Source organism: Humulus lupulus, chromosome 1, assembly GCF_963169125.1.
Source record: "Humulus lupulus chromosome 1, drHumLupu1.1, whole genome shotgun sequence".
Classification (NCBI taxonomy): Eukaryota; Viridiplantae; Streptophyta; class Magnoliopsida; order Rosales; family Cannabaceae; genus Humulus; species Humulus lupulus.
In genome coordinates, this window is record NC_084793.1 from 50142952 (window position 1) to 50215040 (window position 72089).

At 40.5% G+C, this 72089-nt stretch overlaps 3 protein-coding genes across 3 annotated transcripts; all 3 read left to right on the forward strand.

The window, feature by feature from the left end:
* The first annotated feature begins 26852 nt into the window (after positions 1-26852).
* Positions 26853-28971, forward strand: LOC133792210 (protein WHAT'S THIS FACTOR 1 homolog, chloroplastic). The gene is made up of 2 exons (XM_062230128.1): positions 26853-28258; positions 28584-28971. The coding sequence occupies exon 1, from the start codon at positions 27023-27025 to the stop codon at positions 28220-28222; it is 1200 nt and encodes a 399-aa protein (XP_062086112.1). The 5' UTR covers positions 26853-27022; the 3' UTR covers positions 28223-28258; positions 28584-28971.
* A 7183-nt stretch (positions 28972-36154) lies between these two features.
* On the forward strand, positions 36155-38475 carry LOC133814611 (uncharacterized). The gene is made up of 4 exons (XM_062247550.1): positions 36155-36587; positions 36967-36996; positions 37494-37752; positions 38421-38475. The coding sequence occupies exons 1-4, from the start codon at positions 36155-36157 to the stop codon at positions 38473-38475; spliced, it is 777 nt and encodes a 258-aa protein (XP_062103534.1).
* A 6888-nt stretch (positions 38476-45363) lies between these two features.
* On the forward strand, positions 45364-50850 carry LOC133814614 (uncharacterized). The gene is made up of 7 exons (XM_062247553.1): positions 45364-45553; positions 45950-46041; positions 47269-47572; positions 47932-48616; positions 48661-49604; positions 49692-49847; positions 50003-50850. Exons 1-7 carry the CDS (start codon positions 45364-45366, stop codon positions 50848-50850), a joined length of 3219 nt encoding a protein of 1072 aa, XP_062103537.1.
* Positions 50851-72089: the final 21239 nt, after the last annotated feature.

The window sequence follows — 72089 nt, forward strand, 5'->3', positions numbered from 1 at the left end:
AGCCTTCATGTAGTACTCTTTGGTATACCATTTGCTAACATATAGCTCCGGATCTTGCTTTTTTTTGCCAAATCACAGCCACGGCATGATTACAAGGAATGTCGGTCAATTCCCATCTTCTGCAAGAACTTACCCATGCTTTCAAATCCATAGAGTACATTCCCACATACATGTTATGAACCTGGTACATGTCATTTGATGACTTTGTGGGTATGTGGGATGAAGCATCAACCTTGTTCTTCTCAAGAATTGTGATCATTTTTAAAGCAATATTGGACTTCCACATGACAACTGACTGTCTATTTTTGCTGACCCTTTGCATCAAATACATCCGAATACGCTCTAGCATAGAAAAAATTGGTCTTTCTTTAGCTGCCAATATTGCCAGTAACTCATTGAATGGCTCACCATGTTATTCAATAGTATTTCACACTTAAGAGTAGTCCTAAAGTGTGACTAAGCCCAGTGTTTCGGTCCTACAGCCATCAACCACTCATAAGATTCTTCATTGACCATTCTAATCTCCTCCATCACAACTTCAAACCTTCTAAGAGTTACTTCTCTGGCAGCCTTCCATAATAAGTCTTTCAAGTTTTTATCCCTGAACTCCTTGATGAAATTCTTCTCCAAGTGCCTAGCACAATGTCTATGCTTGGCCTCAGGTATCCCTTCATCCCACATGCCCTTCAAAGCTTGATCCAAACCTTTTTGCTTCTCTGTTATGAAGGTTCAATGATTTGAGTTCTCAATTTTCAAGTCAACTCTCAGTAGATTGAGAAAACAAATCCATGAGTCCTCATTTTCTATTTCAACTATGGCAATGGCAACAGGATACATCTGGTTGTTTCCATCTATTACAATTGATGTCAGAAGTTGTCCAGGATGAACCCTTTTAATATGAGATCCATCTAAACCAAGCATCGGTCTACAACCTGTTGGGGATTTTAAGTCCAATGGGCTTATAATCAAATGGGAAATTTCACAAGCCTAAAGCCCATGATAATTTCGACCTAGGGCTTCAAATTGGCTATTGTTTTATTTATTTTTAATTAAATGAAATGGCCTAATTGAGTCTATAAAAGGAGTGCTTAGAGAGAGTTGAAAAAGAAGTCTAAACAGAAGTTTGACAAGTCACAAGTCAGATTTTCTGATAGTTTTTTTATTCTCTCTAAACACAAGTCATTTTCTAAGCCTATTTGTTATTTTCTATTCTTCTCTCTATATCTATCTCATGTGTTGAGAATTGCCCACTCTAGTCTAGGTGATTCTAAGGATACTTTGGAAGACTATGAAGATTATAGAAGATCGATTCAGTTTCTTGATAATACTCTATGACAGAAAGGATACAATGGTTAGAGAAACTGAAGGAAGGACTCATTCATTCCACTGCGTATACTGTAAGTATTCTTATCATTGTTTCTATTTAAATTCAATTTTAGAAACATGTTCTAGGTTATCTCATATTGATTTGTTTAATATTAGATCTACATGAAAATAAATAAAGATCATGTATAAGTTTTCCCAACACAACCTCCATTGAAACCCTGTCTTATACCAGCAAAGCATAAGTACATCCTCTTGAACTTTGGTTTCCCATCTTTACCTGGTTCTATAAAAAATTCCACAATTGAACCTCTATTGGAGATTTTTAATATCCTCGGCATAGTCCCAAATAGCATCATGCTACTCTTTATAGCTTCCTTCAATGGTTTTTGTTGCTAAAAGTCGAGCTCTGTACGCCTTATCCCTTGTTAATATCAAGCACATGGTCTTTGTTAACTTTGTGCACGAAAGATGGACACCCAACTTCTCATTGATCTTGAACTCCTCTAAATAGTTCTCACTCAACCATTTTAAAGTTGCGAACTAGTTAGTATTTTTCCTAGAACACTTGTGTTCATCATTCAATGTTTTAATCAGAAATGTAGGTGTGTCATCAATCTTAGATGCAAAACACACCCAAGGATAATTTACACACTTACACTGTTGTTTACGCGGTTTTCGGCAACAGGGAATTTAGAAATTCGACAATAGAGAGATTAGGCTTTTTTAAACTAAATGTATAAGAAATACCAAAAAATAATAGTACAAAATGCTCACACGATTTTACGTGGTTCAGTGGTTAAAATTCACCTAGTCCATGAGTCACTCTGATTGATCTGTTTAGGACTCTTGAGGAAATTGTTTATGACAATTTTAGCATAATTTTTGCATACAGAAAGTCCATCCCTTTTGTTGGGCCCAAAATGTTCGGCCCGAAAACACTTGCCTCATTTATCAAATACTCGAAACGGAGCGTTTAGACAAAGGAAGGTTCCGAAGGCAGAAGCTGTAGGTCAGAGGCAGTCCGCGCCTCTGACCCCTGAGCGAGACATTTTAAAATTTGGTATTTTTGGAGGGAAAGTTAGTAATTCTCCTTCCTCCTTTTCAGGGTTCACTTGAACCAACTAACTGTTTTGTATATTTCATCCTATAAATATGAGATTTTGAGAAGGGAAATGGATCGATTTTTTGAACTGACTTAGGCATCGGAGTGTCTTTCTTGCAGGTAATCCCGATGAGTCAAAGGTAGATTTCATCACCGGAGTAGGAGCAAGTCGTCATTCATCATTGGATTTTTACTTCCAGATATAGAAAGACAAATTGTTGCCCCAACAATTGGCGCCGTCTGTGGGAACGATAAACATATCGGCCTTAGCCACATCGTCGAACCAAGAAATCAAGATCCGCTACGAACCCAGAAGTCATGCCACCAAAAGGCAACGGAGTTTCGGGCCCAGTTGCACAAAGCGTCCCTCCGACGGACATGAGCGACCAGATCGAAAGAATGTGTCGTCTATTGGAGGCAAGCCAGCAGCGGTCCGACGAGGCAATCAAGACATTTACTGAAGCCCAAGCTAGGCTCGAAGCCGAGATTGATGAGCTGCGCAGGTCCGCTGACACGACTCGCAACACCCAAGCCCATGAGAATCTTGATTCTAACAGATCTGACGTTCTAGTCGACCGTGTTAATTCCCCACATCACAACATGAACCCAGGTAACAGGCAATCCCCATCCTCCGGGACCGACGGGCGACAAGCCCCAACCTCTGACACGCATGGGCGGGCAGAAGCAGAACCCACTGGACCCGCTCAGCCAACAACCGACGTCCGGCCTCAACGTACCACGCCTCAAGTCACACACGATTCTCCCTCTGAAGGTCGCGTTCCCTCAATCTGTTTCTTGGACAGTTGGAAAGAAGACATGATGAGGGAAATGATGCAGAAGTTCTCAGATGGGCGATTCGCATACGCCACCAAACATTTGGATCTTGTATCAAGAACCACTGAAAAATCGCCTTTCTCGGAATGGATTCTGAATGAGCCAAAGCCTCGGGACTTCGTCATCCCCTCCCTGCCTGCGTTCAATGGAAAGGGAGACCCACTAAACCACCTATTTCAATTTCAACAATAGATGGCGTTAGAAGCTAATAACGAAGCCATACAATGCAAAGTCTTTTCCACGACTTTCTCCGGGCCGGCTCTGTTATGATTCCGACAATTAAAGCCCGGGTCACTCAACAGTTTTAGTGATCTCCGACGGTCCTTCTTACAGCAGTACAGCGCGAACCGAGAGGCGCCCAGAACAATGGCCGATCTCTATCGAATTGAACAGAGGGAGAATGAACATCCAAAAGCATACTTACAGCTTTCATTTACCTCGTACATCAAATCCACAACGTCGACCCACTCACCGCAGCAAATCTTTTCGTCAAAAGCTTGCAGGTGGGGTCACTCTTGCATGAGAATCTCACTATGACACCACCATACGACATGGCAGACATGCAGACCCGAGCCGAGGGCGTCTTCAGGGTATTAGAATTTCGAGAGCGCACACAGAAGAAGACTGCACTCATCTCTGCTCCCCCAACAAATAATCCTCCACCACCTGCCAGGGATGACAAGAGGAAGCGGAACCAAACAGATCATGCGAAGGAAGGAAAAAGGCCAAGACAGGATTGACAGCCATCGCGCTACCCATCCTTCGAATACACCGTCCCGCAAGAAGTCATTTATGAAGAAAATAAAGACAGGCCTATCTGGCGAGAGCCCTACAAAATTACCACTCCATCTGACAGAAGGGATAAAAGCAAATACTGTCTCTTCCACAAAGATCACGGTCATACGATTGCTGAATGCCACAATTTGAACAATCAGATCCAAGCCCTCATGAGGAGTGGGCGACTTACCCAATACATCAAGGAGACAGGCAGACCAGGCGCCTTGCGGCAGAACACAGCTTCTGCCCCCACTCCGCAGGCGTCAGACCTCGTACACACAGCCTCTGACAGCACCCTAGAGCCTTTTAAGCAAGTCCCTATGATCCACGGGATCGTAGAGCCCACTGATAATCAAGAACACGCAACTAAAATCCATAAAAGGATGGAAGAACGAGTGAAGCGATACAAATCATTAGGCCACGTGGTCAATCTCGTCACTTCAGAAGAAAGAAGCTACCCAGCCTCTGCTATCACCTTCACTGACGAAGACCTGAAGGGTGTCCACCTGCCTCATGATGATCCACTCGTCATTTCCTTACAAGTTGACCACTGCCAGCTGGGCAAAGTTCTGATCGATGGGAGCAGTGGGGTCGACATCCTCTTCTGGGAAGCCTTCCAAAAGATGGGACTGGAGGAGAATCAGATTCGACCCTCCACCATGCCCATTTTGGGATTCAATAGCCAGAGAGTCTATCCAAAGGGCGTCATTCGGTTAACTGTGGTAGCTGCAGAACGCGCCCTGCCAGTAGACTTCCTCATTATAGACTCCACCACAAGCTACAACGCCATCATGGGGAGAAGTTGGATCCACCGGATGCAGGGGGTAGTCTCAACTCTACATCAGGTGATGCGGTGTCAATCACTCAACGGGCGATACACCGTCGACATCAAAGGCTTCCAGAAGCAGGCCAAAAAGTGCTTCCTTACCTTAAAAGAAATAAATAACTCTGCCTCTGCCTCCCATGACAACTCTCCTGACAAATAGCAATTACAGCAGGACCTACCAACGCGCCTAAAAGGAATCAATCTAGAAGAAGACCAAGAAAAACCCCAAGTTACACTAAATACCTTAGAACAGGTGGGTCTAGACGACGCTGACCCTTCTAAAACGGTCCTGGTAAGTACCAAGCTCTCTGAAGACGAGAGGCAGACCCTCGTACGATTTCTCCAAACCAGAATGAGAACTTTTTCCTGGACTCCACACGACATGCCCGGAATAGACCCTTCTGTCATGAGCCACAGCTTGAATATCTCCAACAACTTCCCACCCGTCAAACAGAAGCAGAGGAGATTCGCTCAGAGGTGAATCAAGTCATACAAGAGGAGGTCCAACGGCTCCTGAGCACAGGGGCAATCGAAGAATGTTTATACCCCAGCTGGCTTGCCAACCCCGTCGTGGTTCCAAAGAAGAATGGTAAAAAGAGAGTATGCGTAGACTACACAAATCTAAACAAAGCGTGTCCCAAAGATAGCTACCCTCTACCAAAGATCGATCAGATGATAGACGCCACGGCAGGATATGAAAGGATGAGCTTCCTTGACGCCTACTCTGGATACAATCAGATCCCCATGAAATTAGAGGATCGGATTCATACGGCTTTCATAACAGAAGGTGGTTTATATTGCTACAAATTTATGCCCTTCGGTCTAAAGAATGCAGGCGCGACATACCAGAGGCTGATGCACAAGCTGTTTTCCTCATTACTTGGGAGAAATATGGAGGTTTATATTGACGATATGGTCATCAAGTCCAAACAAAGCTCTTCGCATATAGACGACCTGACTGAATGTTTCGACATCCTTGATGCTTATAAAATGAAATTAAACCCCTCAAAATGTGTCTTTGGGGTGTCCTCTGGACAGTTCTTGGGATACGTCGTTAGTCAGAGGGGCATCGAGGCGAATCCAACACAGATTGCGTCCCTCTCAGAAATTAAGGAGCCCCGAACCATCCGTGAAATACAGACTCTGACCGGCAAAATAGTAGCATTAAGTCGATTCATATCACGAATGTCAGACCGCTGCCAACCCTTCTTACAGTGCATAAAGAAATCTACCAACACCACCTGGGGACCAGAACAGCAAAAAGCATTGGAAGAGCTGAAGACCTATTTGAGCTCTCCTTCTATATTGAGCTCTCCCATTGCTAATGAAGATCTATTCTTATATTTGTCTGTCTCATAATTCGCTGTAAGTTCTGTTCTTTTTCGAGAAGAAGCCAATCGTCAGAGGCCAGTGTTCTATTGCAGCAAGATGTTGTTAGACGCTGAAACCCGATACAGTATGATGGAAAAATTGGCACTCGCACTCCTCACGGCCAAAAAGAAGTTACGACAATACTTCGAAAGCCACACAATCATCGTATATACAGACTATCCATTAAAGCAGGTACTGAGTAAGCCCGACCTTTCTGGAAGGTTATCTAAATGGGCCATTGAGCTTGGGGCATACGATATTTAGTTTTCGCCACGAAAAGCTAAAAAGGGGCAGGTACTCGCTGACTTCCTGGTTGAAATTCAGTCATTCACTCCTGACGCCCTGCCAGAATTATTAGAATCAGAAGATCAATGGCTGTGGAAAATGTACACTGACGGAGCATCCAATTCCCAAGGGGCTGGTATTGGCGTCGTATTAAAAGCTCCCTCAGGACTCAAAATCGAAGAAGCCATCTGTTTAGAGCAATCCGCAACCAATAATGAAGCAGAATATGAGGCACTAATCTATGGTTTGGAACTCGCACGAGAAATGGGAATCCAACGTCTGAACGTCAGAGGCGACTCACAGCTTATGATAGAGCAAGTGGCTGGAAATTTCGATACCAAAGCACCCCATCTGGCTAGCCTTCTACAGAAGGTAACTGACTTACGATCGCATTTTCGCCAGTTTGAACTCATACTAGTACCCAGGGAGCAAAATCAGAAGGTCGACGCCCTTGCCAAATTAGCTTCTGCGGGAGGATGCACACGCCAGTCCTCCATATCCATAAGCCGATCAAGCAAAGATATGGAAGTCTATTCCACCTCATCAGAACCTGAATGCTGGATAGATCCGATCATAAAATACTTGACCACCTCCGAGCTCCCACCTAATCTGAAAGATGCAAAGTTTCTGCGCCTTCGGGCACAACGCTATTCCATGATCCATGGGACGTTGTGCCGAAAATCCTTCAACGGCCCATATCTACGGTGTTTGCGCCCATCAGAAGATAAAAAATTGTTAGAGGAAATACATGAGGGGACATGTGGAAATCACACAGGGGGACGGAGCTTAGCACACAAGGCACTTACAGCAGGGTATTACTGGTCATACATGATGACAGAAGCGCGGGATTATGCCAAAAAATGCGACAAATGCCAACGATTTGCACCCACCATCCATCAACCTGCCCAAACCCTACACTCCATCGTTGCACCTTGGCCTTTTGCAAAGTGGGGTATGGATGTAGTAGGTGAACTACCTAAGACTGCTGGAGGAAGACGGTATGCTCTTGTAGCCACTGACTACTTCACAAAATGGGTTGTGGCAGAGGCGTACGTCACGGTCAGCAAAACAGACACTATGTCCTTCATCTGGAAGCATATTATATGTCAATTTGGAATACCCTGGGAGATAGTCATCGACAACGACACTCCATTCCAAAATGCGAAGGTACAAGAGCTATGCAACACGTACAAGATCAAGCTAAGCTTCGCCTCTGTCACTTACCCACAGGGCAATGGTCAAGCAAAGGCTTCCAACAAAGTCATCTTTGCCAACATTAAGAAGAATTTGGAAGACAAAAAAGGAGCATGGGTAGAAGAATTACCGAAAGTGTTATGGGCTTATAGGACAACAAAAAGATCCTCCATGGGGGAATCTCCCTACGCCATGGTTTATGGAACAGAAGCTGTCATTCCAACAGAAGTCGGTCTGCCTACACTTCGGACAGAGATCGCATCTGACCCAACAACGAACACCATTCAATTACTGCACAACCTGGACCTTCTAGAAGAAACACGTACAATGGCACAATTGCGACTAGAAAATTATCAGAAGGTAGCAGAACGCTACTACAACAAAAGGGTCCACTTGCGCACATTTCGAGAAGGAGATTGGGTTCTGCGTAAGGTCACAGGCAATAAAAAGAAGCTAGAGCCTAACTGGGAAGGGCCTTTCCAAATCATTAAAATACTAGGCAGAGGGTCTTACACTCTAAAGAATGTACGTAGTGGGAAAATTGTACCCCGTACTTGGAATTCAATGTCTTTAAAGCAATATTATTGATAATAGTTGTACTGTGCAATTCAAAAGTAATACAACAACTTTCCATTTTTTCACATTCTTTTAAATTTCTCTTATGTATTCAATTCCTTGGCATTATTATCAACCATATTTCACCAAGTCAGACACGTGACAATTAACTTTTTATTCGAAAGGGTTCCTCAATAATATCCTCACCTAACTTTGTAGCATTATTCACGTGCACTCAAACACCACCTACTACAATGGCTATAAATAAACAATCATCTAATGTTTGAAGTTGCCAACACCCCCTGGCAATACACCGTATGTCTTTGATCTCAAAACATACACCTAAAATTCAATAAACAAAGAGCAATGATAAAGTATAGCGAGGATCATGCCCCACACGTTGGAACCAGGCTGAATCTCAACAGTTCGTGGCAACAAGGCCACTACACACAGTCTGCGTACAAGATCCTACCGCTTCTGCATGCACGTTTCACTGGATTTTATACCGCATTCTAATCTGAATTGACTAAGCTCACAGGAAACTACGGCCAGCCATATTGCAGTCTAATCTGCCCTGACTACACTGATCTGGCCGTCCAACGGAGGTGCACTGCAAACCCTACCCTCTTACCCGCATAAGAGGAGCACCTCCTGCTGTCTAATATGCCCTGACTATCACAGCAGAACCATCTACTGTCATGCTTCGGATTCCTCACCGATGTACACCAACTGGTTTGGCAATCCAAGGCTGGGAGGAACTTTTCCCGCAGTCGCACCCATATCCTGCACAATGGGTGCCTCTGACAGGATGCGTGGCAGCCCAAACGACCCCCCACCACACTACACGGTATGGGTGCATTGGAAAGATACCTGCCTCACAACCCTCACCTCTTTGCATCTGCTTCGATGCCCTGCTCTACGCTTTGTCCTTCACGTTCGGTCTGGATCACATCAACCCCTCTACCCTCATAGGAAAGTTTCCATCCCCGGGGGTCGAACCAGTCCCGAACAAGACCACTACAACAACTCCACATGCGTAAGAAGGTCCACCACCCAGCAATAATGGCAACATCGCATGAATAAGACACACCTATCACAACAACTTAAATTGGCGGATGCTAAGTACGGGCACACATATTTACTCAATTCCTCTCTCAATATTTGTACAGTAACTTAAATTGACACATGCTAAGCATGGAATCAAAAGGCCATGTATACTCAAAAATAGCAATAAATCAGAAGTTGTTATTTATAAGTTATATTACATTGACTGATATTCACTCCTGATTTTATAATTGATCTATTTTCTTGCCCATAATTAATCCCACTCAATACGACGCATGTACTCTGCCATCGCACTCTCTAGCTTCGGATAGCCTAACCCATACCGTTCACACGATATATAGTACGGGATGCCACTTCTGATAAGCTCTTCCATAGCCCACGTTGAGTAAAGCCACTGTGGGTTGTCATAGATTCTCCTCAAAAAGGGAACCTTCATCCACTCACGGTGCTCACCTGCAACGACAATGTTGTCAGCTCCAACCCATCACCAAAACACAAAGATGGATCAATCATACAACACTTAACTGGGCATCCTCTCCCACCATCTGTATAATCTTTCGTTGTATTTCGCACGCAAAGGCCTAAAGGGTCTATGAAGCTTCTGATCCAAGTACATCATACGACATACACCTGTCATCACGCCTTCAATTAAGCCCTAAACAACAACAAACCCATACAGTACACACACCAAGACAACCAACAGGAAACAAAGTTCTACTTGTATTAATAATGTGTTCTATTACAATCAACTACAAACTGGCGGCCTGAAGAGCCCAAAGAATGTATATACAGAAGTTAATGACAAAAGTTAACAAAACAAAAGTGAGTCGTTCATTCTACGGCACCTCTTTCACCCTCTGACTTGCCCTCTGCTACAGAGGCGGAACCTGATGCCTTTTGATCAAAAGCCACGTTGGCAACAGTATCTTCAACGGCTTCCCCGTTGGCCTTATACATCGATCCCAGCGTATCACCCCTCAGCTTCAACTTCTCCAGATGACACGGCGGATAAGAAATCTGCAAATCCCCAAGCTCATTCAAATACTTATCGACGTCATACTCTCCTATCTTTACATCAACGTTCTTACAATACATCTCCAGTTTTGCCCATTTCTCCTCTGGGGTCTGCTTCTTATTACGTAATGCCAAATCCAGATACTTGGCGGTATCCACCTCAGCCACTCTCACAAGCTTGCGTTCGGTGATCTCACGATCTCGAATACGCTGCCTAGTGGCTTCAACAGCTGCCTCTGCTGCCCTCTGCAAAAACAAGAAAAAACATCACGGAATCAACACACGTGTTTTATGGGCCCATTAATTTTCTAATGCATCAGTAACAAAAGAAGAGTCACATACCTCTTCTGCTTCTTTCAACTTTTTCCCTAAAAGGAGTTCAGCCTCCAACTTCTGCTTCTTGGCCTCCGCTGCGCTAGCCTCAAGACTGTTCGCCCTTTGCTCCAGCTCTTTTTTCTCTTTCTCTAAGGTCTCCTTATCAGTCTGCAACGACACAATGTCTTCTTCAAGGTCGCTCATCATACTGCTAAGCTTCTCCATGCGGGCTTCATGCTGAACGCATAATTGGCTTTTCTCCATCCACTTATTGGTTATATCCACCAAGTCAGCTTTCAGTTTGTCTCGCTCTACTTCAAGCCCGACAGTGCTTACCAGCTTCTCCTCCGTGGCAGCCACCCTCTTTTTCGCCTCTGCCAACTATGTTTCTAACCTCTTGATGGCCTCCACCAGCACATCCCGATTCGCCTCAGCCATCTTTCTCCCTGACCGCTCCTCTTCTAATTTCGCCATCTGCTCTGCCAGTTTGGCTCCATTCTGCATAGCCGCCGCATATTCTCGCCTTGCAGCCGAAGCGCATACATAGCTCTGTGACAAATCAATTATGCCCATTACAAATAACATTACACACATATCACTAAATGCAAAAAGAGCCTAATTTTTTTTTTTTTTAATCAACTTACCATCCAGATATGGTCTGATACTTGCTGCAACAAATCACCTTGACAACTTAAAGATCCAATTGCTTCCGTAGGTAGATGGGGTCTGCTTATGCGTAGCATTTCCTCCATAACTTCGTTAGACGCAGAGGGGCCATATTCCGACATTACTCCTGTTCTGTCACTTGCTTCTCCCCCTGCAGATGCAGCCGCAGAAGCAACGGGGGCAACTGGCTTCTCACCTTCTGCTAACGTTGATACCATAATGCTATCAGACGCCAACGCAACTGTCCCCGTGCCAGAAGAATATGTCTTCAAAGGGCGTACAAACAAGTTATCATCCTCACCCAAATCACTGGGGAGATACACTGGCGTCTGCACGGCAAAAGACGTGAGCTGCTCCAAGAAAGCGCTAGGAGATTCAAAAGTGTTAGTACCCTTCGGGGACACAGCAGTGACATCTCCTAGATGAAACTCAGAAGCGGTAGGCGGTAATGAAGAAACGTTAACACCAAGACTGCCAACACCTGTTACTTTGACAGCCCCTGATTCTTGGCCCCCAGGGATAGTTTCAGGCTCAACGGCCTTACTTGCCTCAACTGGCAGAGGAATGGTATCCGCAGATTCAAAACCCTCTCCGAAGGCATCCTCTAGAAGCTTGTTTTTACGAGTGGCAGAGGAAGGGCGTCTCCCTTCTGAGCCACGTTTATGACCAACATCAGATCTTTCAGCTAAATCAGAAGCAGAGGTCAATGCCTCTGACAGCTTCGCACAGACAGCAGGCGATTTCACCTCCAACGGTAAGCCATCCTGCACTCCATCTCCAGTCGCCTCTCCTGATAATTTGGAAGGAGAAGAGGAAGCGCCCTCTACATGAGCCACCCCTTCTAAGCCTGCTGCCAAGAAAGACCCAATTGCAGGAGTAACAGAAGATGCCTCAGGTAAATGCCCAACAGGGGCGAATCCCCGTGGCTTCTTGCACAACGAGAGGGCCTGACCTGTTGGTAATTTACCTGGGGAAAGTTTGGGGATTGCTAAAGCAGATCCTTGAGTAGTGGGGGCAAAACCTTTCGGGATCCGAAGCTTCGACGAAATGCACTTCCCGTCTTCCGAATCTTTGGAAGAGGACTCCTCACGCTCCTTTCTTTTTCCCAAGGCGTCTATAGGCATAGGAAGAGGCTTAATTTGCAGAGCGTCAGAAGGCATGGACGACCACCCATGGATGCGAGAAGACCTGCGCGATAAGCCGGACTTGTCAGGGGAAGACTCTGCAGCCAGGCCAGAACCCTCCTTCTTTATACCCTCTGGGACCCCTTGACGCTTGGCACACGCAGCGAAGGTTTCAGAACACGCCCTTTCGAACTCGGCCTTCGTCAGTGACAGAGTTGAAGGAGTAGGAGGAGATTTCTTCAGGAAAGCTCCCAACTGCTTCGCGCATGCTGCGGTAATCTTGCCTAGGGTCATGTCACCCTTCAGCAATCTAACCCGCACAGCTCCAGGGTCGACTCGATCCACGAAGCAAAGCCAAGTCATAATCTGCATACAGTAGGAGTTCAGTACACCCCTGATGCTAATGGCATTCTCCTTAGATTCGTGAAGGAGCCCCTTCTCTGTCAGCTTGCTCTGTCGCTCAGAACTCGTGCTTACCTGAGGCCAAGAAAAATCTGGTACGAAAAACCGAAGCAGCAGTACAGAAAGTTAAACTACTCGACAATCATCCAGATATGATTAATTCACATTAAAATTAATAAAAAAAAAATGACTCACCTTTTATAAACACCCTGGCCAGAGGAAAAATTTCCTGAGGCACGAACTCAGGGTACCATGGTCCTCCAACAGCGAAGAAATATTTATCCCAATTTCGATGGGAGCTATCGAAGTCGGTGAAGATTGTCCGATCCTTTTTGGGAGAGAGGTAGAAATTTTTCCAAGGCTTTCCCTCTATCACCTTGTTCGTAGACTTGGTGAAGCACGCATAAATGTCGTCCGATTGAATATTGACATTCCTAAGGCTCCCTATCATCTGAGCCCCGACTATAGACTGAATGGCATTTGGGAGAAATTGTGAAATGTGAGCCCCGGAGTTTGAAATTATCTGAACAAGCAGAGCCGGGAGAGGGAAGCGGAGCCATTCGATGTGTCTCAAGCTCATGACTATCTCAGTAGGCTTCACTACGTCCTTAAATCGCCATTCTCGAAGCTCGGCCTCCGAGAGCATCCTCACCGTGACATTGTCTAGAATGTCGAACGATTTACGCATGCGTTCGAATGCGTTTTTGTATCCCTCATGATCCGTAGGGTCAGGAGATGAACGAGAAGACATTATCACACCGAGTGAGATGATTGTCGAAGGTTTGAGCTGAAGAAAATCTCTAGGGTTTCTTCGAAGCTTCTCTCTGGAAGATGGAACAAAGTTTGGGAATCTGAATGAGAATTATTTTGAAACAAAAACTACTTAAATGAGAGGTGAAATTTTGAGCCAAACGTTTTACTCGATAATTGTGTACGCATTAAGTATAACTTGTCAGGTAATCAAATAATCATGTACCTACGGATTGCCTCGGTTTACGGAGAGTGACGGCTTTAGGTGAACCTTTTGGTGTTGAAGAGTCGACCCAAGATTCTAACAGATTAACACGCCACACCTGTCCGAAGCTTGGGCCAGGGGGCATCTGTTGAGCCCAAAATATTCGGCCCGAAAACACTTGCCTCATTTATCAAATACTCGAAACGGAGCGTTTAGACAAAGGAAGGTTCCGAAGGCAGAAGCTGTAGGTCAGAGGCAGTCCGCGCCTCTGACCCCTGAGCGAGACATTTTAAAAGTCAGTATTTTTGGAGGGAAAGTTAGTTATTCTCCTTCCTCCTTTTCAGGGTTCACTTGAACCAACTAACTGTTTTGTATATTTCATCCTATAAATATGAGATTTTGAGAAGGGAAATGGATCAATTTTTTGAACTGACTTAGGCATCGGAGTATCTTTCTTGCAGGTAATCCCGATGAGTCAAAGGTAGATTTCATCACCGGAGTAGGAGGCAGTCGTCGTTCATCGTTGGATTTTTACTTCCAAATATAGAAAGAAAAATTGTTGCCCCAACACCTTTTTTTGTCCATTCCCCTTGTATTTATAGAGGATTCTCATGGGCAGTTTTGGGTAAGCGTACGTTAATATGGTAACTTACAAATTTGGGTCACTTCCCACTTACATAAATACATGATTGCCTATTATATTTATATATGTTATATTGGGTAAAAATACATAATAAAATCTGGGCCTTTATGAGGCATATAAAGAATCTTCAAGTCTTTTGGAATCATTCACTATGTGTCATAGTCAGGCTTCTGCGAGCTAAACACATTCCCGAGCTGGGTATTTGTAACATCCCAAATTTCCTAATGTGGCTTAGTGCCTGGATTAGGGGGCCGAGAGGCAATGATTGAGTTATTATGTGAGTTATATTATAATATAATTATGCTTGCATGTTAGAAATATTAAATACGTGTATGAGGGCCCATTTCTTATAAGAAGGGTATTTTAGTAATTTGACTCGTTCAGGGCATAAATGCAAATCTGTGTTTGTGTGATTGAGACCACATTATTATGTGGATATATTTGGGTTACTCAACACGAGGCGATCCCGATGGGCAAACTAGCGGAAAAGTCACAACGGAGTTTTATACCCGGCTCAGGGTGAGCTTGGGGGTATTTTAGTAATTTAGTACATTACCGGGAATTAGTGGGTGATGGGAAATTATTGGTAATCATGTGAGAATATTGGAAGTAACGGGAATTATAGAATATAAGTTGTCAATAGCAGGATATGAGACAAAGGACAAAATTGCCCTTAAGAGCTTATGAAGAATAGGCTAAGGGCAATGAGTAAATTAGTCATTTTCTGTCTAAGTATAGAGTTTGGTGAGCTGGAATTTCTGAGAAGGTTAAGGAAACTAAAGGGAAAAGGTCACAGCAGCTCTCTCTATCTCTCTCTCTCTCCCTCGTTTTCTCTGTTTTCTCTTGAAGCTTAAGGATTTTCTTGGGGAAAATTGAAGAACAAAGCCTAGGAGTTAAGGTGTTAAGCTTGAGGAAACTAGAGGATTAACTCAAGAGGATCATCATAGCAAAGGTAAGGTCTATAATTCAAAGTTCAATTATGAAGTTTCTGTGGTTTTTGAGTGAAGTTTAAAGCTTTGCATGTTTGATAGTTGGGGAGAGAATTTTGGGTTATTGATGGGTTTTTAATTCAGTATTTTGTTAGGTTTGGTTGCTAGAAGGAAGTATGTTAATTATGGGAATTGAGTTGGAAGATTGGGATGGAATTGGGTGGATTTTGGCTGGGTTCGGCTAAGGAAAAAACCCAGAATTTATGGGTTCGAAGAGCTGGGTCGCGGCCTAGTTCTTGGTATGCCGCGACCCTATGGAGCAAGAAAGAGCCAGGAGGACTTGGTGGCAGAGGCGGGCCGCAGCGCCTCAGGGGAGCACCGCGACGCGTATTGATTTTCCAGGGAGGTCGAGCCTCTGACTTAGAGGTGGGCTGCAGCATGGGTCCTTAGGGCCGCGGCCCTTAAGGGGATTTTTGGCCCTAATGAGGTTTTTAGATTGGGAACTTAACCATTTGGGCTCGGGGTCGATTCTACTTCCTTGTTGAGTGAAATTTGACGTCCCAGAGGCTAGGATTTGGTCTGGAAGATTTTATTCTCCCATTGTTGATGGAATTCCTTATTATGGTTGTGACTAGGGCTACGCTAAGGGCTCGAATTGGGGATCGTACTCAAAGGGCGTCGCTAGTAACTATCATTCGGATTGAAGGTAAGAAAACTGCACCCATTATGTGAATGTGTGATTAGAGCTTAGTCGATGCTAAATATAGATATGATTAAGGCTTTAGCCCTGTTAATGAGCATGATTATAATTATGTTTGAGAATATCTGATTAGGTACGCAGAGTGCATTTAATTATGATTATACCTATGACCGATGTTTGAATGTATTATAATGCATTGCAGTTGTTGATATGTATGCTATATGAGATATGTGATTGTCTGTTGTGACTAGGAAGCTCGGTTTATAAACCAAGGGTTATTAGGATGCTAAATGGGGATCAACTTATTAGTCGAGGGCATATTGGACTCGAAAGACTCGTTTTATGAGTCAAGAATCCTAAAGCTTTGACTTACAAATCGGAGGCATGTGAGGCTTGACTTATAAGTCAAGGACTTAAAGGACTCAGTTTATAAGCTGAGATTGGCATTGTGCACGTGGAGTGCAGGCCACCATGGCTGGGCCACCCTGGGAGTGCAACATGCGCTTGACTGGCTCGGATACCAAAAAATTGAAAGGAAGTGCGACACGCGCTTGCATGACCCCATGGTTGCCAACTTGTATAATGAATATGCCAGTTTCAGTTATTAGTGTTTGATAGTCATATTACTCTGTGAACTGTTTAATATGTTTTCTTGCTGAGTCTTTTGGCTCACAGGTGCTTTGTGGTGCAGGTAAGGGTAAAGAGAAGCTCAACCATCCATGAGTCGGAGGGCGATAGCAGTGACATGTACATATGCAGTCCGCTCGACCACCACGGCCGAGATGCTCAAGGGAACTAGGGTTAAACCCAACTTTTGCTGCCTAGGTCGGCTTATTATGTAACTTGGTGTTGTAACCATCTTTTAAACTGATGTTTTTGGAATCCCGTGTAAAGAACATGTTTTTAATTTAATGAAAATGCTTATGAATTGACCAAAGGTTTTAATACGTAAACCTTTAGTGGCTTAATCACGTGTTTAGTCCAAATGACTTGTTTAGAGAGTCCAGCACTGGTTTTAAACACACTTGGTGACGGACCCTAATTAGCAGGGCGTTACATTATTGTAGGACTAATCCAAACTAACACGGGTCATATCTAGAGTTTCATGAAGAAGATCTGGACGATGCGTATCTCGAACTAAGTTGTTGGCGCAAAAAGCGATCTGAAGACTGTCTGGTTGTCGTAGGCTGTCAAGTTGACTCGAGTTGCTCACTCCAGAGTTAGCAAGATAATTTATGTATGCTTTCTTCATACGCTTGTCTGCCAACTGTACCCTGTGTTGAGTAATTCAGCTCATATTTTTTGGGTACAACAACTGTTCTCTAACCCTGCTAGAATCATAGACACAATCAGCCCCCATATCAACCCCTCCATGAACCAAACCAACCCATGCATCACATGGTTCATGAACCAAACCAGCCCCTGCCTCACATGATTCATCAACCATACTAGCCCCATCCAAACTAGCCTTAGTAACCTCAATTTCTGTGACATTTTCCTCACATAAAGAAGGCCCAAATACCTGGTCTTCACTACCCAAATTAGGCCCATCAAACCATATCCAACCTCACTAGTTTGTGTCACATTACCATCACCACAAACAGACACATCTTCATTATTATTTAAACTGGCCCCATCTACCCAACTTCGACCCAACGACAGTTGAATCTTGACTCTCATTGAAAAGGTGTTCACTGAAAAAACATTAAAGGACACGATCAATCTTCACAGATGCCCCAAATTTCTCAAGTAAAACATTGTCATTAGTTACACATTCCAAAGTCACAAAATTAGTCCAATTAAAATAATGACTAAATCCAAAAGGATCTGAATACCCCAAGTTCTGTGCTATACCATGCAATTCAAATATGCTCATATTATCCACATCTTGATAATGAACATAAATAACAACCCTATCAAAGTAACCAGGAATGTTACCTATTGTGGATGCTAAAAATTCCACATCGGTGAAAGACCCACATCTCGTGTCTAAGGTCCCTTGACGCTCCAAAACAATCAGGTCTAAAGCCCCGTTGGTCTTTCGAAGCAGGCTCATGCACTACAAAAGTAGAAATATAAAATGAAGCATACACCAGAAGTGCATGAGCATCACCAGCTGCCTCGCACAGGCTCACTTTGGATGCGCCTCGCGTGGATCGCCCTGCTCCAGGTGTGCCTCAAGCCCGCTTGTCCCTACAGCGTCTCACATGAACTGGCGGACACGCCTTGCACACCTGCCACTGCCACGAGCCCTGCTGGCGCCTTGCGAGGCCATCATGCCTCAACCACACAGTAGGCACCTCGCGAGGCCATCGCGCCTCAACCACTCAGCAGGCGCCTTGCGATGCCTTCATGCCTTGGCCACACAACAGGTGCCTCGCGAGGCCATCACGCCTCGGCCACACACCAGGTACCTCACGACACAATCATGCCTCGACCACACAACAGGTGCCTCGTGAGGCCATCGTAGCTCGGCCACTCAGCATGCACCTCGCGATGCCATCATGCCTTGGCCACTCAGCAGGCACCTCGCGAAGCCATCACACCTCGGCCACACGGTAGCACCTCGCACGCGGCTTGGCGTCTTGCTCCTCGGCGCAAGACTTAAGGTCTCATTCTTCTGGGTGCGAGGCCCGCATGAAGAGAGGCGCCTCGCTATGCGAGGCACTGCATGCCCAAATGCTGATATGCCTTGACACCAAGACCACATACCCAAACATCAAGATGCACATCAACCACAATGGAGGCCCGATTCTCCAAACCCCATGCCGCGAGGCCGATACATAGCAGGGCCTCACTACGCAAGGCATATTTCCTAAAAGTGCCTCAATGTGGAGGCCACGTACAAGAAATCCATTCTACATTAATGAAGAACCCACAATGTTCTCCAACACTTAGCAAAACGTAAAGAAGCTTGGGGAGAGTTTATGTCTTGTAAATAAAAGAAGTACCCTCAGGTACAAGGCACGCCCATGAGTACGGGATGTACGACTCTGAGGAGGACAGAGGTGTGACTCTGACATCTGTGCCTGGCAAGTAGTAGAGGTACGAGGAGTGGTAGCATGACCTGCATGTCTCTGACCACGAACAAGCATCAACACCACAATCATCTGCTCCACCACGACCTATGTCACTACCATGACAGTGTACCCGCATACCTTCTTGTCCCCTGGGAACACCTTGTATCAGGAGCCATTAGAGCCAAGCTATAAATAGACCTCCACCCCTCATACTAGGGGGTTGGAAAATTCTTGTAATGCCAGACTATTCAAAGAGCAATATACATGTTTTCTTCCATTACTTTTCTGCAATTTTTCTCTAAGTCTCCATAAGTTTTCCTAAGTTCCTGGTTAAGTCTTTGAATTTTATGACCTTAATTCGTTGGCGAGTTCTCACCGTCAACAGTTTAGCACCGTCTGTGGGAAGGATAAGTGTTAAGCCATTGTTATTCTATTGATTCTGGCAGGGAAAGATGCCAAGATGTTCTAAGCATTTGAGAGAATAACAAGAGGTTAATGTCCACCTATACAGAGATTAGTTGAAAGCCTCCATGAGGAACCCTCCACCTCCCGAAAATATGGATGCACCCAAAGAGCCCATGGCTCCTAAAGACAAAAGGGAGACTTCATCCCCAGCTGTCCAGCCTGATAGAGACCGTCCAGGACTAGCAGACGCCCCTACAGGTGGCGCAAGAGTGTTTCCTCCCCAAGGCCACCACCAGTGCCGAACTCTGGCCCGCTGGATTCGGGTCCTTCAACGCACAGGCCCAATAAGAGTCCCCGAGTACATTCCATAAGCTTGAGCTCTAGCACTCGATTCTACAAGGATGAGATACTCAAGTTACGCCGAAAGAACCAGAGGATAGAAACCACCTTAGAAAACATGCAAGAGGTGTTAAATGGCCTATTACAGGGAAAATCAAGCATGCCTCTTCCTAAGAGAAAGGAGAAAGGCCATGAGAGGGGAGAGACCACAGTCCCTGTGGATGACGGGAGGACTCGACTCTCCACTAGCAATACCCCTAGGCCAAAGCAGGATGAGCATCCCGAATAGGCAAAGCAGCCTAAGAGGCCAGAGCGGAAAAGCGACGCTAACCCTCAGAACAAAGTTGAAGTCACTTCAAGGGAAACACCCCAAGACTTAAGGGAAGAGCTCAACAGAAGAAAGTCAGGGGAGAGGACCACATCTCCTGTGGTTCCACCAGAAGACAAAAGGAAAGGAAAGGCCAACCAATCCGACTTAAGGGACTCCTTGAACAAAAGGAGACAAGACTTAGACACCGAGATGAGGAGCCTAAGGAGCAAGATGATCACCACATCTGGGGGGCACACTGTCGGCGATGAGTTTGATTATGAGTCACCCTTCACTAGGGAAATCCAAGCCGTGTGGCTCCCAGCCAACTTCAAAGAGCCCCACATGACCCCTTACGAGGGGAATACGAATCCAAAGTACCATCTTGATGTGTTCAATGACCTAATGAAGATAAGGGGAATTAATAGCAGAGCCAGAAGCCACTACTTCATAGTTACATTGAAGGGACCTCCATACAAGTGGTTCAAAAGACTTAGGCCAGGGTCCATCAGGTCTTGGCAATAATTTTTCGACGAATTTCTCCAACATCACGCGGTGCGTGATTACACCATGTCGGGCACCAGCCTTGCTAATGTAAAACAAGGAGAGGATGAGAGCCTAAAGTGTTATATCCATAGGTTCAATATGGAGGCAGCTAAAGTAGGAAGCCTGACCTGAGGGGAGTTAAAAAAATGGCCATTACAGCCGGAGTGCGCCCGAGTAGTAAGTTGTGGGATAACATGCTAAAGAGGGTGGTCATTAACCTAGACGACTTCTACGAACGGGCACAAAAATACATCTATGTTGAAGATAGTCACAAGAGTCTTAATGCTAGAAAGAGCGAGCCGTCCCTAAAACCCTCAACCCATGAAAGCCTAAATAGCGCAAAGAAAAAGATAGCCTACGAAGAGCCGAGAGACGATCATCCGGGGAAACCCAAACGTGTGGATGAACACAGGCAGACCCAATACACCTTTTATACTGATCTAACACATACTAGGGAACATATCTTCGTCACGAATGAGAATCAAGTCCCCTTCAAAAGACCCCTGCCAATGAAGAGAGATCGATCGAAGAAAGATCCCAGTAGGTATTGTCAGTATCATAAGGACATTGACCACACCACAGTAGAGTGTAACCATTTGAAAGTGTAAATTAAGGAGCTCATACACAGGGGGCACCTGGGTAAGTATGTTACAAAAGAGAACCCAAGACCAGAGGGTAGGCCGACTTCACCACGAGCTCACGAATGAGCCTCGAAGGTGCATGGGGGAGTAAGAAAGGTTTTTGGAGATCTAGCATTCGAAGGAGAGTCGGGAAGAGGAAGAAGTACATATGCCAAAGAAGCTTTTGCCTACAGCAAGCCCTTGGTGCTAACCGTCCATATAGCCAATACAAAAGTGCACCATGTCCTCGTGGATAATGGAAGTTCAATGGATATCTTATATCGTCCCGCTTTAGAGAAGATGGGCTTGGGAATCAAGAACTTGAGACCTTGCCACACCTCTTTATATGGATTCACTATGAACTCGATACAACCCTCAGGAATGATTGGGTTAGCTCTCACCGTGGGGGATCAACCTAGACAAACCACCGTTATGTCAAACTTCATTGTAGTAAATTGTGCTTCAACTTTCAATGCGGTATTGGGGAGACCTTCCCTGAGAGAATTGAAAGCGGTGACCTCTATCTACCACCTGTCTGTTATATTCCCAACTCCTGGAGGAATAACAAGCATAAAGGGAGAATAGAAGAAGGCAAAAGAATGATATAACACCTCTCTCCGCACTACTGCTAAGCCATTGGGACCGATGGCGATGGTCACCCATAGGAAACTAAACCCACAAGGATTAGACCCCCGGGTTACTGAGGAGATCAGAATCGAAGCGGATAAGAGAGAGATAGATGAGCTAGAGGAGACGGTGCAAAAAATGCTAGAAGTGCTCTACTACATGGCACAAGGAAAAGCTGATGTACCTTCCACCATGAATATAGGAGAAGAACAGGGAAAGAAGAAAACGACCTTCCCCATTGACGATGGAAAGATCCAGCTTCCAGGAGTAGTTCCTCAGGACTGAAGCACCATGAAGGTTCCTTGCCACAGGTGCGGTCAAGAAGTGGGGGGCACACACATGATATGAATACCGCCTCCTCGAGGAAGAAGCCAGGGGACAAGAGAGGCATGTCCCAACAAAGAGAAGATGGAGTGAAAGGAAAGAAGGTCCTCACAGACTCTTTCATGAAGGAGAGAAAGACCTAAGCTCCATCCGCCTGTGACCTTCTACACTTGATAAACAGGAGGAGGAAGGAGCTAGGAAACATGATGAAGAACCTTAGAACCCAGATAGCAGTTACGCAAAAAAGGAAGCTGGAAGCCAATAAGTCCATGTTTTGAAGGAGATCCAAGAAGAACCTCTCCCATCTCACCCCAAAAAAGCGCGCATGACATCTCAAGGAAGGGAATACCTCCCGTAACAATGCGCCTTCTGTGACTATGTGACACTCGCTAGGAGCCACGTCAATGTAAACAAAGGCAAAAATGAAAGCCTGAGAAAGTATATCCAGCGCTTCAACGCAGAGGTAGCCAAAGTGGGAAATTGGCGTGCCACACTCCTCATTTACGCGAGCACATATCTGCCTCTTATATACCCATTGCCAATTGAAATTATCAAAGTACATGAGTAAAATAATCAAAGTGCCTGACAAGATAAATCTCGCCAACCACTTGGGGCAGAGTATATAACAAAAAAAAAGAAATAAAGAAGAAAACCTTACAAGGCACCTCTTGAGTTCATGAAGGTTGGCTACCCTTATGGATATCAAGGGATCCAAAAGGTTCTATAAGGATAACCTCACAACAAAGGCTAGACACCTCTGTGAGGGGTATGGTCTCAATGAGGACATTCGTTGATAAACCTAGAGCACTTCTTGAATTCATAAGGATTAGCTACACTTATGGATGTCAAGGGAGCCAAAAGGTTCTACAAGGACAACCTCATGATAGGCTAACACCTCCATGAGGGGTAAAGCCTCAAGGGGGACATCCACCAATAAGCCTAGAATGGCCAACAATTCGTCTAACAAAAAAAGTGTCTGACAAGAGACACTTGTGAAAAGAAGTCAAAAGGTTTCACAAGGATAACCCCCTAATAAAGGTTGATACCTCCACGAGGGGAAAGGCCTCAGGGAGAGCATCCACCAATAAGCCTATAGCGGCCACCAAGTGGTCTAGCCAAAAAGGGTCATAAAAGAGACCCTTTTAAAAATAGTATTATGCATAATGACGAGAAGGACGCTTCTCGCAAAAAATAACAAGCACGCGCGAAAATATATAAAAGGATAGCTAGAACCCAAAGGGTCAACATATCATTATAAATACAATCAAGGTGTACCAAAGAGACTATTACTACCGGTCCACATAAAACATCAACAAGTTATAATAAAAAAAAAAAAAAAAAAGACCTATCGAACCCCTTTTTGCTCCTGCATACAGGAGCGGGCTCAAAAGGACCTCAAACATAAAGAAACGATAATAAAAGATCGCATATATAAGAAAAATGAGAGGTATGATAATGTTCCAAAAACACACTAACACCACCTATGCTCTAAAGACACCATACCGAAGAGTCTACCAGAGCGCCTAAAGGCCCTCTCATAGACTGGGGGGCAAGTGTGGGTACTAAAAATTCTACACTGGTGAAAGACCCACATCTCGTGTCTAAGGTCCTTTGAAGGTCCAAAACAATTAGGTATAAAGCCTCGTTGGTCATTCAAAGTGACGCTCAGGCACTATGAAAGTAGAAATATAAAATGAAGCATAAACCAAAAGTGCATGAGCATCACCCGCTGCCTCGCACAGGCTCACTTTGGATGCGCCTCGCGCAGATCGGCCTGCTCCAGGTGTGCCTGAAGCTGGCTCATCTCTGCAGTGTCTCACGTGAATAGGTGGAAGCGCCTCGCACACCTGCCACTGCCTCGCGCTCCCTGGCGCCTCGCGAGGTCATCATACCTCGACCACATAGCAGGCGCCTCACGAGGCCATCGCGTCTCGGCCACACAGCAGGCGCCTCGCGGTGCCATCATGCCTCAGCCACTCAGCAGGCACCTTACGACGCCACCATGCCTTTTCCACACAGCAAGCGCCTCGTGAGGCCATCACGCCTCGACTACACAGCAGGTGCCTTGTGAGGTCATTGCGCCTCGGCCACTCAACAGGCGCCTTGCGACGCCATCACGCCTCGGCCACACAGCAGGCGCCTCATGACGCCATCGTACCTCAGCCACTCAGCAAGCGCCTAGCGATGCCATCATGCCTCAGCCACTCAGTAGGCACCTTGTGACGCCCTCATGCCTCGCGCCCCACTCTGCGTCTCACCCACACGATAGCGCCATGGATGTGGCTTGGCGTCTTGCTCCTCGACGCAAGACTTAGGGTCTCGTTCGTCTGGGTATGAGGTATGCATGAAGAAAAGTGCCTCGCTATGCGAGGCGCTACACGCCTAAACGTTGATATGCCTTGACGCTAAGACCACGTACCCAAACGTCAAGATGCACATCAACCACAAGGGAGGCCTGGTTCTCCAAACCTCATGTCGCGAGGCCGATACGTTGCAGGGCCTCATTACACAAGGCCTATTTCCTAAAAGTGCCTCAACGTGGAGGCCGCGTACAGGAAATCCATTCTACGTTAATGAAGAACCTACAATGTTCTTCAACACTTAGCAAAATGTAAAGAAGCCCGAATAGAGTTTATGCCTTGTAAATAAAAGAAGTACCATCAGGTACAAGGCACGCCCATGAGTACTGGATGTACGATCCTGAGGAGGACAGAGGTGTGACTCTGACATCCATGCCTGGACAGTAGTGGAGGTACAAGGAGTGGTGGCATGACCTGCATGTCTCTGACCACGAACAAGCATCGACACCACAATCCTCTGCTCCACCAGGACCTGTGCCACTACCATGACAATGTGCCTGCATACCTTTTTGTCCCCTGGGACCACCTTGTATCAGGAGCCATTAAAGTCAAGCTATAAATAGACCTCCACCCCTCATACTAGGGGGTTGGAAAATTCTTGTAATGCCAGATTATTCAAAGAGCAATATACATGTTTTCTTCCATTACTCTTCTGCAATTTTTCTCTAACTCTCCATAAGTTTTCCTAAGTTCATAAGTTCCTAGTTAAGTCTTTGAATTTTCTGACCTTAATTAGTTGACGAGTTCTCATCGTCAACACCTATCATTTTTAATTGTCTCTTGTGATGCACATTTAGAGTGAACACATTAGATGTTGGCTCTGCAAAACAACAAAAGCATAATAGAATATGTTACTTTGTCAAAGCCAAAAAAATTGGTGGTCCCAAAAAATACATTAATTATTTTATTGAATGGAATCTAGTCAAAGTAAAACACAACACACACAAACCAATACTCAACAGATACCACAGACCCCACAAAGACCCAATAAAAGTCTTAAACACTTTCACGGTGTTTCCATGTGCACATTGACTACGAAAAGACTGAGTAAGGCATTATAAAATGGAATCTCATTCGCACGGTCATGAGGTTTTGGGTATCCCTTTCTCTTTGCTGAGGATTTTGTATTCCTCCCCACGGTTCTCCAAAACTTGTCGCACGACCTGGTTGTAGCAAACTCAGGCGAAACTCCACCACACACAGAAATCGGTGTTTGAATCCTCCTTCTCACTCCTCCTTCATGATTTCAGGCGGCTTTCCTCCACTCCACGACTAGGCGGCGTTTTGCTGATCTGTGGCAATTTCAGGCGTACTTCTCACTCGGATTTTCGTCTGAGGAATTCACCTCCCCCAAAGTTAATCCATTTTCATTTTTGTTTACTTTCTTTTCTATTTTCAAAATTCATTTCCCTAATAAAAATGTCATGTCAACGAGCCAAATGTATTTTAGTGTCCCACATGTCATCCCACATCATGGAAAAGAATGCCACATCACCGTCCCGTTAAAAAAATGAACAGAATTAGACGGAAGTCCCAACTTACATGACTGTGAATAGATCGAGGGGAATTTTTAACAGCCTGAAAAAAAAAATCAAGGGGCACAATAATGTATAAATCATAGTTTGGGGGGCAAAAATCATAATTGTCCTTTTTTTAAATCATAAATAATGTTTTGGTTAATTTTTCTTTTAATATTTTTATGTCATTCTTGTATATATAATATTAATTATTTATTTAAAATTTATATAACAATCATAATAAAACTAAACAAATGTGCATTGTACGTTGTTTACACTTAGTAAAAAAAACACCATTGATTTATGACGCAAATATCTCTTGAAATAAAAATTACATAAAATACTAATGTTCGCTAAAAAATTACGTTTTTACAGTCAAACATTTTTTTTTCAATTTTACGGTAGAAATTTTTACATTTTTAAAGTTTTGTATTTTTTTCTTTTTTGTGTTGTTTTCAAATTATTTTTACGTTATTTTTAGGTTTTTTTGTGTTTTCACGTTGTTTTTGTTTTTGTTTTTGTTTTTGTTTTGATGTTTAGTTGGTCTAGTTAGTTGTTTTCAAGTTTCTTTCAAGTTACTTTTTAGTTATTTTTTCTAAAAATTATATTTTCGTAATTATGAAACTTTAAAAATAGTATTTTTGAAAACTTAAAGGACATATTTTTTCTAAAAAAAAAACTAAATAAAACACTAGAGTAGAGCTTATCTTATTGGGCGTCCACCCGGTGCCAGACCTAGCTTAACCAAGGGTTTTAGCCCATGAACATACCCGTTTCGAAGCTAAAACCCTGAAACATTGTTCTGTTTCTCCTTCCTCCATTCCTCTCTCAAACTCGAGATTTTGCAGATCTTTTGAAAACTCATTTTCCAGGTATGCTACTCAAAATCCGAACTATTTGCTCATACTTTCCAAAACTTACACAATTCGTAGCATCCCACACAAACCCTACACTCAATATTCAAGCAAAACCCATTTCGAGTCTGAAAGTGGTATGGCGTAAGGACCAAAATCTAGACCAGGCCATAGAAAAGGACAAACAGTTCAAGCTCTGCTCCCGGGTCGTGAAGGAGGTCCTTAACGAACCAGGTCAAGTAATCCCGCTACGGTACCTCGAGAAACGCCGCGAAAGATTACGCCTTAACGTCAAAACTAAAACCTTCCTCACCCAAAACCCTGGTTTATTTGATGTTTATTATGATAGGATCAAACCCAAGACTGAACCAGTTCAGTTTCTTCGTGTTAGTAATAGGCTTAAACTATTTCTCGAAGAAGAGGAAAGGATTATCACGGAAAATGAGGCTTTGATTGTGTCTAAATTGTGCAAATTGTTGATGATGTCCAAGGATAGGGTTCTTAGTGCAGATAAATTGGTTCATGTGAAGAGAGAATTTGGTTTCCCGAATGATTTTTTGGTCAATTTGGTGCCCAAATATTCGCAGTATTTCAGGTTAGCAGGGTCCCCAGGGGAAGGGAAATCGTTTCTGGAATTGGTTTCATGGAACCCCGAGTTTGCTAAATCGGTAATTGAGCAGAGATCAGAGGAGGAATCGAGGGTGACTGGAATCCGGGCTCGTCCAAATTTCTATTACAAGCTTCCACCGGGGTTTTTCTTGAGAAAGGAAATGAGGGAATGGGTTAGGGACTGGATGGAACTTGATTATGTCTCGCCTTACGATGATATCTCACATTTGGATCAAGCATCACAAGAAATGGAGAAGAGGACGGTTGGAGTTTTCCATGAGCTGTTGTCATTGTCCATACACAAGAGAATTCCGGTACCAATACTAGGGAAGTTCAGTGACGAGTACAGATTTTCAAATGCTTTCTCAAGTGTGTTCACTAGGCATTCTGGGATTTTCTATATGTCTTTGAAAGGTGGGATCAAGACGGCAGTGCTGAGGGAGGCTTACAAGAATGATCAATTGGTTGACCGGGATCCTTTGCTTGAGATAAAGGATAAGTTTGTTGAGCTATTGGAAGAAGGGCGGCGGCAGAGAGCAGAGCAGTTGAGATTGCAAAGAGAGGAGACTGAGAAGGATATGGAGGTGATGGCTATAAGGATGGCAGAGTAGAAGAAGAAAGCTGGCTTTTGAAAGTGGAACAGATCAGTAAGTGGTGCAGCTGAGTACATGTTTATGTTCATTAACAATGTGGTTGAATATGAGATGTTTAATGAAAGATGTCTGTGCTGCTAGATCAAATCTTCAATCTTTGCTAAATCTCCAGTTGAATATGATTCATTGAATATGTGTTCTTGTTGTGCATTAAAGAAAAAAAATTGCTTTCTATGGTTATATAAATTAACATCTTGCTACCTCATAACTCAGTTCTCAATATGTTGATTAAAATTATGCTTAAAGCCGCTTCTATTATTTAGCAGAACTTGCAAAATGCTCTGTCTCGGCTAGTGGTCTTATGGATTGTCTTCTACAGGTTTTTAATGCGCATGTGCTGATCATCTTCCTAATCATGATCATGGCCATGCTCTGTGGTTTGTCACTTACATAGAAGAAGCCTGCTTTGGAGACTACAATTTTGTATAACAGGGGACTCTTTTGAACTTCAAGAACCATGCTGTTGAAGTTTTGTAGAAGAAGACATGCCCCATTGGTAAAATTTAAAGGCTATTTTCTTATCATCAGATTGAACATGTATATATTTCAAGCCCTGTTAAAGACACCTACTATTTTCCCAGATTTTGTGAACACTATTACCTCTTCCCATTAATTTTGGTAACAGTTCAATTGTATCTCCGAGACGACTATGTTTCAGCATGGTTTGCAGTCAATTATAATCAGTCATAAAATTGCGGATTGAAGAACTCAGTACCCTAAGAAACTACTTATTCTTATTCAATTAACTTATAATGAATGCAGTGTGTGAAAAAAAAAAAAGTAGAAAGGTTAAACATCTTAAAATTAATACTAGCTTCATGGGAAATTCCAATTTGTTTGTTTTCCAACACAAAGTATATAATAATTGCTCCTATATCCATAAAATTATATTATAATCCTAAATTACTTTTGTTTTATTTACATTAATCTTTTTTAAATGTTGGTGAGTATTATACGGGTAAATAGATTATTTGTCATGAATAAAAAAATAAAAGCAAAAATAAAAGTTCACTAAACATTTCCCTTCCACATGCAGAAAGTCCATGCTTTATTATCTCACTTTCCTTAAATATTTAGGAGTAAGTTTGATTTCATCAACACACCGAATATTAATATTTAGTCACCTAACAAAGCTCAATTAGTCCATCACACAAAACGAATGAGAGACTCAACCATTCAAAACCTGCAACTCACCCTCTTTGTAATTGCTTTTTTTTGTTAAATATTATTTCTTCAACCTTCACCAAAAACAAAATTTCACTAAAGAAAAACCATTCCAAACCAAACTTGTATATAAATGAAGAACTAGGCATAATCCCCAAAACAAGGAATCCCTTTTCTCCCATTACATTTTCGCATGCATTAGAAAGAAGTATCCCCATACGTATTTTACACCAAAAAGAAAAATAAGAGAGAAAATCACACACATGGAGAGAGCCAAAACTAGTACACTAACGTTCCTCCTCATCTTCTTCCTCATTGTGCTGAAAACTGAGGGAAAGCTATCAGGGCCGCAGACGGGTATAACACCCCGGCCGGTGTGTGCATCGCAGTTTGCGCTGGCAAATTATGCTTGCTCCATGATACCCTATAGCCCACTGCCACCACCAGCCCCATCTACGCCTTCCTTGGACGCAAATCACCACCATGGCAGGCACAGAAGAGGCCGCGGCGGGCACAGACACAGGCACAGGCACCATGGCACGCAAGAGGAGGACGACTGCTGCCGGTGGCTGTACGAAATAGACACTGATTGTGTGTGTGACATGTTGGTTCACTTGCCGAACTTCTTGTCCAGGCCCGTTCATGAGTACACCCTCGTAGTTGGAGATACCTGCAATGTGACCTACACGTGCGGAGGAAGGGTCATAAGAAAATAATTAAGAATCATAATAATTTGAATTTGGTTTAATTAATTAAGTTATTATTACTAAGTTTGTGACTAGAGGGAGGGCATGCATGCAGCATAATTAACGGTTAGTTTTACTAGATATATATGTATACACGTACGTGTGTGTGGTACTTTTTTATTGTTTTTTTTCTTTTCAAAATGTTTGGTATGTTATTTGTGTTTGTCTAGTGGTTTTGTTTGTGGGGGTACGTACACGTTTGATCATGATCAACGTCTATGGTTATGTTAATTTAGCTGTTGAAATATCTCTCTTGCTTGAATTATTGTAATACATGTCTTCTCACTAGTTGTTTGTTATTATCTTTCTTATGATTCTAATAATTTTGAGCCTTCGGAATAAACTTTAAGTTTCTTAATATAATATGCATACGTGCAATGCAATGTGAGTATATATAATATAATTTAATGAATCTTATGTATGGCTGGATAAATATATGTTAATGGAATAAGTTTCACCTTTTTACCAAAATTTTAAATTGAGAGAACCTAATAATGAGACCTACATATAATTAATAAGGGGATTAGAAAGAAAGAAAAAAATATATATTATCCACTCTTAAGGGAAGTTATTGGCCACAAATATATATATACATATATTTATTTAAAATTAGGTTTTTCACCTATTTTTATAATATTTAGGGACCGAAAAATTATAGCAATTGTTATGTAGGTACCCTCAGATCTTATGAAGCAAATTATATATGTCTGACTATTTGAGTTATTCCTCTTGATTCACAAATATTCATTTTTATAATTAAAACTTAAAAGGAAAAATTTAGCCTTAATAAAATTAATCTTTCTAAATTGAGCAATTTAGTCAATAGAAAATATTTTAGTTGCATATATAACTTAAGATGATTTTTTTAATTAAGAATATTGTTACAAGGCATCATATGATGCTCAACTTTATATGAAGAGATATCTTATGGATGGTTGAATTTCATTGATTTAATATTTTAAATAAATTCTTATTAATAAGTAAGACTCACTATACATGAAATGAAATGACACATCATATAGTGTGAGAGCACCATATACTGTCTTATAGCAATACACTTTTATTGATATGATTATAATAGTCTTATTAAATACAGATATCTAGTTTTCTTATTTAATACATTATCATCGTTAAAATCTCCATTCATAATAATTCCAATAGTAGTGTGAAGTTGACTTGTATTAATATGTGGTGGTGGTGGTGTTTATAACTAAATATTTTTTTTTTTAAAAGAAAGAATAAATATGAAAATACTGTGAATGAGAAAACCCTCTCTTTTTCTTGTACGAGAATTGTTGATTTGGAGGCGTGTAACAATTTTGTCATTAGTATGTGTAAAGACGTCACGAAAAGATATGCATGCATGCACACACACACCCTTCTTGAAGGATAGATAAGATTATGTATATAAGAGTCGGGTAAATTTAAAAGTCGGCGGATTTGAAACCTTATTATTAGAAATTAAGCTCTTCGGAATTGAAAAAATCAATTCATTACATCAGATCATATGACGACTAAATAATTAACCTTTAACCCTATTGTATAGTCGGACACTTGACAAAATGACAAAGTAAAATAATTAAGTTGAAATTCAAAGTTTGTGACTAATCCACATTTCATTCACAATCACACTCACACATCTCTTCAAATCATAAAAAAAGATGCACACACGGATGTATATTTCGTTGGAAACATCTATATATGATAAATTTTATTTATACTATTTTTTTCTTTTATAAGGGATTCATCTTAAACTAGTTTTCCATGGAGAACAATGCAAGCTAGCTAGTATAGTAACTTGGAAAGGTTGTGTCAAATCCTTTCCAATCCATCCCATCCATCCCATCTTCTCACCCTATTAAAAAAAACACTCTTATTCTTTGCTTTAAAATAATAGGAAATTGATTTTTTGGAATGGCTATTTTAATATGTGGTCTTTTGAGAAACAATAATTTTTTTCGAGTATTCTTCACAAATATTATCAATAACTCGGTCATGGCTAGAAACTCATTAGTTTAGCAACTATGAGTCATCATGAAGATAGAAGTGGAATAACTTTCTTTTTTTTCTTACACTCCTCTAATTTTCTTTTTCTTTTTAACTTTTTCAAATACTATTTCTTAAAAAAGAAAGGGTTTTAGTATGAAAATTTCTTGAACTATATGTGATTCAGCAATGCAATTAAGTTTTTTAATCTCGTTAAATAATAAATCGTATCATTTAAGTTCTTAAATATTTTTTCATTTCTTTTATCTTTTACAATACATAAAAAAAAATTGCAAAATAAATGGTAAATTAATCTTAAAAAAATTTGGACACTTAATTTATAACAATAACAAACATGACATTGAAAAATATATATTTTCATGACATTTTTAAAAATATTTAATATTTTTATAAATTAAATTAATGTTTCATTTCAAAAATATTATTACATACATTGTTGTTTTTAATTAATACTAACAACTTTATTATCTTGATAATATTAATTTTTATTATGTCTATACTTGCTTATTTTATACATTTTTAAAATAATACAACTTATAAGTTAATAGTGTATATAAAGTTATTTATGTGCATTAGTTAAAAGTTGCATTATAAAAAAATTACAAAATAAAAATAAATGTGTACATGATAAATATCGATAATCTTAGGATAGTTCAGTTATTAATATTAAAAAAATGTAGGTAAAAAAAAATTTTAATGAAAAATTAATTTAATTTATAAAACTATTAAATATTTTTAAAAATATCATAAAAATATATATATTTTTTTCAATGTCATATTTGATATTGTCATAAACTAAGAGGTCCAAAAATTTTAAGATTGATTCACCATTTTTTTGCATTTTTTATGTATTTTAAAATTAATAAAAATAGCATTTAGGGACCTAAATGATATAATTTTAAAAAGTTGGTGACTTAACTGATACAAAATCAACTTTTGAGACCTAAGTGTTACAACATATAAAGAATATGGACTGCAGCTAAAAAAAACCCAATAATAATATGAAAGAGCAAAAGTATACATTTTCCCAATTAAGTAACATCTCAATCTCTCTCTAAAAAGCAAATTATGAAGTATAAAAAAACTACTTGTGGATATCAAACTATGGTGTCATGAACAAAAAGATTGTAAAACTCTTTATTGGCTAACTTTAATCTAGACAAAATATTTTAAAGTTATTGAGAAAAATCAGTAGCGTAGCCTTATTGATTCATGGTTTAATTATCAATTAATTCAGCTGATTTTTAGTGTGAAAATATCTTTTAGTGTGAATACATTTTTTACCATATTTATCACAAATAAAATTTATTTGGTAAAAATATGTATTATGTTCATTTTGGAATAAAGAAGGTTTCGAAAATGAACTTAGTCAAAAGAAATGACCATGTTCGTTCTGCCAGATAAATCTGATGGCGTGGCTGACTCACCAGTTTTCTTTTCTGTCGATACAGAATTCATCTGGCTGGCCGATTTCCTAAATCAAAGGAATTTGCAAATTGATTACAAAGATCTCATAAAATGATGGCCTTGGACGATTTCTTTTCCTATAAATACCTTGCCAAGGCCTTTGGAAATTTCACCTCTTCCATTTGTAAAATTTGTAAACATTATGTTATTTTGAAGAGTGTTTTATTTGTAAAGATTAAGTTTGTTCATCGTAATCTTTGTGAGAGTGTTGAGCGTACTTTTGGATATCTATCTAGTCCCTTGTAAACAGGCAGTGTCTATTGTGAACGTGTTCATAAGGATCTTCGGGAGAGTATTTTATCTAAGTCTCACTTCAGGAGGAAGTGAGCACTCACTATTCTTTTAAGGAATTTCAAGAGAATCAGCGTTTCATAAAAACCAGATTCGTAGAGAATAGTACAACAAGATTGCGGCAATAGTTTCAAAGGGATTCTTACATTGTTTAAGTCAATGCTTTTGTACACATTATTTCTTTACTAATTGGTTTATTCTCTGGGCGTGGCCCCGTGAATGTAGGTTATCTGAAAAGATTTTTGAACCACGTAAAAATTATTGTGTGTTGAATTTTTACCTGTTTTTATGTTTCTGTTTAAACAGTTGCATAAGTAGTGTTAACAAAACTGGAATCTGTCTAAACAACTTAATCAGTATTCTGCATTTAATTAAGTAGTTTATTTTAAATCACTTGGTAATATTAAAATACAAAATTTCAATTGGTATCAGAGTGGGTCACTAATCTTTTAGTGAGATCTTGTGGTATTCCGTTCGTTTGTTTGTTATGTCTTTCTTTGCAGAAGGTGGCTCAATAACACGTCCTCCCTTACTGAATGATTCTAACTATCCTTATTGGAAGGTTAGAATGAAAGCCTTTATTAAATCTCAAGAAGAAAAGGCATGGAGATCAATCTTAACCGGTTGGACACCTCCAACTGAATCAAATGATGTAACAAAGGTAAAATCTGAAATTAACTGGACTGATGCTGAAGATAAATTGTCTCGTTATAACAACAAAGCCTTGCATGCTATCTTTAATGGAGTTGGTGAAGGATACATAAAATTAATCTCCTCCTGTGAATCTGCCAAAGAAGCTTGGGAAATCCTTCAAACACAATTTGAAGGAACTGCTGATGTCAAGTGTTCTAGGCTTGTTATGTTAACTACAAGATTTGAAAATCTTAGAATGACAGAAACTGAGTCTCTCACTGATTTCTATGAAGGATTATCTAACATTACTAATGAATATTTTGCCTTGGGTTAAAAATTGGAAAATAATGTGTTAGTTCAAAAAATCATTAGAGTGCTTCCTAACAAGTTTCAAACTAAGCTCACAACAATCGAGGAGGCAAAAGATCTTGACACAATGAAAGTAGAGGAGTTGATGGGTTCACTGCGAACTTTTGAACTCAATCAGCAAATCCGCCAAAAGGAAAAACCAAGTGCTCCCAAAGAAAAATCAGTTCATCTCAAATCATCAAAGATGAAAGACTCATATGAAAATGATGATGAAGATAAGATGGCTTTGTTGACCAAATTTTTTCAAAAATACATGAAGAAGATTGGTAACAAAAAATCCACGTTCAAATCTTCCAAAGGTAACCATTTCTCTAAACCTTTTGACAATAGCAATAAAAGAGGTGTGCAATGCAGGGAATGTGAAGGATTTGGTCATATTCAATTTGAATGTGCCAATACACTGAAGAAAAATAAAAAGGTAATGGAAGCTACTTTGAGTGATCATGACTCTAAAAGTAGCGATGAAGAAGATAACTCAAACCTTGCCTTAACCACTGTTGTTTCTAGATTAACTCTAAATTTGCAGGTTAATAAAAGACTTGTTTGTCTGAACAACACAGTTCAGGAAGAAAACTTTGAATGTGAATCCAGTGAGTCTGATCTGGATGAGGACTCTTTGAAAGAATCGTACAAAGATATGTATGATCAATAGTTAAAGGTTTGTTCTGATAATCTCTTAATGGCAAGCAATAACAAATCCTTATAAAAAAATAATGATGAACTTGAAAACACTATGAAGAATCTTGAGGACAAAGTTGTTGTCAAAGATTGTGAAATTAAGAGATTATCAAATGAAATTAAATTACATGGTTAAAGGTGTTAAAATGCTTAATCCAAATTCTAGGATCTTGGATGGTGTTATTGGTGCAGGACAAAAACCAGGTAATTTTTCTGGATTAGGATCTGATGGGTTCAAACAAAAGACAAAACCATTTTTGTGAAATCTGGCATTTTTTCTAGCTCAACCACTAATGTCTCTGCAGGTACATCTCAGACAGGTGATGCTACAAAAGTACAATCTATTTCAACATCTGTTAAACAGACCAAGTTTCTCAAAAGAAATAAAAACAGGTCATTTCATTCCCATTTGCCATTTTTTGTGGAGTGGAAGGGCACATCTGGCCCAGATGTTTTACTATAATGAATTTTTTTAAAAAACAATTATTTCAATCATTATAGTAAAAGAAAACAGGTTGTGAAAAAACCATAAAAAATGGTTTGGATAGTAAAAAAAGAAACAAATTGTCTTGCTGCATTTACTTGTCATAAATCTCGTGCCTCTAATTCTTGGTATTTTGATAGTGGATGTTCTAGACATATGACAGATGATGCAAATATACTCACTAATTTCAAATCTTTGAAATGTGGTGTTGTAACTTTTGGTGATGGTATGTCAGGTAATATTGTTGGAAAAGGTACCCTAAGTCTTGATGGATTACCAAAATTGAGAAATGTTTTGCTTGTTGAAGGACTTAAGGCTAATTTGATTAGCGTAAGTCAAATTTGTGATCAAGGCTTCAAAGTAAATTTTTCTCGTGATGATTGCAATTTTGTTGATCAAAATGGTATGCGTGTATTGAAAGGATATAGATCTATTGATAAGTGTTATACACTTTCACCATCTCTCACATGTCATTCAGCAATAGGTAATATCACTGACTTATGGCATGAAAAATTGGGTCATATAAATTTCAAAAGTTTGTAAAATATTGCAAGTTCGTGGGTTACCCAAATTGGGCAAAGAATCTGCAGGTGAATGTGAACCATGTCAGTTGGGGAAACAGTTAAAAAACTCCCAAACAAGTGTTACAAGAATCAATACTTCAAAAGTTCTTGAGCTTTTGCATATGGATCCTATGGGTCATATACAAGTTGAAAGTATTAATGGAAAAATGTACATTTTTGTGTGTGTTGATGATTTTTCTCGTTTCACTTGGGTTGACTTTTTAAGGGAAAAATTAGATACTTTTGATGCCTTTAAAAATCTTTGCATGAAATTAAGAGTTGAAAATGATTGCAATATAGGTAAGATTGTGAGAATCAGAAGTGATCATGGTAAGAAATTTGATAATACTATTTATGATGATTTTTGTAAATCTCTAGGTATTTCTCATGAGTTCTCAGCTCCCAAAACTCCTGAACAAAATGAGGTTGTTAAAAGAAAAAATAGAACCTTGTAGGAAATGGCCAGAGTAATGCTGAACAGTAAGAAACTCTCCAAACGATTATAGGCAAAGGCAATATTCACTGCTTGCTACACAATCAATCGAGTGTTTCTTCGCCCAGGTACCTCCAAAACTCCTTACAAAATCTGGAAAGGTAAAAATCCCAATGTAAGTTATTTTCATGTTTTTGGGTGTATTTGCTATATTCTTAGAGATCTTGAAAATATTGGAAAATTTGATTCAAAAAGTGATGTGGGAGTATATTTCTTGGATATTCTATGAATAGTAGAGCTTATCGTGTTTATAACATGAGAACTCAAACTGTTATGGAATCATCCAATGTTGTTGTTGATGATTTAAAAGAATTTTTTTAATATTCCAATGAAGAAGAAATTGATAAGTTCATTGCCGAAACCTCTCAGACGGAATCTCCTATTGTGACAATAGGTGATGTTGTGCCTTCTTATACAGAAAAAGTTGCAACAGAAGCTGAAGCTGTTCCAACAACGTCTGAACGATCAACAAAGGAAGGCCCAGAAATCATCACAAATTCAATACAGAGAGAACCTTCTACCAGAATTAAAAAGAATCACCCTTTAAATATCATTCTTGGTGACATTGAAGAAAGTATGGTCACAAGAAAAAGGTATGTGAATTTGGTTCAATTTTTTTGCCTTACATCTAGCTTTGAACCAAAAAATGTGAAAGAAGCTTTGAGTGATGAGTCATGGATAAAATCAATGCAAGAGGAATTAGAACAATTCACAAGAAATGAGGTATGGAATCTTGTTCCTAGACCAAATCATACAAATGTTATTGGTACCAAATGGATCTTCAAAAATAAAACTGATGAATTTGGTACAATAATAAGAAATAAGGCTAGGTTAGTTGCCCAAGGGTATACTCAAATTGAAGGAGTTGATTTCGATGAAACTTTTGGCCCTATCGCAAGACTTGAGTCAATAAGATTGCTATTGGATGTTTCTTGTATTGTTGGTTTCAAATTATTCCAAATGGATGTCAAATCTGCCTTTTTAAATGGAATTTTGAATGAAGAAGCATTTGTTGAACAACCAAAAGGTTTTGAAGATCCACATTATCCTGATCATGTTTTTCAACTTAGAAAGGCTATTTACGGTTTAAAACAGGCTCCTAGAGCTTGGTATGAAAGATTGACTCAATTTCTTGTTTTGAATGGTTATAGAAGAGGCGGAGTCGATAAAACTCTTTTCATAAAAAATGTTGATTCTGATATTGTTATTGCACAAATCTATGTTGATGATATTGTTTTTGGCTCTACTTCTAACTCCTTAGTGTAGGAGTTTGTCAAGCAAATGATAGAAGAGTTCAAAATGAGCATGGTAGGTGAGTTAAACTATTTTCTAGGATTGCAAGTCAAATAGTCAGAAGATGGAACCTTCATCTCTCAAAGTAAGTATGCCAAAAACTTGATCAAGAAATTTGGGATGGAGTCTGCTAAACATGCCAAAACACCAATGGAAACCACAGTCAAACTGCCCAAGGATGAAAATGGTGTAAAGGTAGATCCAGCACTGTACAGAATCATGATTGGAAGTCTTTTGTACCTCATGGCTAGTTGTCCTGGCATTAGTTACATTGTTAGGGTATGTGCTCGATATCAAGGGAATCCTATGGAATCTCATTTGACAACTGTAAAGTGAATCATTCGTTATGTGAATGGTACTCAAGAGTATGGAATTTGGTACTTAATGGAAACAAACTCTAACCTTATTTGTTTTAGTGATGTTGATTAGGCAGGCAATGCAGATGACAAAAAAAGTACATGTGGTGGATGTTTCTATCTAGGAAACAATCTGGTTTCTTGGCATAGAAAGAAACAAAATTCAATCTCCTTGTCAACTACTGAGGCTGAGTACATAGCCGTAGGAAGCCATTGTACTCAATTATTATAGATGAAACAAATGATGACAGATTATGAGTTTGATCTTAACACCTTGACTATTTTTTGTGATACTAGTGCAATTAATATCTCAAAAAATCATGTTCAACACTCTTGCACTAAACACATTGACATTCGTCATCATTTTATCAAGGAACTTGTTGAAAATAAAACTTTGGTCTTAGAATATATTGAGACTGACAAACAAATTACAGATATTTTTACAAAAGCCATTGATACAATCAAGTTTGATTCCCTCAGGAAATCCTTGGGGGTGTGTAGTAATTAATTTTTATTTGTGTTGTGCCATATCTCTGTGCTAGAAAATGTTGCGTGATTTCTTCTTGCTCTTGCCCAACTATAAAGTCTCAATCATTATGACAAAATGTATTTTTACTTCAGGTTAGAGTTTATAGTTAATATATATCATGCACATTTTTAAAAAAAAAATAAAATCAAAATAAATAGTCCCTCCAATTAATATTATTCCAAATCTGTGTTTATAGTATATGAGCATTTGATCCTTGAAAAGTATTTTCAGGCTCCATTTTAGAATAAAGCTACCTACACTGTTGTATAATTGATATCCTTGAGTAAGTTGGAACTATGTAACAAAAAGTATGTAGAAGATACTCTACCACTGATAAAGGCTGCCTTCAGTGTAGTGTGAAAGCGTCTAATTTGGGTACTCTTTAAGAAAAAGGCAAAAAAATTGTCACATAGGGCAATGTCCTGAAAAGGAAAAAATTGTCATACATGGCAATGATCTCTTTTTTCACAATCACACACAAATGCTTATGATATACTGTTGGAAAAATTTGTAAGAATCATACACACTTATTAATTTGGATGAAATATCTTTTGTGACAGGAGTATATATATTTTGTGATATGTAAAAAAAATAGCATGATATATATTAAATATATCATCTAACCTGATAGTAAAAATATGTTATGAATTAATGGTTGTTTCTCTCTCCACAGACAGGGCACAAAGACATTGGGCACAAATCAGAATGGGATATTTTTGGTACATTTGGTTATATATATAAATAAATAAATAATAAAAAATATATATAATAAATACAAAGGAGAATTGAATCCGTGTGTTTCAAAATGGCATGTTGTATCAATTTTGTTTTGTCTTTATCACATATTTTTTTTAAGATCAAAAGTTTCCTATTATGGCTTGTTTCCCAATTTTGTTTTGTGAATTAATGTTGGTAGTTATTATTTTTTTGGGATATTATCGTGCACTTTACAAAAGTGTATATTCCTTTTTATTCTCAAAAAGGGAATAACCCTATCTTTCTCATTCATTATATTCAGACAACCTAGGCCCCATTCTCACAACCGTCACCATCCTTCTTCTTCTTTTTCTTTTTTGATTTCTCTTTTCCTTGTGGCAGTTTTTTCTCTTTGTCTTGCAACCATGGTGAAAACTAGAGGAAGTGGGTCTCGGTTTCTCAAGGATTTGAAGGTTGGCTCGTTGACTGCATCACCATCACTCACCAAGAAAAAGGCTCGAAAGAGTACTTTGTCTCAACCCATCCTCATTGATGCAACCACCACCACGAGCAAAGTCGTGGTCATTCTAGACCTCGAAGCCCCCAAAGCTCCAACTAGACCTCCTTCAACGACGGCTCCACTCGCCTCTGTCCCTGGGTCTTCCAAAAAAGCTCGAACATCCCTCTTTGATGTTGTCTCTAATCATGAAGGTGCTTCGACCGAAACCCATTCTGACTCCACCGAATCTCCCAATGTTCTTGCACCCAAGAAGAAAAACAAAGGGTGGTTCCAGGTTTCCTCTTCACGAGAATCCCTTAGCTCCAAAGGTTCTAATCCTTCGGATTCCACTCCAAAGGCATCTTCTCCCATGGGTTCCACTCCTCTCTCCAAGTTTCGAACAAAGGTAAAGAAAAGTCCTCCACCTTGTTCCTCCTCTGAATCTGACCCATCTGAAGCTTTTGTACCCTCTGATGTTGATCCACTTGAAGATGATGCCTCAAATGATGACGATGTTGCATCCGAAGCCAAATCTGACCCATCAGAGGACCCTTCTGTTTCTCCAAAGGGCAAGAAAGCTGTGAAAATTCCTGAGATCCACACAAAGTCACCAGTGGTTCCTAAAGCCATAATAGTTTCATATTTTAAAGCTCACTCTTTGAATTTCTGTTTCAATGACAATGAGAAAAATCTGAAGCATTATGTACATAGAGATGTTATTTGTGAGAAAAAAATTTCTTTCTCTGCCCATAGAATTTTTGGGGTCATTAAAAATATTGAGGATAGAGGGTGGTTGGGATCTTTAACTGGGTTTGATGGTTTTGTTCCTCGGGTTGTTCAGGAATTTTATGCTAATCTTAATGATGAATTTTTTGATAGCAATTCTTTTATGTTTGGTCAAGTTTATGTTTGGGGCCATTGGTATTTGTTTAGTGCTACTAAAATTGTCAAGGTTCTTAATGTGCCTTCTGGTGTTATCAATGATGCGGTGGATTTCAACAAAGATAAGGTTTTATCTGAATTGGTGGGAGAGAATATGGTTTGGGAACAACACTCGGTTCTCAAAGTGACAGATCTTACTCATTACTATGTCGTGCTTCAGAAATTTGCCATCAACAACTAGATTCCCACCACTCATACCTCCACTATTACCTTTGACATGACATTTTTTCTGTTCAAAGTCGGGACTGGTCTCCAAGTTGATCTTGCTACTCTAATTTTTTATCAGATCACTGCCTTAGGAAATGCCAAAAAGAAAGGCCAATATTTGGTGTTTCCTCATTTGATCTACAAGTTGCTTGATTCTCAAAAGCCTCTCCGATTGGAATATGAAATCATGACACCTCCCTCTGCCGGTGTAGATTACAAACTCAAAAAGGAATCCTCATCTTCCAAGATGACTAAAGGGATTGCTCTCAAGGCTGACGATGCTGATTCTGTCATCACTGAACTCGTTGGTGTCAAGACCACTATGGAAACTGTTCAAACAGAAGTTCACAGTCTCCAGAATTGTCTCTCAACCATAGAGCAACTTCAACGCACCATGATGTCTCAATTTGTTGCGGGTCCTTCCAAATGATGCCATTTGTCCCTGTCTATGTTTTGATTGCACCATTTTTGGTTTAAATAAATTGTAAAAGAACGCGTATTGTGTCTTTTCGTTTGGCTTCCTTTGTTTGTGTTGTTTTTCTCATTTGGCTTATTGATAGACAACAAGGGGGAGAAATGTTTATGTTTATTCTGTCATTGTGATAATTGATTATCTTGTTTGTGGCGGTTATTGTTGTTATTGACATATCTATCGCAGGGGGAGTAATGTCACAGGGGGAGTAATTGCATTACCTTCTTGTTCTAACCACTTTCTTTTTTTTTTTTTGCAGGATCTTTCAAAATAACAACCTTAAAATATGTTTGTCTATCAAGTTGCCAAAGGGGGAGATTGTAAAACCCTTTATTGGCTAACTTTAATTTAGACAAAATATTTTAAAGTTATTGAGGAAAATCAGTACCATATCCTTATTGATTCATGATTTAATTATCAATTGATTCGACTGATTTTTAGTGTGAAAATATCTTTTAGTGTGAATACATTTTTTACTATATTTATCACAAATAAACTTTATTTGGTAAAAATATGTATTTCAATTATCTTGAGAATATTTTCAGGGATTATGTTCATTCTGGAATAAAGAAGGTTTCGAAAATGAACATGGTCAAAAGAAATGACCATGTTCGTTCTGCCAGATAAATCTGATGGCATTGCTGACTCACCAGTTTCCTTTTCTATCGATACAAAATTCATCTAGCTGGCTGATTTCCTAAATCAAAGGAATTTGTAAATTAATTACAAAGATCTCAGAAAGTGATGGCCATGGACAATTTCTTTTCCTATAAATACCTTGCCAAGGCCTTTTGAAATTTCACCTCTTCCATTTGTAAAATTTGTAAACAGTATGTTATTTTGAAGAGTATTTTATTTATAAAGATTAAGTTTATTCACCTTAATCTTTGTGAGAGTGTTGAATGTTCTTGTGGATATCTATCTAGTCCCTTGTAAATAGGTAGTGTCTATTGTGAACATGTTCATAAGGATCTTCGGGAGAGTATTTTATCTAAGTCTCACTTCGAGAGGAAGTGAGCACTCTCTATTCTTTGAAGGTATTTCAAGAGAATCAACGTTTCATCAAAACCAGATTCGTAGAGAAGAGTACAACAAGATTGCGGCAATAGTTTCAAAGGGAGTCTTACATTGTTTAAGTCAATGCTTTTGTACACATTATTTCTTTACTAATTGGTTTATTCTCTGGGTTGGTCCCGTGGATGTAGGTTATCTTAAAAGATTTCTGAACCACGTAAAAATTCTTGTGTGTTGAATTTCTACCTGTTTTTTTGTTTCTGTTTAAACAGTTGCATAAGTAGTGTTAACAAAATTAGAATCTGTTTAAACAACTTAATCAGTATTCTGCATTTAATTAAGTTGTTTATTTTAAATCACTTAATAATATTAAAAGACAGAATTTCAAAGATAAACTCAAGATCTTGCAAGAACTTAATTATTAATGTTTAGTGAGATTAGGGATTAGAGACTAATTAATTATTATTATTTTTAAGAGAATTGGACTTAATTATTGTATTTTATTTATAATTCAATAATATGTTTTTAAATAAAGTATTATTCAAGAGACTCTCATGCTAAAAACCCCCTTAAGACCAATTTGTATATATATTACTTTTTAAAATTATTATTGTACAAATACATTTATTAGTTTTTTTTCAAAAGTATATAATAATCTAAAGTTGGTAAGATTCTATTTCCAAATCAATTATCAAATGAATGTAACGTCACATATTTTTATAAATACTATATAAAAGCAATGTGCAATGTGTGGCGTGCTGCCCCTTTGGCACACCCACATGGGGCCATTTTGTAAGTTATCATGCCTTGGTGCTTGATCATTAGTCAAGTCTTGCACCAAGCAACCTCATGGGATAGGGTAGTGGCAGTTTTGTAATATTGCATATGTTTCCCAGACAAAAATCATATATGTTCCTGGGAAGACTTTATTTCCCTAGAAGGCTCCTTAGGGGGAGGTGACCTGGTGACTTAGGGAAGCACCATGGCCATCAGCAGATAGGGGCCAAAGTTGTGTACTCCCTTGCCCTATCAAGGCTATATATTAATAAAACAATATTTATCCATACTTGCCCCTGTGTTCTTCCTTGTTGCCTATGTGTTACTTGTTTGTTATCTTCGTTGGGCCATTGTGTGCCACTTGCCTTGTTGTGTGCTTTGTGTTGTGTGGACGTTCCTAGGAATGACTTGCTTTGTGCTTGCTCATACTTCGTTATTGCCCGTTGCATGTTCGAGATGTGTATGTGGCTAACCACTGAGTTTGTTTGCCTGTAGGTGTGTGTTGTAGGCTGACTTGCTAGCTTGAAGAGTCTGCAAGTGCCGCACGTTCCGTCTAGTTGGAGTACCCAAATAGCCGGCCCGTGACAGTTGGTATCAGAGCCAAGTTAGAAAGAGCTTGGCAAAACACACTATGGTGAGCAACACTCAGAGGATCGAAGCTCTTAAGAAGCGGTTGGGGGAACTAGATGGCCTGGACGAAAGGGTCAGGGATCTTTCCTCTGCAAGTCATAACCCGGGATCGTCTGATGCAAACAATCGCATAGCTGCTCTGGAAAAGGAAAATGATGTTCTCCTATCCAGAATAATCGCGTTGGAGAAAAGAAACACTCCAACAGGTACTTCTGTTTCCCCTCGGTGGGAAGAGCCCATCGTGGCAGTGGAACGCATGCTGAAGGAACAAGAAGTTTCCATAAATGACACTACGGAAGACTACAGGGAGGCAGTTGGTGTGCTCAGAGAAGAAATGGCTGAGTTACTGCCAAGGTAAACCTGACCATGCGAGCTGTTGGGAATGCCCCTGCAACAGGGCCAATAGGTATGGACTATGGCCGAGCTAAAGTACCCGAGCCGAGGCCCTATAACGGGGCCAGAAACGCAAAGGATTTGGAGAATTTCCTCTTCGACATGGAGCATTATTTTAGAGCCGTGCGGGCCGATTCGGAAGACGGAAAGGTCGCCATGGCTACCATGTATTTGTCTGGGGATGCCAAGGTGTGGTGGAGGACCAAGTATGATGACATAGAGAATGGCAGATGCACCATCGCATCTTGGGCAGACCTGAAGAGAGAATTAAAGACGCAATTTCTGCCAAAAAATGTCGCTTACATAGCTCGTCACCAGTTAAGAGAGCTCAAACAAGTCGGGACAGTCCGAGAATATGTGAAGAGATTTTCGGGACTGATGCTCGATATAAAGGACATGTCCGAAGTAGACAGGATCTTCTGCTTCCTCAAGGGATTGAAACCGTGGGCCAAACAAGAACTTCAAAGACAACGTGTGTCTGATCTTGCCACCGCTCAAGCTGTTGCTGAACGCTTAACAGATTATACTCCGGAGAGCAGCCTACCGAAAAGGGCTACTCCTCCAACCAGCTTAAGTAGCGCTGGGAGTAAGAAGTCTGGGAAGTCCTGGCAGGGCAAGAGTGGGGGAGAGAAGAGGACAGCTGAGTCCAATTCTTCCAGTGGGACAGATGTTGTTGCAGCGAGGAAGCTGCTAGCTTGTTGGCTTTGCAAACGCCCACATAAGTCGGCAGTTTTCCCTTACAGGGGCAAGCTGAATGCCCTCATTGGCCAAGAACAACAGGGCGAAGGAAAAGAGGAAGACGAAGAGTACGCGCACATGGGCGCTGTCCGCCTGTTGAATGCTCTCAAGAAACATGGCGAGAAAGGGAAGAAGACCCTGGGGAAGGGGCTAATGTTCATGGATGCCACTATCAATGACAAGCCCACCAAAAGCGTGATGATTGATACTGGCGCCACCCACAACTTCATCTCTGAACTTGAAGCAAAGAGACTAGGACTGAAGCTGGAGAAAGATGCAGGCCGCATGAAATCGGTCAACTCTAAGGCCTTGGCCACAACTGGCATGGATAAAGGGGTAAAATTTAGAATCGACACGTGGGAGGGGCAGACTGACTTAGTGGTTGTCCAGATGGACAACTTCGATGTAGTTTTGGGAATGGACTTTCTAACCGAGAAAGGCGCCATTCCAATTCCTGCCACTGGAAGCTTACTCATGATGGGAGAGACTCCTTCAATGGTGCCTGCAAAGGTGAAACCACCCCCTGGTGTGAAACTTCTATCAGCTTTACAGTTCAAGAAGGGTGTGAAGAAGCAGGAGCCCACTTATGTAGTTGTACCCACCGTATTCGAAGAAGTAGTGGAAGAAATTGTTCCACTAGAAATTACGAGGGTCTTAAAGATGTATGGGGACGTGATGCCAGATATACTCCCCAAAGCCTTGCCACCAAAGAGGGGGATTGATCAACAGACAGAGCTGGTGCCGGGAGCAAAACCTCCAACTAAAGCGCCTTATAGAATGGAACCCCCTAAGCTAGAAGAGTTGAGGAGACAACTAAAAGAGTTATTGGAGGCAGGCTTCATCAGACCGTCGAAGGCGCCATTTGGCGCACCGGTGCTATTCCAGAAGAAGCATGATGGGAGCTTGAGACTGTGCATCGACTATAGGGCTCTCAACAAGGTAACAGTTCGCAACACCTACCCCATCCCTCTGATCGTTGATTTGTTCGACTAGCTAAGTGGAGCCAAATACTTCACAAAGTTGGACTTGAGATCGAGCTACTATCAGGTGAGGATTGCAGATGGGGATGAACCAAAGACAACGTGTGTTACTCGATACGGAGCATTCGAGTTTCGAGTAATGTCGTTTGGGTTGACAAATGCACCTGCTACTTTCTGTACACTGATGAACCAAGTATTCCACGAGTATCTAGATAAGTTCGTGGTGGTGTACTTGGATGATATCGTGGTTTATAACGCCATGATTGAAGAGCATCAAGAACACTTGGCTCAAGCATTTCAGAAGTTGAGAGAGAACGAGCTATATGTGAAGCGCGAGAAATGCTCGTTTGCACAGGAGAGCATCAAGTTCTTGGGCCACGTTGTGGAACGTGGATGAATTCGTATAGATCTGGAGAAGGTGAGGGCAATCTAAGAATGGAAAGCCCCCACAAACGTGAAAGAACTCCGCTCTTTCTTGGGCCTAGCCAACTACTATAGACGATTTGTGGACGACTACTCAAGAAGGGCGACACCCTTGACCGAGCTTCTGAAAAAGGGTGTGACTTGGGCGTGGACTGAAAAGGCTCAGTGGGTTAAGAAGGAAGTTAAGAATAAGATTGCTATTGCGGAGGGGAGTGACGAGGGAGAACAAACCAAGGTTGATGCTCATGTTACGATTGAGGGATCCGTTAGTGCCAAAATTGAAACTGGCAGCAAAACTATCAGTGGAGATACATTGCAAACCCCAAAGAAAGTGGTTCACAATTCTAAACAGGGACAACTTGATAGTGATAATGATTATGCTGCTAAGGTTCTGACTGGACAAGGACAAAGCAATAAAAATACCTTTGAAGTGCTTCAAGAGCAAGTTGAGGGTGAGAAAGGAGGTAATGTTGTTGCCAACTCTTCTTATGGATAATTGCAACATTTTAAGTTGGAATGTGAGGGGGTTGAATGGTACTAATAAACAGGAAGTTGATTTAGATATTTTTAGTGTTAATAAAGTGGATGTTGGAGCTCTGTTAGAAACAAAAATGAGGGGGAATAAAGTCACTGATTTGATGACTCATAAGTTTACAAACTGGGATTTTTATTCTAGTTCTGTTACCGAAGGCAAGATATTGACCATTTGGAGGAAGATGTTTGTGAGGGTTATTGTTCTAGAAGAGACCAATCAGTATGTGCATTGTTTTGTTAAAATGACTGGTTAGAGACAAGCTTTCTGTTATTTATGGGCTTAACACAGTGGATGAAAGGAAGAGTTTATGGCAGGGCTTAACTAGACTTAAATTCCCTGCTAAGCCTTGGACAATTCTGGGTGATTTCAATGCCATTTTTAATGTGGAGGATAGAAGTGGTGGTAAACCAGTTTCCACTTCGAAGTTGATAGACTCCTCCCAATGGCTTTCTCCAAATCAAGTGGATTTGCTTAAGAGTACAGGCTCGTTTTTTACTTGGACAAATAACCAAGATGGTCAAGCTCGCATATACTCCAAGATAGATCATATTTTTACTAATGAGGAATGGCTGGACTTTTTTCCAAATACTTTAGTTGTGTTTCGTTGGGAAACAGTTTCTGACCATTGTTCTTGTATTGTTTCTTCCACTTCTTCGAAGAATATAGGTGTCAAACCTTTTTCGTTCTACAATTTTTGGATAGATCATAAAGAGTTCAAAGAAGTGGTGCTGGAGAGCTGGAGGAAACCGATTAGTGGTACTGGTTTAAAGGCTATTTACTTGAAAACCATGAGACTTAAGCACAGTTTGAAGAAGTTTAACAGGGATATTGTTGGGGATATATGTGTGAACTATCAGAAAGCTAAAGATAGTTTCCAGGAAGCTCAAATCCAAGCTCAAAATCATCCCAGGGACCTTGTTTTCCAAGAAGAAGAGGCGGCTGCTGTTGTAGCTTTCAATATCCAGGAACAAATGTATCACAATTTTTTGGTTCAAAGAGTAAAGTTACTTGGTTAAGGAAGGGAGATGCAAATACCTCTTACTTTCATGCTTGCTTGAAAAAGCGTAAAGAAGAGAACATAATAGCCACCTATCTAACTGAGCAAGACAGATTAGTTGATAATTTTCCTGATGTTGTGTCTCATTTCTTGGACCACTTTAGGAGTTTTATGGGCAGCCCCAGCTCTACCACTACGAAGATCAACTTGCAGTGTATTGAGATGGGCAATAAACTCTCGTTTGAGCAGCAACTTGCTCTCTTGAAACCATTCTCTCCTAAGGAAATTAAAGTAGCATTCTTTAGCATTCCCAACAACCAGTCACCGGGACCTGATGGGTTTGGCTATGCTTTCTTCAAAGTTTTATGGCTTGACATTGGAGGAGACATCTGTAAGGCAGTTAGTAGTTTCTTTGAGACAGGTCATTTTCCAGCCGAGCTTCACAATACAACCATCTCCTTAGTCCCTAAAACTGATACTCCTGCTAGGGCAGTGGACTATAGGCCCATTGCCTATTGTTCCACAATCTACAAATGTGTCTTTAAATTGATGTGTTCCAGACTTGCCAAGGCCCTTCATGGTTTAGTTCAACAGAACCAAGGTGCCTTTGTTCAGGGTAGATCGATCTCTCATAATATCTTGATATTTCAAGATTTAATCAAGAATTATGGACGGAAAACTACCTCTCCTAGATGTGCCATCAAGATTGACTTAAGCAAAGCTTATGACACTATAGATTGGTGGTTTCTTAAAGACCTTTTGAAGTCCTTATGTTTTCCTATGAGGTTTATAGGTTGGATCATGACCTGTCTAAAAAACACAACTTACTCCTTGCTTATGAATGGAAGAATTCAAGGTAGCTTCAAAGGTGAGAAAGGGCTGCGACAAGGAGATCCTATATATCCTCTTCTTTTTGTCCTAATAATGGAGTATATAACTCGAAGACTTCAATTGGCAGCTCACGGTACAAAGTTCAGATAGCACCCTATGTGCAAAAGTCTTAAACTTATAAGTCTTTGCTTTGCCGATGACTTAATTTTGTTTTGCAAAGGGACTCAACCTTCTGTTAGTATGCTTAAAGAAGCTCTAGATGAGTTTAGTTCTGCTACATGGCTCAAAGCTAATACTAGCAAGTCCCAAATTTATTTTGGGGGAGTGGTAGCAGTGGAAAGAGAGGCCATTCTCATGAGATGCAACTTACTGAAGGGTCTTTTCCTCTCAAATACTTGGGAGTCCCTATGCGGCCTACTAAGTGGAAACCTGAGGATTGTGGCATTATTATCAAAAATATAAAATTGAGGTTACATAATTGGGCGAGTAGAAATCTTTCTTATGCGGGAAGAGTTCAACTTATTCATTCAGTGTTGTTTGGTCTTCGCAACTACTGCATGAGCATATTTTTTCTTCCCCAAAGCGTTGTTAAGGAAGTTGAGAAGCTTTGTCGTGGCTTTCTCTGGGGTTTCAATGGAATTAGAAGTAAGATTCACATTGCCTCTTGGAAGAAAGTTTGTCTCCCAAAGGCCTATGGGGGTCTCGGTTTCAGGGATGGATCCAAATGGAACCGTGCCATTCTAGCTAAATATATTTGGGCCATTTCCGAGAAACATGATTTGTTGTGGGTCAAGTGGATTAACTCTGTATACGTGAAAGAATCCACCTTTTGGGATCACAAGCTGAAATCAGATTCGAGTTGGTATTGGAGAAAACTTTGTCACTTGCGGGAAAAATTTAGCCAAACTGAAGTGAGGACTGCTGGTTTAACAAGGGAGTTTAGAGCTTCTAAACTCTATAACATCTCTCTTTGTCAACAACATGTTGATTATCATCAAGTAGTTTGGTGCAAGATGACTCTCCCTAAACATAGATTCTTACTTTGGCAAGTTGTGAACTCTCACCTTCTTACAAGAGATCTCATGATCAGGTTTTGTATTCCTTTTGATTCACTTTTATGTCCTGTTTGTGGTCTCTATAATGAAAGTCACGCTCATCTCTTCTTTGAGTGTTATCTATCTCAGAAGGTGACAGATTTAGTTTTCAGCTGGTTGGGGTTTAGAGCTTGGCCTCTTGAATTTAATGGGTGGACAAATTGGCTTGCCAGTAGAAGAACAGGGATCATTCCTTCTATCACCTATATGACCCTTGCTGCTGTTGTTTATAATATCTGGAGGAACCGAAATAGGTGCATTTTTTTATGGTTTTTCCTGGACTGATGGTTGTATAGCTAAAGATATAAAGAGTATAGCTCATTACAGATTATTCATAGTACAAACTAGGAAGGTGACAATACAAGAACAAAGATTTATAGACATAATTAAAATGTAATTAGTTTGGGTGGGGAGCTGGTGAGCTCTGTTGTTTGTATGTTTTCGGATTGGTTGTATTGGTTGGTTGATTATTGAAGTTTTTTCCTTCTTGATAAAAAAAAAATCATGAAATTTAAATTAAAAATAAATAGTATTTTTCCCCTGAACTTTTAACACTATCAAATTGTGCCCCCTAAAATAAACGGTCGGTTAAAATTTCCCCTGAACTATTGATACTACCAAATCGTGCCCCCCTGTTATGATTTGCATAAAATAATTAACATTTTTTATCCTCAAACTTTGACAACTACCAAATTGTGCTCCCTTTAATTATAAGAATTTAAAAATCTATTTTTCTATTAGTTCTTAAAAAAATTAAAGAAAAAATATTAAAAAAAATTCAATAAAAGACAAATTATTTTAAATACATTTAAGTTTAAAAATATTTTTTAAAAGAAAAACTAAATTGTTACAATTAAAAAACATATTCCCTTCTTCTTTTTTATTAATTTTTTTAATTACTTTCTATTATTTTATTTTTGCCCCCTAAAATCATTTTATAAAAGAAGGGCCAAATATTGCAAAAAAATGCATGAATTTTTTTTCTTTCTTTTTTTTCTGTCTTGTAGAGGCTCAAAAACAATCCTCATGTACTGAACTTTTGTTATGTGTTATGGACCACCCATAAGCATATAATCTTTTTTAATAATCTTTTTGGATGTATGGAATATTAGGTATATCATATTATTTGTGACATATTCCCAAATAGAATAACAACATACTGCAAAATCTTTTTTTTTTTCTCATTATAATTTTTTTTTCGACATGAAACGACAAAAAGCACACCCACGAACGCACTGGTGGGTTGTTGAAAGTCTCCCAAAGCCACTTATGGAAAAGGGGGGCCATTTAAAAGATGGGCCCCTATTACGGATGTCCTCGATTTCCGTACTCCCTAATCAAAAGCTCAGGAGCCTTATAATTAGAGTGTTCGTGCGGATTTGTTTGCTTTATTACCATTTATTTTTAATTATTATTATTATTATTTACTTTACTTGGAATCTTAAGACAGAATTTTTGGCTGGAAAGAGTCAGAATTTTTGGTAAAAGAAAGAGAGCAGAGCTCGACACTTGCACCATTACACTTGTTATTGGGTATGAACAGGGATAATGGGCATTATATTTAGAACCCTTTTTTTTTTTTTTTTTTAATTTTGGGACAAAATTGCATGATTGTATCCATCTCATATAGGCGTATCTTGTTTATTTTTATTTTATTCTTCCTCTATTCATTCTTTTACTGAAAAAAAAAGAGACACCAGAAGATGAGCTTTGAAAGACTCCTACTCTCTAATCAGACAAGTCAAAACAGATGTAAGAGTACCTTTAAAAATACATATTAATTTTTTTTTAAAAAAAACTTTTGTCATCAATTTTGAATGGCCACTTAAAAACTACTAACTAGTGATGAAGTCCACGGTGGACCAAGGAATCCACTAAACACTAAACAAACAATAGCATGTTAAACATGACTTTAGGACTTTTTCGGTTTATTGAATAAGATTGTATTGTGTCTGTTTGGTATATAGCATGACTAAAACCATACCTGAATACTTAAAAACTATAATATAATTGTTTTAAAAAAAACAAAAAATATTTTAAAATAATTTGTAGTATGTATATATGTATTATATGATATAAAATAAAATAAAAGGCTTCTAATAGAAACAACTGAAATAAGAAAGAAAAGAAAAGAAAAGAAAAAAAAACTCATGGCCTTTATTTTAGATGTATATTTTCAAATTTTGTTTTGTCATTGTTACACCAAAATTTCGAGAATAAATATGTAAGCCTTGAAATGTAGGCTCGGGATTAACAAGTGTTAGCAGTATATTTGTGCAAATTATCAAGTGGTTCCAGATCTGTCATCAGCGTTCAAGCATGAGTTGCAGGCTCGAAGCTTTTATCCTTCTCCGAGGGATGAGCTCGACAGAATTACATCTGAAATGATGAGCTCGAGGCTATGAGTGATCTCGAAAGCTTGTTGAAACAATGATCAAGCTCGATGGCGCGTTTACTACACGGAAAAGTTGTTAGGAAATCTCTATTCCTTTGGGATTAGTTAAGACCGTGTATCAAATCCCTAATTTTATGGGATCTTTAGTTAAATAATGCATTTAATTTGTATTATTATTATTCAAATATTTATTTGAATTTGAATATATGTTGTAACTTCCCTAAATTATGGGGAATATATTCTTGTAACCAAGTCTACAAATAGCATGAATTTGGTCATTTGTATACACAAAATTTTGTATTGGAAAAGACTCTGCAAAATTGCTTTCACTTGAGGCTTTCACATAGTGTTCATAATAACAGTGACTTGTGGACGTAGGCAGATTATAAACTGCTGAACCACGTTAAAAATCTTTGTCTTTTTCTTTTCTTCCAAAACAATTGTTTATTGCTCTACATAATTAAGTTGAAGAAAAACGGCATCAAAAGTTTGGTGCTTTCGTTGAGAGCATTAAACAATTCTTTCTATTGTTTAGTATAAAACCTCCTGCGTAATAACGATGGCCGCCCTGAACATCCCTAGAACTAGTGGGCGAACTTTACCTAAAATCCCCGAGGAGCGTACTCCACGAACTGAGGACCATCCTCGAAGGCCTGGTAAACAACCCATTGTGGACCAGAGCCTCGATGAGGAGAGTGCCTCATCGTCTCCTAGAGGACGGCCTGATCAAAATCCTAGGCCTGATGAGGATTTATACTATAATCCTGAAAGATATGTGCCAATAGTGGAGCTCGAAAATCGTAGGTTCAGTGAACAGTTAGTCGAAGCTGCATGGCTAAATGAGTAGATGGCAAGGCGAGTTGCTGAAGTCCAGGCACCACCCCGGAGGGCTAGGGGATGACCTCGGGGGAGTATGGCTGCCAGGATGGCCGAAACCGAGACCTAGGGAAAATACCGAGAAAAATCGACCTGGGGAGACTTCTCAAAACCCTGTTAGGAACAACCCAATAGGGAGTGTTCTTGCAGATCATGGGAATAACCGAGCTCCCTCGATAGCTCAGACTGATAACTCAGAGCCTGCCAGGAACAACCCAGAGTCTTCCTGAGTTAACCCTGAGCTTGCCAAGCTGAATAATGGGAGGCTACCACCCTCTCCAATTAGGCATCCTCCCTCTCCGATAAGGCATCCCTCTCCGACACGGGGTGTATCTCAGCAAGTTCCCAGTGGGAACCGAGATGGAGACAGGGCACCTCAAAGGCCTTCTCGAAGTGCTCGAATTGGGAGCTGAGACAGGAGCCATCAAGCTCGGCTCGAGCACAGGGGGGAACGCAAGGCCCCACGGGAAGCTCATCAGGGACATAGACAACCTCAACCATCTGGGAGTCATATGTCAAGGTCATGAACGACAAGAATGAGGGTACATGTGGAAAATCCACCTCGTAATCGAGCCCCACAACAGCAACAACCATAAAGGAATGTCAACTTCCTCGGTGGAAGTCAAGATTACAGCAGGTCGGTGAGCGTGTATAACACCGAGCCTAGAAATTATGAGAATTATCATAATGAGTATCCTGATCTTCGAAATCACCTAAATCATAACCTAGGGCAATCTAATCAGCAAAACCCAGACCTGTGAACACACTTAAACACACGGAGAGAGCCCCTACAACCAATATATAGAAATCAATATAACCCTATGTTGCGACAAGAGTTGGAGTTCTCACGAACAATAACCAAATGGCAGTAGTGCAAGCTCTCCCTCCGATGGATTAGGTCCAAGAGCGAATCAACCAGTTGGAGGAAGCATTCAGGCTTCTTCAAGAGGGGAAAATAAAGAAAAGGCTTACGCTTCCGAGGAGGACCTCGAGCCTTTTGCCCCCATATCTCAAATACAACGTTTCCTAATGGTTTCAAAATACCCCATGTGGCACCCTACGATGGGACTACAGACCCAGGCAGCCACATGAGTACATTCAATACGGTAATGTGGGTATGAGCTTAGGTGTATACTCTTCCCGACCACACTCATTGGACCAGCAAAGAATTTGTTCGACAAATTCCAAAGACATTCGATCTCGTCATGGGAACAACTATCCAGAGAATTCAAAAAACAGTTCCAAGATATGAAGAACATCAAGCCTGAGGCATCCACTTTGATGAATGTCAGGCAGGAGTCAGGTGAGTAACTGAAAGGCTACCTGGCAAGGTTCAATATAGAAGTGGCACGAGCTCACAATGTCGATGACAGTGGTCATCTCATGGCAGTACGGGCTTGAGTATTGCCAAAGAGTCCCCTTTGGGATGACATGCAGAGGAAGCTTGTGAGGTCGATAGCTGAGTTCAATACTCAGGCTCATAGATTTGTCAATGTAGAAGAGGTGAGGTTGTCACTCAAACTAACTCCTCCACCTGTAATAACTGCAACGATAAACATTACACAGTTTATATCGAGATCACAAATACTCGGGACCCTTAGGAGATAACCCTTCTAAAAGAAAGAAGAATGAAGGGAGTAACTCAGAGGCTGACAGGGATAGGAAAAAGAAAGGAGAAAAATACTTCTCCATTTATACATTTTATACCAAGATCACAGATACTTAGGAAAATATATTTGTCATGAATGAAAACCAGGTTTCTTTCAGGCGACCTGATGCGATGCAAAACCAGAAATTCGAAAGGGATTCAAACAAGTTCTGCAAATTTCAAAGGGATGTAGGTCATACCACTAATGAATGCAGATAGTTAAAAGATGAGATCGAAGGATTGATCTCAAGAGGCTACCTCGGGTAGTATGTCCAAAACAAAAATCCAGCCCAGTCTTCGCTTGGACAAAAGGCAGCTCTAACCCAACCTGCCAAGCAATCTGCGATCCCACATGCGAGGGAAGATAATCGACCTACCCAAATCGATGGAGAAGATGTAATAACCATCACGGGAGGACCGCACATTGTAGGGTTGGGCAGGAATGCCCAAAAGAGTTATGTCCAGGAGCTCAGAATAGGGAATGGATCTTCTTATAAGCATGAACCATGAGCTCCGAAACAAAAATGGGTTGAATTCCAACCCATTACCTCCACCAAAGAGGACGCCTCGCACACCCAGTTTTCTCATAATGACCCTCTGGTCATAACCTTTCAACTCGCCAATAAGAGGGTAAGCCGAGTCCTGATCGATAATGGGAGCTCAGTCAACATCCTCTATAAGGCAACTTTGGAGAAAATGGGATTGTCTGTTCGAGACCTAAATTCATGTGCGACAATGTTGTGCGGATTTTTGGGAGAGGGAATTGCCAGTACGGGGTCTATTGAGCTCCCAGTGACCTTGGGAGACTATCTGGTCTCGATAACCAAGATAATGGAACTCATTGTGGTAGACACCCCTTCCGCCTACCATGTACTGCTCGAGAGACCAACCCTGATTGGGCTGGGGGCAATTACATCTGTCAGGCACTTGGCCATAAAATTTCCAACACCCAGCGGCATTGGGACATTGAAAGGAGACCAATTGGCTGCCTGAGAATGCTATAGCATCTCAGTGAGGGGTTAGGGCCATGATAGTGCGCAGACATTGGTAATTATTGAGGAAATAAGTGAGGAAATATATGAGGTGGGAGAAGAGATCGACCTAAGGGTGAATGAGGACATGGCCGATCTCAGGCCAATTGAAGAGCTCGAAGATATCTAGCTCGATGAGAGGGACACCACCAAGGTGGTGAAAATTGGGAAAAACCTCCCAAAGGACGCTAGAGAGCAATTAATTCACTTCCTGAGGGAAAATCAGGATGTATTCTCATGGTCACATTTAGATATGATTGGAAACAACCCCAATATTATAATCCATGAGTTGAACATCGAGAAAAACTTCCCTCCAAAGCAACAGAAAAGAAGGCTCCTTGATGAAGTGAGGAAGAAGGCCTTGAAAGAGGAAGTCGAAAGACTAAAAGCAAATTGGTTTATCCGAGATGCTTTCTAGCTAGATTGGATAGCCTACCTAGTTCTGGTCCCGAAGCCCAATGGCAAGTGGCAAACTTGATTGACTAGTTGGACCTCAACAAGGCATGTCTGAAAGACTATTTTCCCCTGCCTTGAATTGATCAACTCGTAGATTCTACCTCGGGTCATGACATCATGTCATTCATGGACACATATTCTGGATATAAACAGATAGCCATGCATGCACCCAACTAGGAACACACGAGCTTCATGACTGATAAAGGGTTGTATTGTTACAATGTGATGCCCTTCGAGCTAAAGAATGTCGGGGCCACATATCAGAGACTCGTAAATAGAATGTTTGCCGAGTAGATAGGAAAAAACATGGAAATGTATGTGGATGATATGCTAGTCAAGTCCAAACACAATTGTAACCATGTTGATGATCTCACCAAGTGTTTTGTTATACTTCGAAAGTACAACTTGAGACTTAACCCACAGAAATTATCATTCGGAGTATCTTTGGGAAAGATTATTGGGTTTATAGTAAATGCTCAGGGCATAGAGGAAAACTCGGATAAGATAAAGGCTTTAATTGACATGCCTTCACCTCGAAAGCATAAAGATGTCGAAATGTACCGACAGATGCCTGCCATTCTTTAATCTTTTGAGAGGAGGCAAAAAGTTCGAATGGTCAGACGAGTGCAAGCTCACTTTTCAAGCTCTTAAAAAAAATCTCGCTGAGTCACCTAGCTTATCCAAACTAGTCACATGGGAAATATTGTACTTATACCTTGCTACGATTGAGCATGCAATTAGTATAGTACTTGTTCGAGAGGATAAAAAATTAAAAAAAAACATGTCTATTATGTCAAGAAAAGGTCACTGGGGGCAGAGTCGAGGTATCCATTGATGGAAAAGCTCGCCTTGTGCTTAATACATGCATCCCAAAAACTCCGATCCTACTTCCAAGCACACCCCATACACGTGCTGATCGATTAACCATTGACACAAGTATTGTCGAAACCTGAAGCATCCGGAAGACTATTGAAATGGGTGATCGAACTTGGGTAGTTCGAGATCACGTATCACCTGAGAAGGACGATAAAAGGACATGCCTTGGCAGATTTCATAGTCGAATGCACTAAAATCACCAATGAGGAAGTTGTAACCCCAGCCGCGAGCTGTGGAGACATTACGTCGATGGTTCTTCTAACGAGAATGGGTCAGGGGCAAGCATTATCCTAATTGCTCCATCAGGAAACCTTAAGGTTTGGCTTCGAGGCCTCAGGCGCTATTAGCAGGGCTTCGAATAGCTTCCAAGCTAAAAGAAAAAGGCATTCACTGCTATAGTGACTTCCAATTGGTTGTCAACTAAGTCCTAGGAGAATACCAGGCTTGGGGAACTAAAATGGCAGCATACTTGGAAAATGTCAAAGCAGCAGTCAGAGAATTCGAATTCTACGCGAATGAGAAAATTCCGTAATAACAGAATTTGAATGCAGAAGCTCTAGCTCTACTCGCAACAACCAAGGAAGCTAATACACTTAATGTGGTACCAGTGAAATTTTTACAAGAACCAAGCATAATCGAGCTTGACGAAGTTGAAGTCGATATGATAGACTCCTAGCCTACCTAGATGACACCCATAATCGACTACCTTGAAATCGGGAACCTCCCAGCAGACCGGAACGAGGCTAGAAAATTGATGTACAAGATACCAGGATACACTATCATGGAGAGGAGATTGTACAGAAGATGATATTCTATGTCGTTATTAAGATGTGTAACTCCACCCGAGGCTAGAAAAATCCTAGAAGAAATCCATGAAGGATTTTGCGAAGATCACATTGAGGGGCATAGTCTATCAAAGAAGGAAATTAGGCAAGGATACTTCTGGCCTACAGTAAAAGCAGAACTGTTCGAGTATGTCAAATGTTGTGATAAATGTCAACGATTCGCTTCAATTCCATGAGCTCCACCAACCGAGGTCACCATGATGAGCTTCCCATGGTCATTTGTAGTATGGGGGATTGACCTCATAGGATCACTACCCCCAGGAAAAGGAGGTGTCAAATATGTTGTAGTTGTTGTTGGTTACTTCACCAAATGGACTGAGATCGAACCTCTAGCCACAATCACCTCGAAGAAAGTCTTGAAATTTGTGGTAAAAAATATAATTTGCTGATATGGGGTACCAAGGAAAATAGTCTTAGACAATGGAACCCGACTCAATAGCGAGCTGTTTACACAGTTTTACGAAAAAAAATGAGATAATTAAGAGTTTCTCCTCAGTAGCTCATCCAAAAGAAAATGGCTAGGTCGAAGCCATGAACAAGACTTTAAAGAGCTCTATTAAGAAAAGGCTCGAAGAAGCTAAAGGAAAATGTCCAGAAGAATTACCACAAGTCCTATAGGCTTACAGAACAACAACTCGAACCTCAATTGGACATACCCCTTTCTCCTTAGCCTAGGGCTGCAAATTAATGTTTCTCATTGAGGTCGAAATTCTAATGATCAGACGCGAAGCACACAACCAGACCTCAAACCAATCTCAACTCGAGGAAACCCTAGAAAAACACGAAGAAACCCAGCTTAAAAAATGTTGCACACCAACAAAGGTTCACAAGGTACTTCAATAAGAGGGTTTGAGACAGACACTTTGGATTGGGAGATTTGGTGTTTAGGCGTGTATTTTTGGCTACACGAGACCCCTCTACAGGCGTTCTCGGGCCTAATTGTGAGGGACCTTACCAATTCGAATCCATTGTTCTACCTGGTGTGTATAAACTAGCGAGATTGAATGGAGAATTGGTTCCACGAGCTTGAAATGGTGAACATCTATGACCTTATTACCAGTAATGTGGGAATGATGTTTATTTATTTGTAACCAAGATTGTATTCACTTTTTGCTTTTCATTAAGAAAGCGTTATTTCTTATTTTAATTTTATGTTTTATTGTTATATTTTTTGCAAGCTCACGAAGTTCAATAACCTAAGATATTACAATCATAGCAGATTAAGGGGGCATAAGTGGTATACAATCATACCATTGGCTCGAAAATATAGCATCAATAAAAATAAAATTACAGTGGATGGATTACTAACCATACACGGATTCAATAAGTCTAGAACAAACCAACAAAATCTAATCGACACAATCAAAAGTCAGAATTCTAGATAAACCAACAGAATTTATAAGAAATGGCTGGAATTTTTCGCAAAACGTTTTGACCTCGCAACCTCGAGACCATACTTAAGGATGAGGAAAAATTACTATATTTAAGCAAGAAATAACTAGACTAATGAGACTACACACCAATACGAATTTTTAAACGCAAAAATACATGATAAAAGTAGTATTCGACCTTGAATATAACAAGGTCGAAATTGTGTAGTCGAATGAACTATGTATGAATATAGAAGTCAGACCCTAAGTGTGTCAGTGTTTGTATATATAAACAAATATAAAGCAGGTACTTAATAGTATGCTCGAAATATTTCGGACCAGAAATATGATGGATAATATTAAGGAAAAGCGTTAAATGTAGATAATGTGCAAAAAGTTTTTCAAACTGGAAACTAAAAGGCATGAAAAAACTACCATTGGAGTCTAAGCATTCATCAAATAACTCAAGCTTGAGTTATAATTGTCTTTGCCCTAAGGGCTTAAAAAATTATAATTACAAAAGAAATAAAAAACTATGGGTCATTGCCCATGTGTTGGTCTTCAAGGATTGGCAGCTCCAGCATCCACCGATCTAGCTTGCTCCATGGCCTTTTCCTCCTCAGCTTCGAGCCTAGCCTTTTCCTCTTCCAATCGAGCTTGCCACTTATTGACGTACTTGGTCTCCTTGACGGACATGAAACTAGTATCGAGGTCAAGATTTGTCTCCCAAATGCGGTACATCGCCATGTCGACAACGTTGTCCTTCTTGGTCTTGAATTCCTCAAGAAGACGAGCTTTCTCGCTCTCTATGAACTTGAAAGTTGTCTTATTTTCTTCCTTGATCATGGCATTCGGTTCCTGGACCCTCTTAAGCTCTATGTCCTTAGCCTCCAGCTCTTTCTGAGCCTTCTTTAGGTCGTCTTCTGCCTCGAGTTGTGCCTCCTTGGCATTTTGAGCATGCGCCTTGCTCATCACAACCTCGTGATTTAGGACATAGTTGAATTAGATGAAGGCAAGGGGAGCCTGCAATAAAAAACAGATGTTTAGAATATAGAAATAAGGAATTGGTGTTAAAACATGGATTTTATCAATTCTTGATGAAAAACTTACTAAAGAAAGCAACTGCCCACTTTTGTCGAAAAGAGTGTTAACACTCTCGCAGGTTATTAAGAACTCCCATTGGGGAGCCCCGAGGTTGCTGAGGCATTCGCCCACGTGAGTCAAGGCATCAATATCGATTTATACTCCAGAAGTGATGGCGGCATTGTCGACCACGAACTCGGGGACATAGGTCGAGATAGTGAGTTTGCGATCTCAGATTGGAGAATGGGAGTGACGAAATTTCTTCGGCTGGCTCGCACGAGGAAGAGCCGCAGCATCCGGGTGCACCGGAGGAACCATGACAAGGCCCGACTCGACATGCTTCTAGGCCAATGGGGATGCCTCAGATCTCTTGGTGGCCTTAAAAGAACAGGTTCCCTTCGAGGATACCCGATTGTGCTTGGCTCCCCTGGATGCGGTTGGTTTACTGGGATGTTATCAAGATCTGAATCCTTCTTGCCCGAAAAAGAAAAAAAAACAACAAACATTAAAGGTTGATTATGTTTGAAAAAAAAAGTATATATAATATAAACATTAAAACTTCTAAGTAAGAGGAACCTAACTGGAAGAATCCTTTGAGCTTGAGCTTGGGGACCAGGAAATCCCCCTATCTTCGGACGAGACTAAAGGGGGTTCCCTCTCTAAAAGTGGGGTACATTCTTGATAGGTCCCTATAATCATTAGTCCCAAATTGGACTGATATCCCATCTCATACTTCATTTAAGCTATACATTTTTTGGTATCTCCCTAACCAACTATTAAACCAATGCACCTTAAGCTAACACAACTTTACCTCTGTCTAAGAAGGGTGGGAGACCAATTGGATAGGTCTAACACAACTGTACCTCTGTCGGATGAGCTCGACAAGACCTCGTCTTATGCTTCAATCCCTAAACATGAGGGTTCGATTAAGTGAGGAGTGAAGGATCGAGAGAGTAAGATCGGATGCTTATTTTGGAGGGGAGCTTGGCAGTCAGTTCCGGGACGCCCTCCCACCATGTGAACTTGTAAATCCCAGTGTCGTTTGTAGACTCACCCTTGCCCAAGAGACCGCATCATCGGAGCCTGTCCTCATGAATGAGAAAGTTGAGGGACTGCTAGCCATACGGGAGCTTGAGACTCTATTCCCAATGGTTTTTCATGTCATTTGTAGGTTGTGGGCGATGGTAGTTGGCTGAACAGTTAATTTGAATGAGCATTAAAAGCTTGAAAAGAAATAAAAAAAGGAGATCAAAGAAGACTATGACATAATACTTCCAAATCTGTTGAAACGAGTAGAACCTGGACGGACCGAGACCGTCTATCTAGAAGAATATGGTCTTGAAGTTGGGATGATGGTTAGGGATGTCCTCGAACAACCTTCTCTCATTTGGGTAGGTTGAAAGATAATAAAATCCATCCCCGCCATGAGCTCAAGAATGATTACTTTTGAGGCAGATGAGATACAGGATCTCATGTGCCAAGGGTCCATCCCACTTCATCTCGAGGTATAGCTGTTGGAAAAACATTCAGAGCACGCATCAGAATAGGAATGGTGGCCCCATTGTGTACAACAATAAAAAATTTCATTATTCATATAAATAGTTTATATGAACAAGAAAACATCCAGACAAAAACATTAACTTACAATATTATTAATATGCATTATAGATATAAATATACAATATATTTTTATATAATATATAAACATATAAATATTCAAGAACACAAGCAATTACCTCTTGAAGCCTATTAAGTGTCCTTGAGTCTTTTCGTATATTTATCGATCTTCTTATCAAATGCTTTGAGGATTCAAATCACGATCTTCCGGAGTGTTCTCTACACCTCAAGATGTGTGTGGGGACATAGAGAACATGTGTTTGCAATTTTAGGAACCACAAGTATTTCTCAACACATTAGAACTTGGATTATGGTATGAGAATGGCTAGAATAAAGAATAAGAAGAAGAAGAATGACTCTTTTGTCTGACAAAATTTTTTGAGAACTATTCTGAATTGTCTTTGTATTGTATTTCTTATTGTCTTATATTGTATTGTATCTCTTCTCTTTATTCTGTATCATATATATAGAGATAATTCTATTACCTTATTATTCCTAATAATAGTAATATAATAATATCATAATGATGATAGGAATTGAATTAGGTAAACATCTAAGTTACCAAATTTGAAAAAACTATTTTCAAATAATCAATTAATTAAATAAATAAAATAAAAACAACACTGATACAACATCAGTATATCGATACACGCATGGCACAGTCCTTGGACTGTGCCATGCGTGAACTACTATATCCCTTTTTAGGGATATTGCATTTTTCTTTTATTTATTTATTTTTTATTAAAATCAATCTTCCACAAAATAAGTTATTTATCTTTTTAAGGAAAAGATGACAACCATATTTCAAAATTTAAATTTTAAATTCAAAATTCAAATGGATGGTCATCATCTTTTAAAATTAAATAAATCTAAAACTATTTTTGACTTACCAATTTTACTTTCTCCCACTCAAATAAAATAATTTATTTATTTATATATATGAATTTCAAAAATTATATATTTAAATTAATAAATATATTTTCAAAATTTATAATTAATTCCAAATTAATTATTCAACCTCAATTATCATATAATTGCATACTTGACCCGAAGAATAAAGTTCTTTTCAAATTCCCAAATTACAGTTTTACGCTTGTATCAACTCTTACCTTGATATGGTGTTAATAGAGCCACCCTGGGGACCTATGGACCTATAATATCAAGCTCCAATAAATAGTAGATTATTAATCAAAGCTCTTTGATTAAATAATCATATTTATTATTCTCATGATTACTCTAGTATAAATGTGAGATTGAATTCTTGATAATTATAGACATATATTTACAGAGTATTTTTTTAAAGAATAAAGTGTCCATTGATATAATCATTACATATAAAGTTAATCCTCTATTAATGGTTCATAATTAAAAGGGAATAAAATTACTATTTTACCCTTTTAGCTATATCTTGTTCCTAGAGTACCATTTACTTTACTAGTGAAGGTTGTGTCACAACAAGTTTGCGACATGAGCACTCATAACATTTTCAGTTCCAAAAGTCAACCCAATAGGGAACCATTATTCAATCTATAAGAATGTATAGATTCCACATCTGTTAAACTACGTCCCCAGCCATATATATCATTGCGTCCCCAAAATAATTATTCTTAGCCTGATCATTCTGACAAACCTTAATGCATTAATCAAAGGATCATATGAAATATATAGGAGTTCATAGCATATATATATATAGGAGTTCATAGTATAATCAAGTTAGGGTTAAAAGATTTTGATCATAAACGGTTAATTTTCATTAAAATAAATGTTTGGTACATGGGATCCCAAAAACAGGGTTTAAAAGACAATTTACAAACTCTCAAAAGTTATATACAATTAGAGGCCACTCTACTGGAAAAATACACATTTTAGGTTTCTGTCCTTGTACAATCCCTTGGCCGTGGTGGACAAGCTGCTGACAATGTACACCTCGCCCCCAGAGCTCTCCAACTCATGATTGATCCATCTTACCCTTGCCTTTACCTGCACCACGTAGCACCCATGAGTCGAGGCCCAGCAAAAAAACCATAACAACATAACATTATCAATGATGATAATCACATAACTCACAAGATAGTTAACCGGATATTCAAAAAGCTATGGCATCATGCTAACAACAATAAACATCTATATTCAAAAATTTATCTCAATCAATACACAATACTCAGGGTCGACGCCCTTAGGCCGCACCCTCTGTTTAACCCACTGACTTCGACTCGCTTAGGTCAAGTCTAGTGTTTATCTAGCTGACCCCAGCTCACAATGGCCAAGCCGTGTCCTGTGCGCAAATTATCAGCCCTTGCTCTCTTAGACCATTCATTTCATGCTCACATGGCATTATCACAGTCATACAACATATGTATTAAAATACAGGGAATCTCAGTCCCAATACAGCCACACAAGGGTGTAGTTTTCTTACCTTTAATTCTGAACGAAGATAATGGAATGGTCCCGAGCACAATCCTCAGTCCTGAGCCTTGGCGATAAACCTAGTCACAGTGTCCAATGGGTAATTATTAACTTCCAATCAAAATAAATACTTAGGAGACAGAAACTAGCCTCCGGGACCTCAATTTATACTAAACCGGGTAGTAGAAATTGACCTGAGCACCTAAGTTCGAACCCCCGAGCCTTACCAATTCTAGAAACCATTCTAAGGCCAAAATCCCTAGGCGGGTCACAACTTGGCTTAGTGGGTCGCGACTTGCCCCCAAGTCAGAGAGCAAGGACCCAAGCCAAAGGGGAGGCGGGCCGCGACTTGGCCTAGTGGGTCGTGGCACGCCCCCAAGTTAGAGAGCAACCCAGGCCAAATAGGCTACACACGCCGCAGCGCCCCAGGACTGGGTCGCGGTGCGCCTTTTTCAAGCCCAGAAATCTAGGCTTTTCTCATCCTTCTCCCAACCACTCTCCCAAGAACTTCACCCAACAAACCTTCTCAACCTCAAACAGGCCTAGCTACGAGTTTGGGATCTTTATTCACATATTTTCATCATATAATTCTGAACAATCATACTAGATTCAAACTCCAGTTCAGTGGAAAAATCATCACCAAAGTCGAAACTAACCAAGCTCCTATAATTCAATCTATATCCAACCAGAAACTCAAAGATGGAAAATTCAGGATTTTACCTCAATTATGGTTGAATTCTCACCAATTCCAGCTTTAGATTCCCAGCTTGAATCCCATCTAGCTTTCCTTTTGTTTTCCTTCAAGTTCCTTCAGCTCATAGGCTAAGCTTTCTGCCCCTTCTTCTTCCTTAGCTTCCAAGCCCAAGTTCTTCTATGTTCCTTCAAGAGTGAGAGTGTGGTAGAGAGAGAGAGAGAGAGGAACCGTGAGAGAGAGAGAGAGTTTGAGAGCTTTCCCTTCAGATTCTAGTTTCCTCTATTTTCCTAAGTTTCTGAGTATATCTCTTGCCTATTAAAAGACTATTTTGCCCTCCTAAGGTTACTAATTCCTCAAGTGTCCATAGGGGTAAAATGCTCATTTCCCCCAGTTCCCGCTAATTCCTCAAATGTTCATAATATTTACCAATTAATCTCGTTACTCCAAATAGTTACCAGTTATTTATTCAATATCTAATAATTCCCAAAATATTCTCTAAATTCCCCAAAATACCCCTAGGCTCCCCCGAGCCGGGTATTGAACCCCACTGTGACAATTTCACCAATTCGCTCACTAGGACCGTCTCGAGCCATATGCTGTAAATATATCCACATAATAATGTTGTCTCAACAATTTATCACATATAATCACATTTATGCCCTCAACGGGCTAAAATTACAAATATGCCCTTATAAGCTATAAAGGGTCCACATGCATATCTAATACCCATAAACATGCAAGTCACATAGTCATATAATCATATTAATCATGCATGCCACATACTCATGCATTAAACCATTAAATCACACATATACCAATTATGCCCTCCTGTCACGCTAATCAATGCCCTTTAGCCTTATTAGTGATTTTGGGTTATTACAACTATTCCCTCCTACTGAGAATTTCGTCCTCGAAATTTACCTGAATAACTCGGGATACTAATCCCGCATCACTGGCTCAAGCTCCCAGGTCGCTTCCTCAACCTTGCTATTCCTCCATAACACTTTAACTAGAGGAATCGTCTTGTTTCGTAGAACCTTGTCTTTCCTGTCTAAGACCTGACCGGTCACTCCTCATAAGACAAATCTGTTTGCAGTTCTAAGTCTTCATATTTCAACACATGAGTCGTATCTGAGACGTACTTCCGAAGCATAGAAATGTGGAATACGTCATGAACTCCCAACAACAATGGTGGCAGTGCCAATCTATAGGCCACCTACCCGATCCTCTCTAGGATTTCAAAAGGCCCAATGAATCTAGGGCTCAGCTTGCCCTTTTTCCCAAACCTTCTCACCCCTCGAAGTGGTGAGACTCGCATAAACACATGGTCCCCTACTTGGAACTCCACATCCCTATGCTTAGGATCATTGTAGCTTTTCTGTCTACTCTGCGAAGTGAGCATTCAAGCTCAGATCTTCTCGATAACCTCATTGGTCTTCTAAACCATCTCTGGTCCCAAATACTTCCTCTCACCCATCTCTTCCCAATGAATGGGCGATCTACACCTCCTCCCATATAACATCTCACATGGAGCCACTCCAATCGTTGATTGATAACTGTTGTTATACGAAAACTCAATCAACGTGAGATACTTACTCCAAGATCCCTCAAAGTCTGTCACACATGCCCTGAGCATGTCCTCTAATACTCGAATCATCCTCTCAGACTGTCCATCAGTCTGAGGATGAAAGGTTGTACTGAATTTCAACTGAGTCCCCACAGCCTTCTGCAATCCACTCCAAAACATGGAGGTAAAGATAGGATGTCGATCTGATACTATAGACTTGGGAACCCCATGCAGACGTACAATCTCCCTCACATACAGATCCGCATACTGATCCACAGTATAGGTCATCCTCACTAGCAGAAATTGAGCTGACTTGGTGTATCTGTCTACTATCACCCACACCGAGTCATGCAGCCCCACTGTTCTGGGTAAACCTCCCACAAAATCCATCGTAATGTCCTCCCATTTCCACTCCGGAATACCCAAAGGCTGTAGCAACCCCGCTAGCTGCTGATGCTTAACCTTCACCTAATGACAGGTCAAACACCTGGCCACATACTCCACCTCATCCTTCTTCATCCCAAGCCACCAATACAGCGTCCGTAGATCCTGATACATCTTCGTGGTGCCTGGATGGAGTGAGTACGGCGTAGTATGGAATTCATCAAATGTCTCACGTCTAATCTATAATCCCAATATCAATCGGGACACATATCCAATCCTTGTACCGTAGCAAACCAATCTCAGAAATGGAATAGTCCTTAGCCACTCCCGCTAAGACATTCCCCATAACTTCCTACAACTGTGCATCAACCATCTGACCCTCTTTAATCCGCTCTAGCAGGGTCAACTGTAAAGTAATATTGGCCAACTGTCCCACAACAAAATCTATCCTTGCTCTGGACATCTCTTCTGCCAATTCTCTCGATATCTGTGCCGAGCTAAAAATCTATCCCGGGCCCCTCCGACTTAATGCATCTACCACCACATTGGCTTTCTCTGGGTGGTAAAGGATATCATAATCATAATCCTTTACCAACTCCAGCCAATGCCTCTACCTTATGTTTAGATCCTTCTAGGTGAAGAAGTACTTCAAACTCTTATGATTGGTGTATATCTCGCACTTCTCCCCATATAAATAATGTCGCCATACCTTTAGTGTGAATACCACCGCTGCCAATTCTAGATCATGGGTAGGGTATCGCTGCTCATATTCCTTCAACTGCCGTGATGCATAAGCTATAACCTTCTCATTCTGCATCAACACACAGCCCCATCCTAGTCTCGATGCATCACAATATACCATAAATTTTCCTCCCTTTGAAGGAAGACTCAATACTGGTGTCGTAATCGCCGTCGCTTCAATTCCTAGAAGTTATTCTCACACTTGTCTGACCAGACGAAATTCAGATTCTTCCGTGTCAATTCTGTCATTGATGTAGCAATCTTTGAAAATCCTTCCACAAACTGCCTATAATAACCCACTAATCCAAGAAATCTCCTAACCTATGAGGTGTTCCTTGGCCTCGACCAATCTCTCACTGCCTCCACCTTAGTTGGATCCACCTTAATCCCATCCTCACCAACAATATGTCCAAGGAATATCACTTCTGGTAGCCAAAACTTACACTTCTTAAACTTGGTGTATAACTGATGCTCTCTTAATCTTTGCAAGACCTGTCAGAGATGTTAATCGTGTTCTGCCTCTGAAGTGGAGTACACCATAATGTCGTTGATGAAGACAATCACAAACTAATCCAAGAAGTCCTTGAACACCCTGTTCATCAAGTCCATAAATGCTGCTGGGGCATTGGTCAAACCAAACGACATGACCAGGAACTCATAATGCCCATACCTCATTCAGAAGGCCATCTTCGGTATATCCTCATCCTTGATCCTCAGCTGATGATAACTAAATCAAAGATCAATCTTCGAGAACACCTTCTTTCCTTGTAGCTAATCAAACAAGTCATCGATCCTTGGTAAGGGGTACTTATTCTTGATAGTCAACTTGTTCAACTCCCTGTAGTCTATACACATCCTCAGAGTCCTATCCTTCTTCTTCACAAACAAAACCGAAGCACCCCATGGTGAGTCGCTAGGCCTGATAAACCCCAAATCAAGAAGTTCCTGTAAATGTATCTTCAATTCTTTTAGTTCCGCCAAAGCCATCCTATATGGTGCTCTTGACACTGGCTCTGTCCCCGACGCTAACTCTATGACGACCTGAATCTCCCTATGCGGCAACAGCCTTGGTAAATCCTTAGGGAACACGTCCAAGAACTCACGAACTAATCTGGTCTCTCCCAGCCTTGCTGGCAAAACTCTAGTAGTATCCCCAACACTAACTAGGAAACCTATACAACCTCCCTGTAATAGGTCTCTAGCTCTCAATGCTGATATCATGAGTATGTGGGGTCCATGCACCGCACCCACGAAAACAAAGGGATCCTTTCCCTCAGGCTCAAAACTCACCATCTTCTTCCTGCAATCAATGGTAGCCCCATATCTGACCAGCCAATCCATCCCAAGAATCATATAAAAATCTTCCATACCTAACTCAATCAAGTCTACTAATAGCTCCCTACCATCAACCATCACTGACAGTGCTCTAATCCATTTCCTATACACCACCAGTTCCCCTGTAGGCAATATAGTCCCGAACCCCACATATAATACTCACTAGGTCTACACAATCTATCAATTATCTTACTAGAAACAAACGAATGTGTTTCACTATAGTAAACCAATACAGTAAAAGGAAAGCTGGTGCTAGAAAGCTGACCTATCACCACCGAGGGACTAGCCTCGGCCTCTGCCTATGTCAAGGTGAGCACTCAAGTTGGAGTTAAGCTGCCCACCTTCCCTGCTTCCTCTTTCTTCACTGTTGGGAAATCTGTCTTGAGGTGTCCCACCACCCCGCACACATAATAGGCCTTGGCCCGACATTCGTCTAGATGGCATCTTCTGCATCTCATGCACTCTGGGTAGCTTCTCCATGATGCACCATCTCCCTAGCGGCCACCTTGAGCACCCTGATCCCTCCCATCAAGACTAGCAACGATCGAAGTGTCTGGGGGTCTTCCTCTTCAGAACACTGGGGCCGTCGCCCCTACCAGACCCTGAGTATGGAGGCACTGCGAACCTCCCGTCTCGCAGCGTTCTCTCTCCAAATCTTATTCTCTGCCTCCTCAGCGGTAAGAGCCTTCTCAACAGCTTGGGCATAAGTCGTCCCCCAAGTACTGTTGTAATTCTCACATCTCGGGTTATCAAAGCAGTAAGCCTTCTAATAAATCTGTCTTGTCTAGCTACATTAGTAGGCACTAAGTCTGGTGTGAACTTCGCAAGCCTGTCAAACTTCAGGGCGTATTCTATAACTGTCATGTTGCCCTGCACTAAGCCCACGAACTCATTCGCCTTTGCCACCCTAACAACAACATTATAGTAGTTCTGGCTAAACAAGTCTCTGAACCCATCCCAAGTTAGAGTAGAAATATCCCTGGTCTGTGATGCCACTTCCCACCAAATGCAGGCATCCTCTCTCAGCATATAGGTGGCACAGGCCACCCTGTCATTTCCTTCCACCCTCATGAAATATAGGATCCAAGTAATCATACTCATCTATTGTTCGACCTTCAGTGGATCTGGTCCTCCCTTAAAGGTTGGAGGATGCTGTTTCCTGAACCACTCATACAGTGGCTTCCACCTGTTCCCAACCTCAGGTGCCTGTACAACTGGTGCCATAATAGGTGGCATAATAGGTGTAGCACTCCTTGATGGAGCCTGCTATCTCAGTAAGAGAATCTGCTCTTCCTGACTCCATAACCGAGCTTGCATATCTGCAAGTATCTGCTGCCAGTTCTTAGGAACTGGCGGAGGGTTCTGGCCCTGGTCATCATCTCTAGCCTCAGCTCATGTGCCGGCTATTCGTATATGTAATTCCCTGAAATCCCTAATGTAGTTTAATGGCTGGATTAGTAAGCCGGGAGGGCCATAATTGTTTGACTATGCCATTAAATGATTATATGCATGTTTACGTGAATTATATTATAATATGATGTTAAATGCATGCATGTAGGTCAACATTTCATTACAGGGGTGCTTTGGTAATTTGGCTCATTGAGGGCATATTTGTATATTTGTATGCATGTTGGTGATCTTTTGTTGAGGCCACATTATAATGTGGATTTGTTCGAGCTATTCGGCATGAGACGATCTTTGAGTAAAAACTAACGGTTTTGTCATAACGGGATTAAGTTTGAGGCTCGGGGCAAGTCTCTGGGTGATTTTAATGATTAGAGCATTGTCGGGAATTAAAGGGTAACGGGATATGAATTATTTGTATTTGAGAATATTGAGAATAATGGGAATTGGAGAGTGTTAATTATGATTAACGAAATAGGTAGAAAAGGTCGATTTTACCCTTGGGAGTCTTTAGAAAGCCTTAAGTGACCTAGGGGCAAAAGGGTCTTTTCACCATGTGATATGTTTAAAGCCATTGAAGGCTGTAGAAGGAAGGGAAAAACAGAGCATCTTTAGCACCTTCTCCGGTACCTAATTTCTCTCCTTTTCTACTTGGATTTTTGAGCTTAATTTGAGGAACCAAGCTTGGGAAATAAGTCTTGAGGGCTTGGGATTGTGTTCCACCATTGAAGAGCATCATAACCTGAACTTGAGGTAAGATTCTAGCCACTAAATCTCGGGTTTTCTCTGTTTTTGT

Bases quoted from the DNA above. Each gene is read 5' to 3' on its own strand.
- LOC133792210 (XM_062230128.1), top strand. From the start codon at position 27,023: ATGCTACTCAAAATCCGAACTATTTGCTCATACTTTCCAAAACTTACA.
- LOC133814611 (XM_062247550.1), top strand. From the start codon at position 36,155: ATGGTTTGGATAGTAAAAAAAGAAACAAATTGTCTTGCTGCATTTACT. The intron at 36,588-36,966 runs GTAATATCACTG...ATTGCAATATAG, and splicing joins CACATGTCATTCAGCAATAG to GTAAGATTGTGAGAATCAGA. The intron at 36,997-37,493 runs GTAAGAAATTTG...ATTCCAATGAAG, and splicing joins GAGAATCAGAAGTGATCATG to AAGAAATTGATAAGTTCATT.
- LOC133814614 (XM_062247553.1), top strand. From the start codon at position 45,364: ATGTCCGAAGTAGACAGGATCTTCTGCTTCCTCAAGGGATTGAAACCG. The intron at 45,554-45,949 runs GTAAGAAGTCTG...CTGAACTTGAAG, and splicing joins CAGCTTAAGTAGCGCTGGGA to CAAAGAGACTAGGACTGAAG. The intron at 47,573-47,931 runs GTAATGTTGTTG...GGCTTAACACAG, and splicing joins AGTTGAGGGTGAGAAAGGAG to TGGATGAAAGGAAGAGTTTA.